This window comes from Schistocerca americana, chromosome 4 (genome assembly GCF_021461395.2).
Source record: "Schistocerca americana isolate TAMUIC-IGC-003095 chromosome 4, iqSchAmer2.1, whole genome shotgun sequence".
Lineage (NCBI taxonomy): Eukaryota > Metazoa > Arthropoda > Insecta > Orthoptera > Acrididae > Schistocerca > Schistocerca americana.
The window spans coordinates 75,790,508-75,862,596 of NC_060122.1; positions in this window are offsets into that span (position 1 = coordinate 75,790,508).

Consider the following 72,089-nt stretch of genomic DNA (forward strand, 5'->3'; position numbering starts at 1 on the left):
CTTTGGTGGTACACATTTGGCCAACGCAATTCCGTCTTGCCCGTAGAAATGTGCGTGCAGATTAATATATAATATACCCGAGCTATAAGTTGTAAAATTCTAATATCTGTAAACTGGAACAATTGCTGCAATCGCTGTAAAATCGAGTGATAATATTTAAAATAAATACGCAATCAATTGTCATCAATCTTTAACATACCTTAAAAATCACGTAGGAGTCCAGTTAAAGGAATTCATTTAAAAATAGAAGATATAGAATGCAGGGACCCACACATCAGCGTGTGAGCCCTCCAGCCCCTTGCCTGGTATCGTACAGAAAGGACACGCTCTCTAGGTAGCGCTCTCAAGCTCCCCTCCCCAGTTATCCGTTGCGCAATTTTGATTCAAAGCTTGACGACATCAACTTTCATCTGGCGTCGTTAGGCAAGGAGGTAAGACGGTAAACTTTCAATGTGAGGAGCTGCAGGTAATGTCGTGCAGTAGGATCGGTATTCTCCTGCCACAGTGCATTAACTACCAAATGTCGCCACATTGTCCTAACTGATACGTCACACATTGATTTATCCACTTATTTCATGTAGCGTTGCTTGTCTGTTAGCAATGACAACTTTGCGCAATCGCCATTGCTCTCGGTCGTCAAGTGAAGGTTGTCGGTCACTGGTTTCACCATAGTGTGAAGTAACGACTGAAATTTGGTATTTTCGGCTCGCTCTTGACGCTATGGATCTCAGAATATTCAATTTTCTAATGATTTCCGAAAAGGAATGTTCCAAGCGTGTAGATCCAACTACTATTCAGCTTTAGAAATGTGTTATTTGCCATAATCACGTCAGAAACCCGTTCACACGAATCATCCGAGTAAAAATGACACATCCGCCAATACACTGCCCATTATACGCGATACTACCTCCATCTGTATACGTGCGTATCGTTGCACGATGACTTTAGACACTACTGTTCACGCATTAATATATATTTTCCCCAGGAACCTGAAACAACAGAGAGCTTGCCTCTGCAGAAGATTATCTGTTGCTGGGGGCGGAGCCAATTTTGATAATCACCAATCATTTAATCCATAAATTCAACAACATGAAGAAATCGGCGGTAGTTCCAGGCCTGTAAGAAATTCAAGGCGCAGCAACTCCGTCGCGCTAGAAATCTGACCCCGCCTTCGTTGCGAGACCTAGCGACACTGCAGAGTGACCAACATGAGCGCCAGAAGATCGAGCTGCTCAAAAATGGTCCAAATGGCTCTGAGCACGATGGGACTTAACATCTGAGGTCATCAGTCCCATAGAACATAGAACTACTTTAACCCAACTAACCTAAGGACATCACACACATCCATGCCCGAGGCACGATTCGAACTTGCGACCATAGCGGTCTCGCGGTTCCAGACTGAGGCACCTAGAACTGCTTGGCCACACCGGCCGGCGATCGAGCTGCCCCATCAGCCAAAAGCAGTAGGAATACTTCGCATTGCCACCCCCAGTCAATTTGGCTACACTGAATTCATCTATCGGAGAGAGCTCACCGCGTTGGGCGGCGTCCTAGCTTACGAAGCAACTGAGAGATCCTCTCTCAAGTCCCATTTCATTGCAATTCTTAGTCAGTTCGTGACTAGCACTATTGCGGTACTTGCCACTATTTCGTGGTACTGTGTTGGCTTCCATTATCCTGGACACACCCACTTCAACATGCAGTCAGCTATAGGTAAGGCGGTTCGCGGTATTATGCCCGTGATAACTTTGTCCGTGGTTATGGTGCAGTTACGCGACATTGTCCGTGAGCAAACAGTATTAGGGCCGTAACTAGACAAAGGCGAGATAGGCACCCACCAAGTGCGGCGGCACGAAGAGGGTGCAAAATAGAAAGACGAGTTAAGAATAAACTGGGAGATCTACGTAACCTACACAACGACATGGAGAGGTGGGCTGCAGAGTGGCGCGGCAGCTGTCATCGCAAGCAATCTGTACAGGAGCTGAAGTAATCAGCGAACAAGTAAATGCAATAAACAGAATCTTTACTTAAGTTAAAGCTTTCTCCAAAATTTACGAAGATTCTTTAGAATTTAAAATGCAGGATAAGTTCCAACTATTCGTATAACAATAACAACAACAGTTCTGTAATTTGGGGCTCTCTTAATTAATACGAGCGATAGTGACTGAGCTGTGACTGGGCAACTCCCTTGCGACTGGGCTGTGCCTTGTTGCGAATGGGTCGTGTGGCTGCCCCTGACCATCCAACATTCTGATGGCAGAGGGCGATCGTGGTGTGGAGCCCATGCAGGCGTGGCTCAGCTGGCGTACTCTATTGGGTCCGCCGGACCCGCATGACAGTCAACGGCGCGCGACGAAGACTTCTATTGCCATGAACAACTGTGGGTAGCCAGTGGAATGGTATCGATACGTGATACCACTCACGTTCCTATCCTCTGCCTTCGAGAAAAAGCCTTTCCCTTGGTCCTAGAGGATAAGCTCACGCTACTAGCGTAGTGCCATCATAAATGAGTGGAAATCACCGAATATGACTAACATGGGTTATGTATCACCAGTGCTCTTGGTTTATACAGCAGCCACCTACACAGTTAGCTTATGTTTAACAATAGACTTCGTCTGTACTTTGCTTCGGTATTGTAGGTTGCTGTTCGATTCCCGGCGGGGTCAGGGATTTTCTCTGCCTCGTGATGACTGGGTGTTGTGTGCTGTCCTTAGGCTAGTTAGGTTTAATTAGTTCTAAGTTCTAGGGGGCTGATGACCATAGATGTTCAGTCCCATAGTGCTAAGAGCCATTTGAACCATTTTTTGTAGGTTGGTGAGCGGGAGCAGAGGCAACTATAGAGTAACGTTTGATCGAAAACTTCCAATTTTTTAGATTTCTGCCAGTTGACGACTGGAGCAAAACGGTCAAATCTAGTGTGCTCCAGAGCATTTGATACTATAGTAGGTGACCTGTAAAACATATTTCACACATAACAAAACATTTCAACTCAATTTAATTTACTGTAGGGGACGCCTTAAATGAGAGCACTCCAGCAAATTTTAAAAAATGTGCAGCTTATTTTGCAGCAAAATATAGCAGAAATGTCTATAAAGCTAATCTTGTTAACGAGATAGCGGCTTCCAGATTCCACTATGAAGAGCTATTGAAGAGCACTTAAACATCTTATTTGGATATTTGGTTTTTTTCTGTATTTTGGGTTACGACATGCCTATCCAAGTACTGAAATAGGTGGAGGATATGTGCGACTATTCCAGTGGCTACAGCATATTGCCAAAGCAGTTTCAACAACTTAAGGCTCCTAAATTTCATTTCAGTGACATAAACAATGGCTTTGCTTTGCTCAAAGACAATGGAAAGTACAGTTCTTTCAAAACGTAAATTCTTGGAAAGGAACGTGGTCTCAATAATTATAGCCGTTCTTTTACTTCGAATTAATAACTTCTGCACTCTAATAATTTCTCAGGAGAAAATGAATTCCGTTCTCTAGTATACATCATACTGTAATAAAGCAGCTGCCGTAAACAATAAAATACACTCCCGGAAATGGAAAAAAGAACACATTGACACCGGTGTGTCAGACCCACCATACTTGCTCCGGACACTGCGAGAGGGCTGTACAAGCAATGATCACACGCACGGCACAGCGGACACACCAGGAACCGCGGTGTTGGCCGTCGAATGGCGCTAGCTGCGCAGCATTTGTGCACCGCCGCCGTCAGTGTCAGCCAGTTTGCCGTGGCATACGGAGCTCCATCGCAGTCTTTAACACTGGTAGCATGCCGCGACAGCGTGGACGTGAACCGTATGTGCAGTTGACGGACTTTGAGCGAGGGCGTATAGTGGGCATGCGGGAGGCCGGGTGGACGTACCGCCGAATTGCTCAACACGTGGGGCGTGAGGTCTCCACAGTACATCGATGTTGTCGCCAGTGGTCAGCGGAAGGTCCACGTGCCCGTCGACCTGGGACCGGACCGCAGCGACGCACGGATGCACGCCAAGACCGTAGGATCCTACGCAGTGCCGTAGGGGACCGCACCGCCACTTCCCAGCAAATTAGGGACACTGTTGCTCCTGGGGTATCGGCGAGGACCATTCGCAACCGTCTCCATGAAGCTGGGCTACGGTCCCGCACACCGTTAGGCCGTCTTCCGCTCACGCCCCAACATCGTGCAGCCCGCCTCCAGTGGTGTCGCGGCAGGCGTGAATGGAGGGACGAATGGAGACGTGTCGTCTTCAGCGATGAGAGTCGCTTCTGCCTTGGTGCCAATGATGGTCGTATGCGTGTTTGGCGCCGTGCAGGTGAGCGCCACCATCAGGACTGCATACGACCGAGGCACACAGGGCCAACACCCGGCATCATGGTGTGGGGAGCGATCTCCTACACTGGCCGTACACCACTGGCGATCGTCGAGGAGACACTGAATAATGCACGGTACATCCAAACCGTCATCGAACCCATCGTTCTACCATTCCTAGACCGGCAAGGGAACTTGCTGTTCCAACAGGACAATGCACGTCCGCATGTATCCCGTGCCACCCAACGTGCTCTAGAAGGTGTAAGTCAACTACCCTGGCCAGCAAGATCTCCGGATCTGTCTCCCATTGAGCATGTTTGGGACTGGATGAAGCGTCGTCTCACGCGGTCTGCACGTCCAGCACGAACACTGGTCCAACTGAGGCGCCAGGTGGAAATGGCATGGCAAGCTGTTCCACAGGACTACATCCAGCATCTCTACGATCGTCTCCATGGGAGAATAGCAGCCTGCATTGCTGCGAAAGGTGGATATACACTGTACTAGTGCCGACATTGTGCATGCTCTGTTGCCTGTGTCTATGTGCCTGTGGTTCTGTCAGTGTGATCATGTGATGTATCTGACCCCAGGAATGTGTCAATAAAGTTTCCCCTTCCTGGGACAATGAATTCACGGTGTTCTTATTTCAATTTCCAGGAGTGTATAAGCCTTGCTTCACTTCCTGTTTTTCTAGATATTTTATACAATATACGTTATTTCTTTACTACACTGATGAATCTCATTTGTTGTGTGCAGTGTTGTTACATTCAAGTAATTCTGTTACCTTTCAGTAATACTATTACTAAATTTTATTAATATTTATTTAAAATTTCTGAAAAACGTTCCCTTTTTCATTAAATCTGCCTTAAAATCCTAAATTCTTAAATATGCAAAGAAAAAATTCAGTAATGTAGTCCCTCTGGCGAGAAAGGGGGCGCATCGTTGGCAGTTCTGCCCTGGGGCGCAGGTTTACCTTGGTACGGCTCTGGTCAGCATTACAGATACAGTGGTAAAACTTGTTACGGTGCACATGTCCCTGTACGTGTATAGCGTAGCATCTGCATGGCTAAATCTTTTCGTCTGTGACTCTCAATTCCCCGGATTCACCTCTGTTTGCCAGACACACACACACACACACGCACGCACGCACACACATACTATGAACTCGACGCCAGATTCTACACTGAGCTGAAGAAAGTCATGGGTTAGTGATATGCACATATACACATAAGGATGTATCGCATCCACGGCGTATAACAGAGCTGTGCATTGACAGGTCTGTCACCTGTACTCATTTGGTTCATGTTTGAAGGAGTCCAGCGTGATTATGGCTGCGTGACAGGTATTAACAACCTTTGAACTCGGAATGGTAGTCGGAAGTAGACAAACGGGACATTTAATTTCGGAATTCGCTACGGAATTCAATATTCCGAGATCAACAGTGTCAAGAGTGTGCCGAGAGTATCAAATTTCAGGTATTACCTCTCATCATGAACAAAGCACTGGCTGACAGCCTTCTCATAACGGCCGAGAGCTGCGGCGCTTGGATAGAGATGTCAGTGCTTACAGAGAAGCAATACTGCGTGAAATAATCGCAGAAATCAATGAGGCATATGCGAAGAACGTGTACGTTAGCACAAAGCGGTCAAACTTGACGTTAATGAGATATGTCAGCAGATGTCGGACAGGAGAGCCTTTGCTAACAGCACGACATCGCCTGCAGCGGCTCTCTTGCGCTCGTGACTATTTCGGTAGGACCCTAGGTGACTCGAAGAGCGTGGTCTGGTAAGAAGAGTCTCGATGTCTCTGACGACAGGGTTTGAGTGTGGCGCATACCCCACGAAGCCATGGACCCACGTCGTCAACAAGGCACTGTGCAAACTGGTGGTGGCTGCATGAAGATGTAGGCTGGATTTACATGCAGTGGTCGGGGTCCTCTGGTCAAACATAACCGATCACTGACCATGAATGGCTATGTTCGGCTACTTGCAGCCTTTCATGGATTTCGTCTTCCCAAATAACAAAGGAATTTATATGTATGATGATGCGCAATGTTACTGCTCCACAACGTTCTCCTTTGGTTTGAAGAACATTCTGGACAATTCAGCTGAATTATTTGACCATCCAGATCGCCGGACTGGGACATTATCGAGAGATCAATTCGTACATAAAATCCGGCACCTGCAATTATCTAGCAATTATGGACGGCTGCAGAAGCAACATGGCTCACTACTTCATACATTGGACTTTCAACGACTTGTGCAGTCCATGCCCGGTCGAGTTGTTGGACTACGCTGGGCAAAAGGAGGTCTGACGCGGTATTAGGAGGTATCGAAACACTTTTGTCATCTCAGTGTATGTCTGTTTCATGTATCTTTAGCTTCACCTACAGCATGCCGACAGCTCGCCATACAGCCCAGAATGATGGATTAGAAAAATCGCGTTTTTTGTGACAAGACTGCCCCTGCATTTATGTGGTAGCCCTCAAACATAATAGTTTAAATGCCAGCACTCTGTCTGTTACTGTTCTTTAGTTTACCTCCTGTTCCCTTCTTTAATCAATTCATTTACCTCACATAGGCTCCCTGTAGTACGTAATATAGACCGATGAATCCACTGTCCAGGAAATAGAAGAACAGCATTAGATCGCCGTTATCTGCTGGTAGAGCAAACGGCTACAGGCAGAACCTCTCGTTTGCATTACGCCTAGCATCTACACACTCAGCACACTCAAGAAATGCATCGTCATAACAACTGATGTTATCCACTGACAAGAGTTGATTAGTTTGAAAGCGCTTAGTCACAAATTAATTGCATGAAAAGAAGGGAATTTAATTGAATGACGTCTGCTACGTGAATACATGAATAGTGGGTAATGAACCCACGAACCAGATAACTCAGCATATAATAGGTAGAATTTCAGATATGAAACAATCAAATACTAAGAATACTGTGTCTCGTTATATCATTCCTTGGAAAATATGAGCTACTAGTGATCTCTCATTGTCGTCATTACCCAGTACGCCAGCCCCAACATTCAGCATAGGGTGTGTTTATATTTTTCACGTTATCGACGTGCTTCAGATCGAATCACCAGCGCTAAATATTTGCAACTTCATGTCTATTTGGCTTAAACAAGACAAAATTTAAAATTCTCTGAACGATTTCTAAGCAAAGGAATTATTATTTGCAGCGTTTCTTTTTAATTTTTGTGGGAAACGGTAACTCTAAAGAGAGGTTATTTTTCGGTCATGTATGTCTTCCTCCGAAAGAAAAAAAAAGCAACATAAACTATGTTTCACGTGTCATAAAACACAGAATATAAAAACCTACTGCATCATCAAGCTAAAATCGGGAATGGTGAGTTTTACATTGTACACCGGATTGGCATTTGACTATAAGGTTGTGCAATAACACACAGTCGTTAAACAGAGGTGTCGAGAAGAAAATGTGAAACAACGCAAATGGAATATTATTCGTCTCTTTCTAAGCACATTTCATAACATTCACTGACTTAACTGCTCTCCAGATAACATCATAATGTATCATAGATTGCGCATTTCTGTGGAAGTGACGCCGGTCGGTATGGCCGAGCGGTTCTAGGCGCTTCAGTGTGGAACCTCGCGACCGCTTAGGTTTGTTAGGTTTAAGTAGTTCCAAGTTCTGGGGACTGATGACCTCAGACGTTAAGTCCCATAGTGCTCAGAGCCATTTGAACCAATTTTTGTGGAAGTAACAGTGACCATAGTAACTGCCTTTACGTGTTCTGATTGTTGGATCTAAGGTCTGCCAGTTCTGTATGACTTATTCCTTGCCTAACTAAGAAGGAAGGGAGGACTATTAGAGATCAAACTCTGATTAGAAAGAGAGAGAAAGAAACTTGGCCGTTGCTTTCTCAAAGGAATCATAACAGGATTCTCCTTGAGTGTTTCAGGGGAAAACATGCAGAACCTAAATCTGGACGGCCGAGCAATGATTTGAACCGCTGTCCTCGCGAAAGTGAGTCCAGTGTGGAGATCATTGCGCCACCTCACTCGGTAACAAACAAAAAATCCTTGTTTTCTGTTGACAGTGAGATATTAAACACACATACAAGTAACTTCAATTATCTTTTTCCTCTTCCAATTCTCATGCTCGACACATTTGGTGTATCAAAATGGTGGCATCATGTCACATCAAGAAATAAATCCCCTGAAGAGAGATTGGAGGAATTATTATAAAATTTCTGAGTGCGGTAAACAGCGCACCTTAGGATGAGCGAATGTACAGTCGTGGACAAAACGAGCGAGAACCCTCAACTTTTCGTTATGCTGATCCGCAAAGCTTTACAGTCTGCTACAGGGCACAACAGGCAAGGCGACGAAGCGCTACCTCTGGCATGGATGTGTGTGATGTCCTTAGAATAGGTAGGGTTAAGTAGTTCTGGGTCTAGGGGACTGATGACATAAGCAGTTTGCTCGCATAGTTCTTAGAGCCATTTTTTTTCCCTTTTGCATAAATTTTCTTTACATAAACGGCCGTATCTTGAGATTGCGTTGACATAGAAGCTCACTTTTTTACACCGTATACCGCAGGAATTGCGATACATTACCACTTATTATGTCTACTCGTACTCGAGCTAAACGGGTCTTAAGTGTTTGGTGGACAGATAGACCGTCAAGGAAGTTAGACTATTAGGGTTCCATTTTTACCGATTTAGGTGACGAAATCCTAACAACGAAAATAGCTACGACAGTTACCGCAGATGAAGGCCGCGTAAATAATTCCCCCTACTCTTTATTCAACATGTTCTAGTTGCAGTCGATACATCATCATATTACTCGTAGCTAGGCTTTCGTTCCAAATCACGTTTACAGGAATGCGAATAAAATCCATTTGCTTATACACGTGGTAATTCAGATCCCAGTATCAATGCCACCGCGTTTTAGAAGTGCGAGCATTCCCATTGCTAGCCAGCTTAAGAAACACTTTGGCTAATGAACAGTTTTTGCCTGTGGTGAGATTCTAATAAAGAATTCGCAAAATTGTAGAATACGTTTGGCAGCTCAGAACCGTTTATTTCCTAATGTGTTGCAGAATTATCCTACTAAATTTACTCGCTAATAACAATATTTTGTTATTTCGATAAACATCCCGAATGATTGTCACATAAGCGGTGACATAAAGGTAGAAAATTCATGTTTTTGAGTCCAGAAAGCTCTATGCAACAGAAATTGCAAATCATTTTGCCATTTTCATTGCGAAATTGCCGGCTTATTCATGTCTGGGGTAATAGTAGACGTCTGTTTGCCTGGGTTGTCTGCTAGCGCAGTGAAAGGTGTTTGCTACTGCAAGGTAGGTGTGACCTGTTTTTGGTTCTAATCTCGATGGAGGCAGATAGACTATCAGTAAACCAAGTTTAAGAAATTCTCGCGCCTGCAATACGTTTTATTGCTACCTTTTTCTGAACCGGCGCCCTGTTGATGTAAATATGAAAATTTTGTAAAATTTCATAGTTGTTACTGGCCAGTTTTTCCGCTTCTGTCAATAATAGAATAGACTTACGTGTGGCACTGAATGATTTTTAACTGAATTTCGTTATGAACATTCACGCATTGCTAAATTTGCACACTTTAATGGTAGGTCAACAAAGGTAATCCAGTATGACTGGTCTGAACGTTGACACAGACCGTTTCGCGGACGAATGCGCGTAATGTTTCATAATTCGTAACGTTCTGGGGTACTTTGTCTTACTAAAACAGTTATGTTATCGCGATAATCTGAATTTCATTTTTGTTAGTACAGTTCATAACAATTAGCGTTTCTTCTTTCATTTATATCTTATATTTACGTGTTGTGTTTACCACACTATTCAGCATTGGTATAGTCTTACACATGACTGAAAACAGTCTGACAAAGTTCGGATAGTTTTTCAATTTCACGCCTGTGCATAGTATGTTGGTAGCACTTCTTCGCCTTGCCTCTTATGGTGTGTAGCAGACTTTCAAACGGTGCGGATCAGCATAACGAAAAGGACAGGGGGCTCGCTCGTTTTGTCCACGGCTGTACATTCAATTTCTCTTTAACAGTTTTCGCTGATAAGTGAATGCTTACGGACCAAAATAGTTAATTTAACATTGAAAAGACTAAAAGAAAAAATGGTTCAAATGGCTCTGAGCACTATGGGACTTAACTTCTGACGTCATCAGTCCCCTAGAACTTAGAACTACTTAAACCTAACTAACCTAAGGACATGACTCACATCCATGCCCGAGGCAGGATTCAAACCTGCGACCGTAGCAGTTGCGCGGTTCCAGACTGTAGCGCCTAGAACCCCTCGGGCACCTCGGCCGGCCATAAAAAAAACCACAATATTGTATGGGAATGCGTATGACGATGACATTATCATTTCAACTAAAATTTCTTGAGATTTATTGCATAAGAGGGAATAAAAAGATCTCTTCCCAATAAAAGGTTGGTTGGTTGTTTGGGGGATGAGACCAAATGGCGAGGTTATCGGTCTCATACGATTAGAGAAGGATGGGGAAGGAAGTCGGCCGTGTCCTTTCAAAGGAACCATCCCGGCATTTGCCTGGAGTGATTTAGGGAAATCACGGAAAACCTAAATCAGGATGGCCGGACGCGGGATTGAACCGTCGTCCTTCCGAATGCGAGTCCAGTGTGGTAACCACTGCGCCACCTCGCTCGGTTTCCCAATAAAAGGCTATACCAATCCCACTGCTAAAACGACTCGTGTTTCTCGACGGCATCGACTGAGAAGAACGTTTGACAAATGATCCGAGTTAATTTGAGTGGGCTTGTGAGTAATAGCCCTACAGTACTGTCTTGGCGTAATCCAGAGATTACCTTCACACCGGACGATTTTGCTTCGGTAAGGGCAACGTGTTCAGGTCAAATGACAAAGCTAGTAAAAAATATCATCATTCATCATTTTGGCGGATGTTCTGGCCAAAGAAACTTAGAAGGAGAAGTTGTAGCCATCTTTGAAGAGAATCAGTCACATAGTTTCATCATTAATTTAATGGTATCTGGGATAAGTTTTATATTTCTATGACAATGTGTGTTGAGAAGACGATTTATCGACCTTTGAACTAACAGAAACTCATTTCGCTGTTGAGCTTTCATCGTAACTCTTTACCTACGCTGGCGATGCCGACGAGTATCGACATTTTTTATCTCCACACCACCATTTTAGCTGATATATGGCGCGGCTTCGGGGAAACCAAGGCGATTCAAAGAGTCTGTAAATAACAGTCTATGGAACAGGGCTCATCTCCTTATTGCGAGGTTTGCAGCACGTAAACAATGGCGGAGAACGCAATAAATTTGCTTCATATCACGGATTCGTCTATAGTTAGAAATAAAATACAGTTTTCTGCCACAACCAGCACCGAGAAATTCACTTTACAGCTTTGCGGAACATTTATCTCTCTTATAGCGAGCAGAAAAAGTCTGCCATCTTTTGCAATCCTTCCTCTTTCTAATTTCGTGATGGTGTAAAGAAGTCATACCAAGTTACTGTTATTCACTACTCATCAGTTGGATACACGTCAAGTTATCCGTCTCAACGTGTTTCGAGTGTCCGTGTCACCAATCTACATAACACAACATCGTGTTTCTCTCCACTACAGTTGGAGACGGGTGTCCTTTTTTATAGTCTTTGATTCTGAAGCCAGACATAATTTATTACATGTAATACCTAGTATACAGCCTTTGATACATGTAATCCTAGGGAGAAACGTTAAACCAGGTCCTGTTAGGCTGAAGCCAGATTTAATTATATTGTGCCGAATGTTGCACATTAAGTTGGAGGCCGTCCAGACTCTACGTCGTACTAATTGCTTGCATAGTGTAACGAGTAATCGGCTGTGTAAGATTTCGAAGACATATCACTTTGTTATACCAGTACCTAAACTACACTCCTGGAAATGGAAAAAAGAACACATTGACACCGGTGCGTCAGACCCACCATACTTGCTCCGGACACTGCGAGAGGGCTGTACAAGCAATGATCACACGCACGGCACAGCGGACACACCAGGAACCGCGGTGTTGGCCGTCGAATGGCGCTAGCTGCGCAGCATTTGTGCACCGCCGCCGTCAGTGTCAGCCAGTTTGCCGTGGCATACGGAGCTCCATCGCAGTCTTTAACACTGGTAGCATGCCGCGACAGCGTGGACGTGAACCGTATGTGCAGTTGACGGACTTTGAGCGAGGGCGTATAGTGGGCATGCGGGAGGCCGGGTGGACGTACCGCCGAATTGCTCAACACGTGGGGCGTGAGGTCTCCACAGTACATCGATGTTGTCGCCAGTGGTCGGCGGAAGGTGCACGTGCCCGTCGACCTGGGACCGGACCGCAGCGACACACGGATGCACGCCAAGACCGTAGGATCCTACGCAGTGCCGTAGGGGACCGTACCGCCACTTCCCAGCAAATTAGGGACACTGTTGCTCCTGGGGTATCGGCGAGGACCATTCGCAACCGTCTCCATGAAGCTGGGCTACGGTCCCGCACACCGTTAGGCCGTCTTCCGCTCACGCCCCAACATCGTGCAGCCCGCCTCCAGTGGTGTCGCGACAGGCGTGAATGGAGGGACGAATGGAGACGTGTCGTCTTCAGCGATGAGAGTCGCTTCTGCCTTGGTGCCAATGATGGTCGTATGCGTGTTTGGCGCCGTGCAGGTGAGCGCCACAATCAGGACTGCATACGACCGAGGCACACAGGGCCAACACCCGGCATCATGGTGTGGGGAGCGATCTCCTACACTGGCCGTACACCACTGGTGATCGTCGAGGGGACACTGAATAGTGCACGGTAAATCCAAACCGTCATCGAACCCATCGTTCTACCATTCCTAGACCGGCAAGGGAACTTGCTGTTCCAACAGGACAATGCACGTCCGCATGCATCCCGTTCCACCCAACGTGCTCTAGAAGGTGTAAGTCAACTACCCTGGCCAGCAAGATCTCCGGATCTGTCCCCCATTGAGCATGTTTGGGACTGGATGAAGCGTCGTCTCACGCGGTCTGCACGTCCAGCACGAACGCTGGTCCAACTGAGGCGCCAGGTGGAAATGGCATGGCAAGCCGTTCCACAGGACTACATCCAGCATCTCTACGATCGTCTCCATGGGAGAATAGCAGCCTGCATTGCTGCGAAAGGTGGATATACACTGTACTAGTGCCGACATTGTGCATGCTCTGTTGCCTGTGTCTATGTGCCTGTGGTTCTGTCAGTGTGATCATGTGATGTATCTGACCCCAGGAATGTGTCAATAAAGTTTCCCCTTCCTGGGACAATGAATTCACGGTGTTCTTATTTCAATTTCCAGGAGTGTAGTTTCACTTACCAAAACAAAAATACCAGAATGTGTGTGATATGATCGTCTCTCAATTCCTTCCCCATGCTTCTTACAATCCGAGGTTGCCCTCCGTCTCTTAATGACCTCGATGTCGACGGGAAGTTAAACCAAATCATTCTTCCATCCTTTTATAAGTGACACTCATCAGTCAATCAACTGTCGCAAGTACCATCTGAGTTGTTCATGACGTATTACGCCATGAGACTATGAAAACCATTTCAGGTGACCTATAGTAGAACGAATACATTGTTTGCATAACAGGAAATGACCCGACGTATTCCGTTTGAGAATTACTGGCTTCTACACAGAACGATCGTCACTGAAAACATTGACAGGCCACAGGACCATCGAGGGATGGCTTGGGGGTTGGTGGGGGGCGGGGTGGTCGATGGGAACGTACCCCCCCCCCCCTCTCTTAGTCCGAGACAGAGAGAGAGAGAGACGGACCGAGAAAGGGAGGGAGATGCCGAGAATCTCGGCATTACCACAATTTTTACTGTGCACGTAATTGTGAGTTAAAGATGCAGAAAGCCTGAAATTGAGGGAACATAAGTTGACTTGCTGTGTAATACCTTCTTGTTTCCTTTTGTGTCAGAAGTTACAATAAAAGTAAAATAAACATAATGTGGTTTAACGTTTGATGACTGCGGAGCATATAAATGAGCCATTGAGTAGGTTTTTCTCGCTATGTAAGTGAGGGTAAATCTTTTACTTTGTGAAAAATTTATAAACTTTGGGGCTGTGTTCAAGCTCACACATTCAGAGATTTTCGATAAATATTTGATCTCTGTGGATTCTTTTCCTTGTTAGTATGAAATAATAGTGTCTCGTTACGGTTTTCCATCATCGTCAGGCTACTTTTCTGATCTACGCGCCTTCACATTTCGCCCTAGTCCTTCTGTTGGCAAATTACATTGTTTCCCATTTGGCGTTTTTATCAGGAAACTGCGTATTCCAGTCCTAAAATTGGACTTTACTTCTTGTTGAAAGGCACAGAGAGTGCTTTAGCTTGAGACCTTATTTCCGTGACAAGGTAGGGTTGGACTTGTTACTATTGATTTGGCAGCGCTAGTTGCAGAGGGTGGCCAGATGCCCTTCCTGCCGCCACCCCGAATCCCCTGGGACGCAGTGAGTGTACCCCAGCTGTCTGTGTCTAGTGTAAGTCATGGAACACTGCGAAGGTGTTGCAAATGCTTGCGAGTCGTCTAACTGAGGCGGAACTTGTGGACCAGCCCGGTATTCACGTTGTGGGATGTGGAAAACCGCCTGAAAACCACATTCAGGCTGGCTGGCATACTGGCCCTCGTCGATAATCCGCCAGGCGCGTTCGATCCCGGACAGGCGCGCATACACGGGTCCAGGAAGCTCTCGGCTAACCTGGCGGGTCTTCAAAGGCACAGGGAGTAATCCATGAGATGCCAATATTATAAATCAGAAAGTAGCTCTGTATCTCACCTATTCACGGCAGAACCACTGAATCGAATATGATAAGGCAACAAAATCTTGGTCAGCAACGCAATTTTTTACAATACCTTGTGCATTCGATAAGAGGGAAAGTACGAAATTGTAGATCTCAAAAGATTTTCACGTAAGTTCAGAATGGCTCTAAGCACTGTGAGACTTAACATCTGAGGTCATCTGTCCCCTAGATTTAGAACTAACCTAAGGACATCACACACATCCATGCACGAGGCAGGATTCGAACCTCCGACCGTAGCAGCAGCACCGTTATGGACTGAAGCGCCTAGAACCGCTCGGCCACAGCGGCATTCTTTCACGGAAGTCTGCGAGGGCACGTATTTAGCTTTCGCTGTTTACCCATACTAATTTTTGTCTTTTGATTGCACCTGGCGCAGTGAATCCGAAATACATCACACAAATGGCGATGGTGGGTGAACCACATAAGTTCACATATTTTCTCGCGGTGTTTCTTGTAGAAATGTTTCAGATGTATGCTGCAGTATGATATTAGTTTACGTACTACAAATGGATTAGACGGCTTGCTGCTGATAGAAAGCTCTTTGTTTTATACAGATTACCTTCAAACGGCTTAACAAACTTTAATCAAACATATGTCACGACCATTCTGATTAAACTAGCCTCCAAATAAATAATCTGTGTTGAAACCGATGCGTTCGTATCGGTTCTGAGATGCCATAGAGATATAAAGACTTATATCATTTGATTTCGTACGATGGGGCAGTTGCTGGGACGGCGTACGTCGCGAGTTGTGCTTTGCCGATACATACACAACGAAGCCGTAGATGAAAGGTAAGTGAATAAATAAATAAGTAGACACTATTACTAATCGATGGTAAACATTCGGAAATGCTTACAGGTGTTACTCTGTTTATGTAGCAGTTTACTGCTATGCTTTGAATAGACCAACAGGCCCAGTTCTCAGATACTGTCTGTTGAAGCGTATTGCCGTCTGACAGTGGCCATACCGTTTCTCTGTCATTTGTTAGATTAAATGTCATTAATACTCTCTATAACTCAGCTACAAAGAATCGGAAATCTACAAAAGTTACCGTCGCAAAACTCGAGTAATAAAGATATGGAGCATGTTTTATGCTGAACCGTACAAACTCCCTTGTATTGTAACTTTGAAGAGTTACAAATTTTGCAACAAATGGACGAAAATATGGAAAACTTTCCAGTAGAGGCCTATAAAAGAGCAACGGCGCTGCCAGGTATTAGAGTCTCGAGTCAGTTGATGCACACGTTTCCTGTAACAGCCAGCGTTACGGAGAGTTCATTCTCAACTTTGCTTCGTCTGAACACATATCTCATCAGGAAGATGCCGGATGATCGTTTAAATGGAATGGCACTGATGAATATTCATCAGAGTATTGCATCCACGGTGAACTGAGGAAGTGCTGGATATATTCTGTAAGAAACACAATAGGAAACTTATATGGCCCAAGCTGGGTACCCAGGACACCTGATCTGTCAGTGTGCGATCACTTTTGTGAGAAGCCCTCAGGTCTAAGGTGTGTGGCAACAACCCCCATAGTCTTCAATAATTGCAGCAAAACATTTCAGATGAGATTTCTGTAATTCCAGCAGTCCAACTTCGATCCGGCCTCAGCCACTTACTGAACAGGGCCCAAAAGTGCTAAGAGATGAATGGACGTCACTTTCAACATCTGCTACAGTCCGTTTAGTATCCTACATTCAAGCTTCTAATCTTTGTGACCCTGTCCCCCCTGCAGGAAAAAATTGTGTATCCGACCATCCACGGACGAATGCAAGTGAGATGCAAGTGGAATTCCTCACCACTGGCTCCCTGGATGTTGGAGACTATGCTTTAGAGTTTGCTGGCACCTGATAGTTAATTTCCTACACCCACCAAATTATACTTGTATTTAAGGTTCGGTTCTTCAACTTATCTTTCTTCTTCTGTAATACTAGAGTGGTTGACGGTCCCTTGAGTCCAAAGTTATCCGCCACCTCCGACTATATCCGTTTTATTTTCTGTGTATGGAACGTCAGCAAACCTTCTGTGGATACGAGTGCACAAAGACGATCAACAAGATAAGTATGTGAACCTTCTCGTGCTCAAAACAACTCGTAATTAGCAGTCCCAGATTCAGCGCATCCGACCACGTCCCTGAACTCAGTGCGAAGGAATACCACATGTAAAAACGAGTGCGGTGAAACACAAAGGCACAAAGGCATCCAGTACTATGATCTGCACCATATTCTCTCCTTACTGATTGGACATGCAGAGGTGGAACGTAATGGGTCCCAAAGGACGCGCTTCAATCACAGAAATTATTGCAGTCATCACTTCAGGATTGGCGTTAAAGTCTCCACAACATATTTCAATGGTTTCGCAATTATCAAGTTAGTTCGTGCAAGATACTGAGCAAATGTCATGACTGTCTTAGGATCACGAAGTATAACAAACTACATAAGCATCAAGGGCATTTCAAGAGGTTGTAACCTCTACAAATATTTTAGTGTCTATTCCCTGTCTGCTAGCGATGATATTAACTACCATCACGGCATATTATTTACCGTACACAAAATGTCGAATAAGCAGATTATTACGTAGCAATGTCTCTCCATCAAAAATTTGTGTAGACACTGTGAGCATCTGAACAACATCCATTGGCGGCGGGGGGGAGGGGGTTATTGAGCTCTTCACCACGTTCTTCAGATGTGTTCAGTCAGTCGGTTTCAGATCTGGGGCCAGCACATCAATAGGAGCTCGCTACTACTTCCTCGAGACACTCCATCGCTCTCCTGGGCTCGTGACACGGCACATTATCTTATTAAAATGCCATTGCCATTAGAAAACATGATCGTCACGAAAGATTGTATGCGTACAACTCTCCATGGCCTTGCACGAGCTGCCTCCAGTTTGTTTCCGTCCTGCACTAAAAGTGTCAAAGAGCTGATCCCTGGAAGACAACGGATTCGCGCCCTCCCATCGGCGTGATGAAGATGTTGTCGAGTTTCATTACACCATGAAATGCTCTGCCACTATACCAATGCAAAGTCCCGATGGTCACGTGTCTCTTTCACTCGTGGTGTTGACATTGGCACATGTATGGGGTCGTCAGCTTCTAGAGGCCCATCGTTAGAGTTCAAAGTGCACTTTGTGTTCAGACATACCTGTACCCTGCCCAGGATTAAAGTCTGATGTTAGTACCGTTACAGTTCGCCGCCTGCTGTGTTTTCTCGATCTGTACAGCCTACGACGTACGATATCTGTAATGAGCGGTGGCCGCCCAACCGCACGACATCCTGACGTGATGTCTCCTTGGTTACGTTACATGGTGAAGGCATTCACCACAGCTCCAAAAATGGTTCAAATGGCTCTGAGCACTATGGGACTCAACTGCTGTGGTCATAAGTCCCCTAGAACTTAGAACTACGTAAACCTAACTAACCTAAGGACATCACACACATCCACGCCCGAGGCAAGATTCGAACCAGCGACCGTAGCGGTCGTGCGGTTCCAGACTGTAGCGCCTTTAACCGCTCGGCCACTCCGGTCGGCACCACAGCTCCCCTAGAACACCCGACAAGCCGTGCAGTCTCCGAAACGCTCGTGCCGATCCTCCGGGCCAACACAATCTGGCTCCGTCAAACTCAGATACACCACGCACCCTCCCCATTCTACAACGGACAACACGCTCACTGATACTACATGCACGGAGTGTGTCTGACTAGTAGTCAATCCTGACCAGCACACCTGGACGGCTTTATTTTGATAATAGGTCCGTGGCCGTAACGTTCTGGCTGAACACTGAACGTACGATATTCACCGATATGTTGATGAATTGTGGTTCTGAAAAGGATCAAGATGTTGATTCTGGTATGAAAGGATCAGCCATCAGAGAAATCTGACGCCCAGGGTATGCCCATTGCAAGTCTCTCTTGGTCTCGAATTATTGCAGTCTTCGTGGAGGCTCCTTTAATGTACCTGGTCTACCTCAGGGAAGCTTCTTAGCTCCTCTTCAACATTTTTACCAACGACCAGCCATTGAGAACGGGCACGAGGAGATTCTTATATGCAGATGACCTAGCTCTTGCTACGCAGAGCTCATGCTTTGACACAGTGGAAGAAACAGCTGCATTTAGAACACTGTCAACCTACTACAATCGGAACCAATTCAGACTAAACCCTTCGAAGACAAGTGTGAGCCTTTCACCTAAGGAACAGGGAAGTTTATAGTGAGTTACATGTTGAATGGTCAGGCATCCAACTGCAGCATCGCCACTCCCCTAAATATTTGTGAGTAACTTTCGATAGAACTCTTGACATTCAAATCCCACTGCAGGGAACACCAAAATGAAAATCTCCGCTCGAAATAACCTAATTGGCAAACTAGAGGAGACACATTGGGGCCCAGATCCACAGACTGTGCTTTTCTACTGCCGAATATGCTTCCTCAGTATGATACAGGTCATGTCATGCCAGACAAGTAGACACTGCTCTCATCGAAACCCGCAGGTTGTGAGGCAACGGTCGAGTTGTGGCGCCCTGGAAATATTCTAAGTTCGGAGTTGGCCTGGTCGCATGGGCCGCTAGGCAAGCAGGGGCCCGGCAGCAAACACGTGGCGCCGAACGTTTGCCGGACAAGGGGGTAGCTCCAGCGCGTGTTCCAGGCCGAGCATGTGGCTGGGAATTCCGTGGTGAACCTGTGTCGATGAATGAGACGTGAAGGGAGTGCCAAAGATGGCGGACTTTGGGAAACGTTCATTTCACAGTTCCTATAAAAATTAATAGTAGCCAGATGAATCATGATACCTCAAAAAGAAACGTATACATTACCATTATTTGCACGACGATTATGATGGTGTAATCAGATTTTCAATATCTTTATAAGCTTAATATTTAGTATCTGACTGTAAATTATACAAGTAACACCCAGCAACGAAGTTCCGAAATCTAAACTGCTCATCCAATTGCATCAACCAACGAAACTTTAGTGTAAACCTAAATTGATATGAATTATAGCCATGTAACTTGAATAGTACACGAGTTTTTCGAGGTCAAAGTGGCTAATTACTATCGATCTCGTCAGGCCATAAGTACTCCACAGTTACACGAGAAAACGGTAGCAGCATGCTTATAGATATATTTATTCATCTATGTCTTTGTTTATATCCGCTATACGCTATTCATGAAGAAATTGATAAATTATTTACTGTGTTTTAGAAAGCACAGAGACGTTAGGCTACTGGTCTCCTTTTGCTTTCTATTCCTTTGATACACAGCTATTTAATTTATTTATGTATTTAACAATGTGTGTTAGAGCGTATGACATTTTCGGTAATGTGCATTATCAAGGATGAGTGGGAGCACGTCCACCCTAAAAAAAAACTGAAAAAATCTTTAATTACTGTTGACTTACATTAACTACATGCTTTACAAAGAGATAGTGTCGTGTACGTAGGGTTCGGAATTTGAAAATATCCTTTAGTACACTCTTTACAGCATCAATGCACTTTCAATAACGTCAGCTAGCAAGGGGGATACTGTTATTGACTTTTCATACAGATGTTGATGCATAAGTCAGGTACTGAAACTGAAAATATTGAATATCAGACTCATGTGAAGTGACACGTCTACTATTAAGATTTAAATTTTTGGTTTAAGTGTAACAGATAAATTTAAAGCGTTTATGGACTCTGCTATAGGACGTTTTTGTGTCGTCGTCGACACTGTAGACTCTTGTCCATGGGAAGCAAGAAGAGAGCGATATTTGGTGGCTGGTATCCTCGTTCTACAACACAACTGCGCACATGTATTGACAGGGTTCTTGTATTCATGAGACCAAGAAGCAACTTATCTCTAAGCAAGTTGTTGTGGCACAAGCTCTTCTGTAATATTCCATGTTAGCCCCACTGCCGATGATGTACAAGTCCCGCTACAATGTAAATTGACAGACACAAACTAGAATAGTGACTGAGCTAGTAACTGAGCTGACTGCGACTGACTGGGATGACTGTGACTGGCTGGGCCATCCAGTCCATGGCGGCGCTTTGCTTGCCAGTCTGCCTTTGTCCTCTTTCCTCGTAGGCGCGCTTGATTCAGCGCCTATTATCGTTCTTCTTGCAACCTATTTTCCGACCAGTGTGCTGGCGACAACTTACGCAGCACAGACTTCACTTAAAACTTTTTCTTCAGAATTTTAATATATATCTGACAAACGTAACAGTTACAAGAAGTGCTCATAAAGTACCCCTCTCTCCCTACCCCTTGGTATTTCTTGGGTTAATGGTGTCAGTCGGCCTCAGCATCTCAGGAGAGTTTCGTGTCCACAGGGTTACAGGCATGAGCTGCGGGTAGGCGCGCCTCTTTTAACTATGGAGTGGAGCGAACGCAGTTGGAACGATGCCACAGCAGGTGGCTGATTCCGTGTGAGAAAAGGCGCTGGCAGCGAGCAGCGCCAGTTGTCGGGACGCTGTCACTGTAGGCGTCAAACACAGTTTTGTGTAATTTACATTAAAATCAAAGTAGCACAAACGAATTACTCAGGGAATGTACATTAATTAAAAGTCCCACAACGGTTTCAGTAATATAAAAATATCTGAAATGACGGATTAGATTGGATTTTAACACTTTAGAGCGAAACGAGTCTATACCTTTGAATTATTTTCGCCAGATTTTGGAAGACGTTAATTTTGAAACTTCCTGGCAGATTAAAACTGTGTGCCGGACCGACACTCGAATTCGGGACCTTGTCTTTCGAGTCAAGTGCTCTACCATCTGAGCTACCCAAGCACGACTAACACCCAGGCCTCACAGCTTCGCTTCCACCTGTACCTCGTCTCCCACTTTCCAAACTTCACAAAAGCTCTCCGGCGAACCTTGCAGAACTAGCACTCCTGGAAGAAAGGATATTGCGGAGACATGGCTTAGCCATTGCCTTGGTGATATTTCCTGAGTGAGATTTTCATTCTGCAGCGGAGGGTGCGCTGATATGAAACTTCCTGGCAGAATAAAACTGTGTGCCGGACCGAGACTCGAACCTGGGTTCTCTGACTTTTGCGGGCAAGTGCTTTACCATCTGAGTTACCCAAGGACGACTCACGCCCTGTCCTCACAGCTTCACTTCCGCCAGCACTTTGTTCCAGGAAGATGCAGGTAGAGGAATCATGGACAATCTTTGAACAGGCTGTAAATAGTGATCTGGAGAACTATGTGCCTAGTATGTGGATTAAGGGCCGGCCGGTGCGGCCGTGCGGTTCTAGGCGCTTCAGGCTGGAACCACATGACCGCTACGGTCGCAGGTTCGAATCCTGCCTCGGGCATGAATGTGTGTGATGTCCTTAGGTTAGTTAGGTTCAATTAGTTCTGAGTTCTAGGCGACTGATGACCTCAGAATTTAAGTCGCATAGTGCTCAGAGCCATTTGAACCATTTTTTTGATTAAGGACGGAAAAGACTCACCACGGCTTAACATCGAAATTCAGAAAATCTGTTTATCAAAGGCTGTTACACTCTCGGTTCAAAAGAGAACGCGCAAGCGTAAAACATTGAAAAGTTATAACTATTAATGCCCCGATTGAATCTCAGTTTGGTTTTAGCAAGAGTATTCTATGGTATTGGCCTTTACAGAGGTTGAATTTGCCGGGAATCTATCGTCCAGCTCAAAGTCTCAACCGACTGGATCAAATCGCAGCTAACTCTTGTACATGGGAAGGGTAAAAGAACTGGCATGCAAAATTATAAACCAATATCCTTTACATCGGTGTGCTGCAAGGAAACTAACCCATTATGTTCGGATACAGTATTAGTAGTGTCTTGTTTGAAACAATAAAATGGTTCAAATGGCTCTAAGCACAATGGGACTTAACACCTGAGGTCATCAGCCCCCTACTTCAACCTAACTAACCCAAGGTCATCACACACATCCATGACCGAGGCTGGATTCGAACCTGCGAGCTTAGCAGCGTGGTTCCGGACTGAAGCGCCTAGAACCACTCGGCGACAACGGCCGGCTTGAAACAATCACGCAGTTTGAAACCTGAGCGTAACGCTGCAAGGAATTATGAAATGGAACGCCCACGTGCGGATTGTGGTACGGTAGGTACAGGGTCCAAATTCGGTTTATTGGGAGTATTCTGGGAATAACTGATTAACTGTACAGGAGACCGCTTATAGAACGATTTTGCTACCTATTGTTGGGCAGTGCTCGAGTGCCTGCGATCCGTATCAGGGCGGATTGAATGTAGAGATGGAAGAAGTTCCGAGGCGAGCTCCTATATTTGTAGCCGGTAAGTTCGAACAGTACGCAAGAGTTCTCGAGATACTCCGGGAACTCAAATTGGATGCCATGGTGGGAGGCGACGTTTCTCTCGAGGAACACTGCTGAGAAAGTTTAGAGAGACGGAATTTGAAGCTGACTGGAACATTCTGCTGCCACCAACATACATTTCGCGTAAGGACCACGAAGACACGTTACGAGAAATAAGGGATTATACAGCGGAATATATACAGTTGTTTCTCCCTCGCTCTGTTTGCTGGCGGAACGGGAAAGGAAGTGGTGCAGGGCACTCTTTACCACGTATCGAATGGTGGCTTGCGGAACAAGTGTGTAGATGTAGATGTAAATGTTAGTGTGTAATATGCGTTTGAGAAGATATGATGATCTAAAACAGTTTTTTACAGAATTAGGAGTCAGTCTGTCTTTTGAAGATGGTGAAATGCATAAACTGATACATAAAAGTTTGGCCAATTGTCTTTTTACGAAAGTGAACGGAACCTGATTATTGACGCTACTACCCCATAAAAGCTTTACCATGTTTCACTGCCATGGGGCATGATTATTTGTTCGTGAAGAATATCAAGACCTCAGCCGCTTGCGGAGAGCATACCCCGTTTATCCGACGGAACAACGATCTGAGCCGTTTTCTTCTACATCAAGAATTCAAGATGACTGTATTTTTCAAACTACTTTTCATTGCAACAGTCAACATAGGTGCTGCCTGTCTATAACCAATGTTCCCACCGTTATGTGGGGACAGGGGTGTTAGAATAGACACGATCCTAGACAGATAAGCTAGATGCCGTACAGAGTACCACTGACCCCCGTTATCCTACGACGCACACCAAGCGTCGCCGTTTGTTTGCCGAGGCGATTACCGAAACCAACAGGCACTTCAGTGTGTGACCTGCGTGACTTTAGTAGCAGGAGCACCACCAGAGGTTCACTTTGGCATCTGTGCATCGTAGAAATGGAGCGTCGAGGCTTCCAAGCTCTGAGTCACTGAGCCTCTGACGCAATGCCGCCGACGTTTTGCCGTCGAGCTGACAGGGCCATCTGCCAAGAGGGTCACGCCACCGCCTAATGGGTCGGGAGTCGAACTGAGGGCCTTCCGGTCTCCGAGCGACGCCATCGGCCGCCAGGCAACAGGCCCTGCACGTAGCCGGTGGAGCCAGCAGCTAGCACAGTGCCATCTAGGAATCCTTACAACAAGAGATCGCCCCACGCTAGGGTCGGTCTCACAAGGTGACCTTCAGACCTGTTTAATGCGTACCACCTATACCCGTAACCTTCCTCATTTTACGATCAAGCGAGCGTAGCGCAACGCCCAAGGATCACACTGGCGGTATGAGTTCAGCTCCTGCCGATAAGCTTATTTTTAATTTTATCGTAGGCAGTATCGCTGAGCAGTATATGTTATCCAAAATTATTGAAAAACATTTTCGACGTAGTAATTGTATTAATAAATCATTACAGCGCACTTTTTCAAATGTGTACATCGTTTGTGGTTCGGAGTTGAAAAAATTTGAAATTTGTGGTAAGGTCTTACGGGAGTAAACTGCTGAGGTCATTGGTCCCTAAGCCCACACACTAGTTAATCTAACTTAAACTAACTTACGCTATGGACAACACACACACCATGCCAAAGGGAGGACTCGGACCTCCTACGGAGGGGAGCCGCACGGACCGAGATAAGGCGCCTCAGACCGCAAGGCTACGCCGCGCGGCTTAGTTAAATTTCTAAATATTTGAATAGCTGTAAAGAGTTCGAAACGATGGCCGGAGTATTAGCAACTGCAGAAGGATTCCAGATAAGAAAGTATTCATCGCTAATTTTGAACCCGATTACGTAATTAATACCGAACCACCTGCTTCCATTACCAATCGACGTACAATAGGTCCCGTACAGAACAAAGAGTAAAACCCAACCCTTAAAAGCTATTGAGGAAGATTGGGCATTGCGTCACTCAATACCTACGCCAGGAGATATACTATTTCACGTTTTATTATGCATGCAAGAACCATCAAGGAAATCTGGTTCGATTGTTCAAGACAAGTTGACTTACACATTGAAAGGAGAACTGTGACCGGCGCTAATTCAGGGAAGTCCACGATATTGTTGTACGAAGGGTCCTTAAAATGTCTTATTCTTCCATAGGTGGGACAAGAGAAGTTCTTTACATTATTGGTTTGTCGGGTGGACACACTGGCCAGACAGTTTATTAAATATCTTTGTAGATGAAAAAAGCATGCACTGAACTGTAAAAACTGCCCCACCCAAATGAACTCCACTTTCTAAGCACTGTGATGTTTGTTTCTACAGGAAGGTTAAAATTTTCAGGAAAAGAATTTAAAATGCACTCGACTTGCTAAAGATAAATAGAGAACTCACTTCGAGGACAGATTCCATTGAAATGCATTCTTAAATTCAGTACCAATTTAGTGAACCTGTTTACACACAGATGATGAAAAAGACATGGTTCGCATCGAACTTGATCGAAGAAAGAAGGATCTTTCTGAATTCAAACGAACTGTGTTTTCCGGTATCGTTCCTGAAGAATTCATACTTTTCATTTAAAGTGCAGTACGAAATTGTCTCTCGGTTCCTTCTGCGAAAAATAACACCTGGAATTCTGTTGTAACGCAGTAGAGGTGCAAGAAATAGCGAGTAAGTCGATTCTGTAATCTATACTGTCGCAACAGGAATACACATTTTAAGAATTTTTTCTGTAATTACTGATTTACTTACGAAATCACTACGATGAAAACGACTATCTGTGAATAATTCTGTTTAAAATATATTGTTTAATGTTATTCTGTACGGTAAAATTGGAAAAAAGTACACAGGGAAGATCTGAATCTGTGCTGCCGGCATGTCAGCTGTTAACGTTAGCCATGACGATACTCTCACTTGCTCGAAATGTAGCTAATGTTACGGGTGTAGTAGGTACGCATAAAAATTCAATCAATTTTCTCGGAAAACAGGCGTTGTTGCATAAAATTCCGCTAACCAGGTACTCAGGACTCGCCGATCTACCATATATCCAAGGCTCATTAAAATCCGGACTAAGAGGTCTGATGGTTCCATTTTGGGTGTACGAGGTGTAGAAGTATGAAACCGGAATTTAGTTGCAATAATTAAACGTCTGTTGTTTGAAACTGATAAACAATATTTTATTCAAAATAATCTCCATTGCTGTTTATATATTTCTCTCATCTCTCAGGCAGGCTACGAATGCCAAGTGACAAAATTGTCTTCTTTTGAAGCAAACAAGCCAGCGAGCCGTTTTCTTACATTTTCATACGAATTGAAGCGTTGTTCAGCGAGTTTGTATCCCAGTGATGCAAATAGATGATAATCGGACGGAGCCAAGTCTGGAGAATAAGTCTTATGCCCTAGTTTTCCCCAACTGAACGGGTCCATCGTTTTGCCGACCCGTTTTGCTGTGTGTGTTAGATGGGGTGTTATCATGGAGCAATATGACTTTGCGTTTCCTTTGTCCATATTCCGGTCGTTTTTCACGTAATGCTCGATTTAAATTGATCATTTTGTTAGTAGCGATCAGTGTTAATGGAATCACCAGGTTTTAGTAGCTCGTAATAGATGACGATGGTTTGCCCGGATTCACCCATGTTTACGACGCTTAGAATTCTCAAAATATATCCACTCTTCATCACTTGGCACTATTCGATGGAGAAACGACTTTCTTTTGTTTGTGGGGAGCAGCATTTCACAACTAGTCTTTCAATACGCTTTCTTTCTTTCTTTCAGTTCATGTGGAACTCATTTTCCCACTTTCTACACCTTCTCCATAGCTTTCAACGGAACAGAAACGACTTCCTGCGTCACATTCAATTGGTACGCGAGTTGCTGTTGAGTTTTAATATCATATTCACGCAATAACGCCCCAAATTCGTTGTCTTCGAACTTTTTTCGGTGATTCCCGCGCTCATTGTATCTCACTTCAAAGACGCCACTTTTGAATTTTTTGAATCACTCAAAACACTGTTTTCTCAGGAGCATGTTCACCGAAAGCTTCGACAAGCATTCGATGCGATTCGGCAGCAGTTTTCTTCAAATCTTAACAGAAAACCAATGCTGTCCGATACATGGAAATTGGGTTACTGTGTGTCGACATTCGTCGGCACACGTTACAGGAAGCCGATGTCGTTGCAGACGCGGTCGCGGGGGCCTTACACTGACGGATAGCATCATCTATGGGGAAATTCCCGTTTCATACTTCTACACCTGGTAACAGCCACTGGTGTCCTGACTGCGCTTCGCCGCCGATGGTCTCGAGTTAGACGTCTGATCACGCCGCTGTGCCCCACTACGAGGGCGTGCAGGTGTAGCTGATCCAGCTCACTGATACAGTAAACAGGTTTCATGAGCACTGTCTGTCTTGCTGCAGCGACCTAAGTCATCCGATTCACTACTGCTGCCCCCGCCAAACCACCAAATCTACAAACCCCAAGTGAGAGATCCTGTACTGCCCTGGCAATTACGATCCACTCTTCCAACCGTCCGTAGTGGTCATTATAGAGTTGACCTCTAGAATCCGTTTTTGTACTGCGATTTATGCTTTTTCCCCGTATACGTGTCTAACCATAGTGGGCTGTTCGAATAATGACCCATGAAATATTCGGAAAATCTTAGCCATGCTAAGATGAATCTATCATCTAAGGTACGTCGTAAGGTCAGTATTGCCCAACGTGTTCCAGTATTTCTACGGTCGGCTTCTACCAGTTTTTCGATTCATCTGTAAAGAATTCGCGTTAGTATTTTGCAGCCGTGACTTATTAAACTGATAGTTCGGTAATTTTCATATCTGTCAACACCTGCTTTCTTTGGGATTGGAATTATTATATTCGTCTAGAAGTCTGAGGGTATTTCTCCTGCCTCATATATCTTGCTCACCAGATGGTAGAGTTTTGTCAGGACTGGCTCTCCCAAGCTTGTCAGTAGTTCTAATGGAAAGTTGTCCACTCCCAGGGCCTTGTTCCGACTTAGGTCCTCCAGTGCTCTGTCAAATTATTCATCTTCATCTTCATATACATCCTCTTCCATTTCAGTAATATTGTCCTCAAGTACACCGCTCTTGTATAGACTCTCTATGTACTCCTTCCACCTTTCTGATTTCCCTTATTTGCTTAGAACTGGGTTTCAAATGGTTCAAATGGCTCTGAGCACTACGGGACTTAACTTCTGAGGTCATCAGTCCCCTAGAACTACTTAAACCTAACTAACCTAAGGACATCACACACATCCATGCCCGACACAGGATTCGAACCTGCGACTGTAGCGGTCGCGCGGTTTCAGACTGTAGCGCCTAGAAGCGCTCGGCCACTTCAGCCGGTGAGCTGGGTTTCCATCTGAACTCTTGATATTCACACGTTCTCTTTTCTCCAAAAGTCTAATTTTCCTGTAGGCAGTGAAATAAGACTCTACATCCTTACATTTGTCCTCTAGCCATCCCTGCTTAGCCAATTTGCAATTCCTGTCGATCTCATTTTTGAGACTTTTGTATTCCTTTTTGTGTGCTTCATTTACTGTATTTTTATATTTTCTCCTTTCATCAATTAAATACAATATTTCTTCTGTTTCCCAAGTATTTCTACTAGCCCTCGTCTATTTACCTACTTGATCCTCTGCTGCCTTCACTATTTCATCTTTCAAAGCCACCCATTCTTTTTATACCGTATTTATTGCCCACATTCTTGTCAATCGTACCCCAATGCTCTAACTCTCTACAACTTCTGTTTCTGTCAGTTTATCCAGATCCCAACTCCTTAAATTCCCACCAATTTAGCAGTTTCTTCAGTTTTAATCTGCAGTTCATGACCAATAGATGGTGGTCAAGGTCCACATCTGCCTCTGTTAATGTCTTACAATTTATAACCTCGTTCCTAAATCTCTGTCTTACCAGTATATAATCTATCTGATGCTTTCTAGTATCTCCTGGCTTCTTCCCTGTATACAACCTTCTTTCATGATTCTTGAACCAAGTGTTATCTATGATTAAGTTATGTGCTGTGCAAAATTCTACCAGGCGGCTTCCTCTTGCATTTCTTACCCCCAATCCATATTCACCTACTACGTTTCCTTCTTTTCCTTTTCATACTATCAGCCGGCTGAGGTGGCCGCGCGGTTCTGGCGCTGCAGTCTGGAGCCGCGAGACCGCTACGGTCGCAGGTTCGAATCCTGCCTCGGGCATGGATGTGTGTGATGTCCTTAGGTTAGTTAGGTTTAACTAGTTCTAAGTTCTAGGGGACTAATGACCTCAGCAGTTGAGTCCCATAGTGCTCAGAGCCATTTGAACCATTTTGAACCTACTATCGAATCCCAGTCACCCGTGACTATTTAATTTTCGTCTCCCTTCACTATCTGAATAATTTCTTTTATCGCGTCATACATTTCATCAATTTCTTCGTTATCTGCAGAGCTAGTTGTCATATAAACTTGTACTATTGTAGTAGGCGTGGGTTTGATTCTGTATTTATAATCCTGTTTTCACCTGATCAAAAGTCTTTTTTCTCCTGCCACCCCGGTCGGGGTGGCCGAGCGGTTTTAGGCGCTACAGTCCGGAACCGCGCTACCGCTACGCTCGTAGTTTCGAATCCTGCTTTGGGCATGGATGTTTGTGATGTCCTTAGGTGAGTTAGGTTTAATTAGTTCGAAATTCTAGGGGACTGATGAACGGAGAAGTTAAGTCCCATAATCCTCAGATCCACTTGAACCATTTGAACCCTTCTGCCACCGAACTTCACTAATTCCCACTATATCTAACTTTAACGTATCCATTTTCTTTTTCAAATTTTCTAATATACCTGCCCGATTAAGGGATCTGACATTCCACCCTCCGTTCCGTAGAATGCCAGTTTTCTTTCTCGTGATAACGACATCCTCTTGGGTAGTCCTCGACCGGAGATCCGAATGGGGGACTATTTTAACTCCGCAATATTTTACCCAAGAGGACGCCATCATCATTTAACCATACAGTAAAGCTGTATGCCCTCTGGAAAAATTACGGCTGTAGTTTCCCCTTGCTTTCAGCCGTTCGCAGTACCAGCACAGCAAGGCCGTTTTGGTTATTGTTACAAGGCCAGATCAGTCAATCATCCAGACTGTAGCCCCTGCAACTACTGAAAAGGCTGCTGCCCCTCTTCAGGAACCACACGTTTGTCTGGCCTCTCAACAGACACCCCTCCGTTGTGGTTGCACCTACGGTACGGCTATCGGTATCGCTGAGGCACGCAAGCCTCCCCAACAACGGCAAGGTCCATGGTTCATGGAGGGGGTAAAATGGTATATAATTATGAATAACAACAACTCAACATGTGTCTTTTTTATTTTTTCACACTCTGCTCCCGAGAGTTTAACAGGTTGTAGTCAAATGAAATTCATTCGCTTCTGCAAAGGATTCTAGTAGTCTGGAAGTGTAGCAAAGGGGCTCTCAATTGGGAATATTTTGGTGCCGATTTTCTGTTATGGCGCTCGTATATAACAAAGGAAAAACGAAAAAAGCCTCGAATGAGTGAGTGTTACCTTTAGGGTGTTTTGTGAGAGTCAATGATTAGTTGGACGGTGAGCAGAGGCTTCTAAACACGCTTTATTAACTGGGGTTCCATTTTGCCACTAGTCCTCCAAAAATGACTTTCAAGTCACAAGTAATATTATATGTGACACTACTGTTCTCTCCCATCTGGCTGGTCATTACATGGCAGAAGAAGCGCAGCATCCTTATATGTATTCACCCATTCCTCTTCTCACCTCCCAGAAAATGACTATCACGTGCAAAAGCATGACGTTGCAGTTGGTGGTAGCAAACTTTTTCAGTTAGGTTGGCGGTACAATACGTGTTTCGTAAAATTTGGTATGTATGTTCAATACCCTAGTTAGTCGACTTGTATTACCCTCAGTTACTTCAAAAGTAGTGACAGGTGCCGGTTGCTTCTGTCAAAACATTTAGGGTCCTCTCAGTCATTATTTGGAGTACATGTGTCTGTCACAGAAATTTGTTTGTCTTCAGCCAGAATGCTCTTCCACTTAATACCATAGTTAATAAAATTTTTCTTTGACATTGTGCTTCCTAGGCACGATTTGCTCGCCTAGATAACTTATAAAAACACTGCTAGTGTTTATCTATAGAACTAAAACAAGATGTCGCGGCGCGTGTAACAGCTTATAGGGGCAGCAAAAAATTGATATTAATTATTTCACGTAATTACTCACCGAATGTAAAAAATTTCAAGTTCCATTATATCCATTCATTAAGCGATATCCATTCAAGTTAAACGCTTAACAGAAGAATTCAAGTACTAAAGTTAGAACACTGTACAAGTAACTTTAGGCAGTGTAACATAATGCACACAAACCACCTAGAAAATGTTCATCCCTTAATTTAGAACGATAGCACTTAGCAATTTCGAACAAACCTTATACTTAATATCAAACACTTTCGATACTTCTTCCCTTGCAGAGACGTACAATAACTATGTTTTCGCTGTTTTTCCCGTTAAGCTTCTGACATTTCTGGTTTTGAAGTACTAAGATTGCGTCCCATGACTCGCCCCATGGTTCGCGTGAGACTGCAGTAGCTGAGGCATGACGTAAGAAGTGGTTTGAGAGAAAGACAACAGATGGAATGAGTACCAACGCTGTGTGAAATTGGGCCATTTCAGTATGGAGGATATCTCACTTGCTGCTGCTACAGCAGCCAATGCACCGGATTTCTGAGGTTCATTTAGTAACACCTGATAAGGATAATTCACATTTGTCTATTAGGCTGAATACACTCTCGATAACAATTTTAATCCACTTATTTCAGTCTTCATTGTTACAATGATTTTGATACTAGAATTATGGTATTCAGACGAAGCATTATGTGCATCTTCAGCTCCCTCAAAAATAAGAGTATCTTAGTCACTTTTGAACCAGAGGTTCTTGGCATGGCTAGTGTTACAAGGCACGTAATCAATATCTGGGATATGCTCCGTTTAAAAGTGCATTTACATATACGACTCTGAGTGCAAACTGGAGAAGAACAAAGGTAAAATGTCTATCATTTTTGTGAACTTCTTTTGTACAAGATGTAAGTAGGCTGTTTAAGTTTTTATATTGGTAACGCCACGTAACGCTCTGTATGTGCTGTGTGCAGTCTGTGGCTGGTTTGCATTGCTGTTGAAATATCTGCCATTGTAGTGTTGGGCAGCTGGATGTTAACAGCGCGTAGCGTTGTGCAGTTGGAGGTGAGCCGCCAGCAGTGGTGGATGTGGGGAGAGAGATGGCGGAGTTTTGAAATTTGTAAGACTGGATGTCATGAACTGCTATATATATTATGACTATTAACGTAAATACATTGTTTGTTCTCTATCAAAATCTTTCATTTGCCAACTATGCCTATCAGTAGTTAGTGCCTTCCGTAGTTTGAATCTTTTATTTAGCTGGCAGTAGTGGCGCTCGCTGTATTGCAGTAGTTCGACTAACCAAGATTTTTGTGAGGTAAGCGATTTGTGAAACGCATAGGTTAATGTTAGTCAGGGCCATTTTTTTGTAGGGATTTTTGAAAGTCAGATTGCGTTGCGCTAAAAATATTGTGTGTCAGTTTAAGCACAGTCTTGTACAATTTTTCAAAAGGGGACGTTTCATATGGCGACCCTGATGTTATAAAATTGTAATTGACACCAGTTCATCAAATTAAGTAACTTGTAAGTTACATTTCACTGCACACGTTTCTGTTGGTCATAGTATATGGACAATATGTGAGAAGTAGGGACTGTTAGTGTTTGCACGTGTGTTAATAATTCAGCAAGGGACTGGATAACAGCATTGCTGGTTCTAAGGACAATTCCAAAAACTGTGTGAGTGCACAAGTGGTGGTTTATGGACTTGCTATGTTCTCCACAAGACTCTTCGATGGTTATTGTGCACCTGCACAGTCGCAGCAGATGTCTGCTGGCCGTCTCTACCAGGACTACAGTGGGTCTACTCTGTGATGACCTACCTACCAATAGTCTTCAAAACATCGAATGACTCTGTTGTGGGTTTGCTCTGTTGTGGCCCATTACCTGTCTGCATGTCAAGAGTCAGCACTGTCTTTTCGTTGGAAGGACAACACTACTTCTTCAAGACTGCATGGAAATCCACTACTTCCGTGTGCATTTTCTTCTACTGCTCAGACTTTGAGAAAAACACTGCTATTTTACTGTGATGAACGATCAGGACTTTCTTTATGGACTGTGAGAAAATTTTAGCTTTTCACCAACATTGTATCAATAAGTGTGTGCTTTTGATTTCTTTGTTATTGTAATTATGAAAAATGTTATCAAATCATTATTGGCCTCTGCCCAAAACAATTTGTAAAATTTTTTGTGGGGAGCATGGGGGTTATGTAAGTCGGCTGTTTAAGTTTTTATATTGGTAACGCCACGTAGCGCTCCATATGTGCTGTGTGCAGTCTGTGGCTGGTTTGCATTGTTGTTGGAATATCTGCCATTGTAGTGTTGGGCAGCTGGATGTTAACAGCGCGTAGCGTTGTGCAGTTGGAGGTGAGCCGCCAGCAGTGGTGGATGTGGGGAGAGAGATGGCGGAGTTTTGAAATTTGTAACACTGGATGTCATGAACTGCTATATATATTATGACTATTAAGGTAAATACATTGTTTGTTCTCTATCAAAATCTTTCATTTGCTAACTATGCCTATCAGTAGTTAGTGCCTTCCGTAGTTTGAATCTTTTATTTAGCTGGCAGTAGTGGCGCTCGCTGTATTGCAGTAGTTCGAGTAACCAAGATTTTTGTGAAGTAAGCGATTTGTGAGACGCATAGGTTAATGTTAGTCAGGGCCGTTTTTTTGTAGGGATTTTTGAAAGTCAGATTGCGTTGCGCTAAAAATATTGTGTGTCAGTTTAAGCACAGTCTTGTACAATTTTTCAAAAGGGGACGTTTCAAAGATACTTGACATAGGACTAACAATCTTGTGATTGGTTCTAACATGTACTGTGAAACGTGGTTTCTGTGTGGGTGCATATACAGAAAACGTCTTATTAGCAGTCTATATCTTTATTTACGCCGTGTGTTATGAATAAACGAAAAACTAAACACTGAGCTTCGTGAAACAGATATTATACATGGGAGACCGAACATTTAAAATAACGCGGATGGGTGGGTTTTCTACCTCTTCCATGCCCGTTTGTAGTATCAAGAAGTCAATTCTCAACGCTTTTCTATTTTTGGTTTGATAATAGGTCTCTTCTAGCGTCTGTAGTTTGACTTCCGGCACACACAAGAAATCTGTTTCCTTCTCATAATTGGTTACATGTTAGTAGTTGTCTGCTTGCAGTCTGATTATATTAAATCGAGAGATCGCCGATGTTTTCAGCAACTAGCTTGTTACAACACAAGTTTTAGGTAGATAGGTCATGACACTGCGCTCCTTCCACTGGGAAACGAATGTCAAGCAGCGCCAAAGGAAAAGGCTTGAAGGCAGCAGTTCCCCCTTAACGGAAGCATTTCCCACACTGCGCCATGTTGTCCCAGGCGTGAAACAGTCTACTTTGGAGGCCATTAGCTTCCGGCAGCAACAGCACTCAGTGCAGAATTAGCGTGTTAAGTGGTGGTTTCATTTGCACACATCACATGTTATGAATCGGTAACACAAAACCTGGACGAGGTAGTGGATAACAGTCTCGCTTGTTCAGCTGTGTTCAGTGCGTTCAAATGTCCCGAATTGTAAAAAATAATAAGGGGCTGCCTATGTACTATCATATTAATTACGGAATTTAAATGGATTACGACAGCCTTCTTAACAATTCTACCCCTTTATTCACCGTGAAATTCACTGGATGCAAACCAGCCTATTTGCTACTTTCTTTTACGTACTGCCTCTATAATCAAAGCTTTCTCTCCTGAGGGACGATTCTACCATTCCATTCACTTTTAAGAAATTAACTGTGCAGAAGAACGTGTGCTAATAAACACCAGAATTCAATTACAGTGAAACAAACGCGAAATTTGGGATAAATTATTCAGACAACGAGGTATCCGTTTGAAAGGTTAGAATTTTCTTTAGATGTAATATACGAGCTTCTTTTCTCTGAACACAATACTGAAGATGAGACTCAAGTTTAAGAGAAACGTCCGGAAGGAGCAACGTGGAAAAAGATGAGATAGGCAAATATTAAAGGATTTTGAGATGCATCTGACGCTGACTAAGTATTAGATATCACGATAATGAAAACAACAACAAGCACTTCAGCTGAAGAGTAATTGCCGTTTCTAAACAGGGCAGTCACAGAGGTTGAAAGACAAACGTAGGTACAAGGAAGATAGCCACAAAGAAACTGAGAGTAACGGAAGAAATACTTCACATCGATCGAGGAAACGAGAAGTACAAAATTGTGAAGGAGAAGGCTAGAACACTTCATTGAAAATTACAAGAAGTTGAGAAAAGACAAGGCGAAATGGCTGTATGAAAAAATGCGAAAACATCGAAACTTAAATGTTTGCCGGAAGTACCGATTCACTGTATAGAATATTCAAAACCTCTTCCGTGAAAGAATACAACGAATTCCAACGTAAAATACACAGAACACAATGGGTAGATGGAAAGAGTACATACAAGGTCTCTCACATGGAATCCAGCAGAGGTTCGGTAGACTTGCAGTCAAATAAGATGGAAGGCATAGATAAGGTTCCTCTGGAAATTCTAATATCATTGGGAAGTGACAACCAGGCGACAGTTTAAGCTGGTTTGTAGAATCTTTTGTAGTGAAGATACACCATCCAACTTTCGAAAAAGTGTACCCCAATACCGGAGACAGCAATGGCAGGAAAGGTTGACAACTTTCGCACAATCAATCTTACATCTGATTCAACCCCGTAATAATATACAGAGAAAATTGGCCAAGTGCGAGAACAGCGCGCGCTCTAAGGGTTCCCTACAAAATTAATTATGTATGTAGACAGTTCGTCCATCTCTGGAATCGAGAATCTCGACGAATTTTCCCTCTTATCGACATTGATGTGGGCAAGATGTAGGTCCCGAGAATTCCAAATCTTTCGAGAGTAATTTAATTTTAATTTTTAAGTTGGATACAGAACGACAAAAAAATAGTTTTGTGTAATATAATTCCAAATTAACAGTTTCTGATTTTTTCATTCATTTTTATTGTGTAATCTTGCTTCTTGCCAAATCCATCATTCTAGGTTGATGATAGAGTCTGTGAGCATCAAAATGTGTGACACGAATGGCCTTATAGTTGTATTCACGTAGAAGCTTAAATTTTTACACCAGAAAAGATACCACAGACGTTACTAAGAGACATAAATTTCAAGTTTGTACGTCTGCTCTTTCCTAGGGAAAAAGGGGTCGGGTCTTCACCTTGTAACAACAACGACGCTGTACTATTGTACATATAATGATTTTTTCTTCTGATTTTTGGAAAAACTTGTGTAATTAATGTTCTGCTTTCATTTCTTTTTGTTTCATGTCATTGTGTTAAGAAAACTGTAAACAATTTTCAATGTGAATATTAATGTTTATGTCAAATGTCAAGCAATATTGTAATAGAATTGCACTGTAACAAATGTTGGGACTGTTGTGAGATGTTTAAAATTGTAACTGTGCCTCTGGTCTATATGTAGGCAATGTGTTAGGATATGTAGCATGCAAAACCTTGGGTGAATACCCTGTCTGTAAGGGAGCGGTAAAAGGTGGACGGCAGGCGAGCGCGGGAAAATGCGCACGGGCACTGCATGGCACAACGGGCTCAGCAGTAGTAGTTGGAGTTTGCCATTGGTCTGAGCAACAACTTCAGGAGCGAGGAGGCTCTCCTGGAAGACGTAGTTTCACTAAGCCTCGGGTATGCTGTTCCACGCCCACAAACATGGCAAAATTCCATAGGCACTGAATGGAAAAGCATTGCGACGCTAAGAAGATTTAAAGTGCCGATACGTCAAGAGCCATAGCTGTGGTTGTATGTGTGCTCTGTGCCTCGCCATCTCGCCGCCCGCCAACCGCCGCATCGATGAAAGCAGGTTGAAACTTTTAGTACTGTATTCGTATGGACCATAGAGTGAACTGTTCAATAACCACCTAAATCTTACCAGAACTTTCCCCTCATTTAATTATCCTCGCAACTAACCTAGACAGGGTCCTTTCCAAATGTTGTGCATTCCGAGTGTCCCGAAATGAAAAATTAAATTTGGTGTTAATAATAATTACTTGCTGACCTAGTTATGTTAGAATGGTGTTTAAAGAACTGTTTTGTTAATGAACCAGTAAATGAATAACGAAGGTCTAACGAAGTTGAAAAATAACTTTAATATTGAAATAGTAATGAAATTTAATTATTTCGAGACAGATATAAAGGTATTTAAATGAGAAGCAAATAAGATAAAAAGAGTAGTAACTCATATACTGGAAATCTTGAACGCATGATAAGTTCAGTAATCAATTTTTTAATATAGTGATCATAACAGTTTCAGGGTCCCCCCCCCCCTTTTTATTCATTTCAATTTTGAAGTGTTCTAAATTGGTTTGACCAGCAAAAGTAAAAGTCAATATAAAAGCCAAAATTTATCAGTGTTTTATCTTTATTAAAATCGACATTTTGTGTGTGGCTCGAAAGTACTATTTCTAGGTTAACCTATGCCCGATTTTAATCAGATCAATAGACAGTACGAAGTTTTATAGTATACATTATAGTGTAGTGTTATGTATTCATGGTTTTTCCATATCAGTACAGAATGTGAAATTATCAGTTCAATAGATTTTCTGGTTCTAAAATTCTACTATATTATGCAGTGTTACTACTTGTTGTTTTGCATAAATATCTATGAACTTGTACAGGGAAGAAACTCAGTTAATGCCTAATTAGGCTGGCCACCGTATTATTATTAAATTGGTAGCATCTTTAGTGTTACTTTTATTCCATACTGACGTGTAATTGCATTTTCAACTTACTTGACGGATCATTGTTATTACAGAGTGGGTGTATGTCTGAATTGCCACCATTCAGGTACACGCGGTCAGTATCTATACGAAAATCCTGTCTCGTAAGGTGAACCCCGCTCACTTACCATAGTACAGGCTTTAATGAGTATTGTGTGCCCCACGCACACCTTACAACCTGTCCAATATTTTTCGTGTGATGTTTTCCGTATTAAGCATTTTCGGACTTTTTTCCTTTTACTTGCGATTTGAAACCTTGCATCTTAAAAATGTTCATGATTCTAAGCCAAATAAAGGTTCCCTATAGGTTTTGATGAGTAAGTTTGCGAGTACTGAAATATGTGACATAGATTGCCTTATCTTTTAACTTACGTTAATAACATCACTTAGGTACCATAGAACGTACAAAATGACTCAAATTTCAGCTTGATACCTTTACCCGATTCTAAGAGGAAGTGCCTTTAGCAGTCAAACAGAGATGGAAAGACGACAGATGGACGGACAACGAAGTTACTCTATAACAGTTCCAGTTTTACCGATTGAGATACGGTACCCTAAAAATGAAAAATAAAATTGAGAATCAGTTTGATGCCGATCGGTTTATCTTTCGGAAAGGTAAATACACTAGACAGGAAGCTGTGACTGAAGAGAAACGAAGACCTAGGAAAGGAATTCCAGATGCAAGGTGTTCGAGATTGTCAGAAAATTAGCGTATGCTATAAGAAAAGACGGATAATATACAACATCTGCATGAAGCTGTATGGAAAATTAGTGAAAGGCCAGTAGCGAAGTACTCGGATTAGAAAGGCTGTAAGGCAGGAAGGTAGCCTTCCGCATCTACTGCTGCTCTTTAGCCCATAATGGAAGAAACAATGACGGAAGCAGAAGAATGATTGTGAGTGCGATTAAAATTCACGGCAAAGGAAAATAAAACATGACAGAAGAAAAAAGGTCAAAAGGAAGCAGATTAGCGCAACAAAGGTTGCTTTCCTGGTCAAAAGAAATCAACTAGTATCATTCATCGGTCTCATTTTAAGGAAGAAGTTTCTAAGAATGTGCATCTGGTGCGCAGCATTGCATGGAAGAGAATCATGGACTGTGCAAACACCGGATAAGAGAACAATCAAAGGGTTCATATGTAATCTAGGAGGCTGTGGAAAGTGAAGTAGAGCGATCATTTAAGAAAAGAGGAGATCTTTCGAATATTGGCGAGGAACAGAACATACGGAAAACATTCTTAAGAGAAAGAATGTTAAGACATCAAGGAATAACTTCCAGGGTACATAAGCAGCTGTAGGGCGCATAAATGTTATGGCAAGCCAGAGATTGGCTTAGAACGAAAAGATCTCACTTATCTTTTGGTTGACAGCATATCAGCCCATTCGTGTTTTGTTTTGTGAGTAGAGAAGGCTACGTACTCGACTCCGGTTCCTCCCGGTTCTTCTCTCTCTTCCTATTTTGTAGTTATCTGTAATGGAACATGAACCTACATTGCCAATGCGCAAATTAAACTTACTATTTGAAGCAGGAAAGAAAGAATAAGCATTATGGAACTGAAAAGAAAGTATATAACGAGACAAAAACATGATCTTAACGAAAGTAAAAGCAGTCTGTTCTACAGTTAAGATTTTTGTGCATGTTAACGCTGGAACCTGTTGTTGGGAAATACCATTTCGCACTTCCCATGCAATGTGACAAGCATGCAGTCTCCTTGGCATACAGTCCGCACGGTGAACGAGACATCACAGCTCAGATCTGCAACTTTCTTCCTAGGAGGTTCTCCTACATCTACTGTACATCCATACCCTGCAAATCGCAGGAGATGCATGGCAGAAGGTGGTTCCCATTGGCTCAGATATTAGGGCTTCTACCCGTTATATTCACATACGGAGAGCGGGAAGAAAGACTGTTTAAAAGCTTCTGTGCGTGCCATACTTAATCTAATCTTGTCATCAGGATGCCTACGGGACTGATATGTAGGCGTCACCATTTACACCCAGTTCTTGCGACTATGTCAGCTTACTTCCTCGTAATGCAATTTGTCTAACTTCAAGGTCCTGTGTGTTCTGCCATTTAAAATTTTTGGAACACCGTCCTGCTGATGACCAATCACATTGCCACTCTCTGTGGTCCTTCAGCATACCCTGGTAATCCTGTTTGGTAGAGTGGTCCCTCACACTTGAGCAATATTCTATAGTGCGTCGCAAGAGTGATTTGTTAGCGAATTCTTGTGTACAATGGTTGCATGTCCATAGTATTCTACCAATGAAATGCAGACTGCTGCCTGCCTTACCATCATTTGAGCCTATACCATCGTTCCGTTTCCTGTGCCTACGGAGTGTTCCACGTAGGTATTTGCATGGGTTGACGATTCCAGCTCTGACTCGTTTACGAATGCGTAAAATTAGGTTTCTGGCATCCGGAGCAAGCTGCCAATCCTTGCACTACTTTGAAATCTTATCAAGGTCTCAATGCATATTTGAGTGTCTTCTTTTAGACAGTACTTCATTGTACATAACTAAAGTGTTTGAAAAATATCTGAGGCTACTATTGATGTTGTCTGTGAGCGCATTAATATACGGTATGAACAGCAAGGGACCCAACACACTTCTCAGGTATCCACTTCTACATCTGTCGATGACTCTCCATCATGCCCGCTTTTCGTGTTTGTTATTTTGGAACAGTGATATAAACATATAACCAACATACATGATTTTAGTCTATTAGGTAAAGTTAGTGCCGCATAAATATTAAGTCATTCCTATCATTAATGGATAGTGAAGCACGATTATTTTGTAATACTGTCGCACATAACCCGCAACTGTTTGTTGTGCAAGGTCTTTCGCGCATGTGGCCTCTTTATTCCTTTTCCATTTAAATATTTGTTAGTTTAGTTTCTCAATCGTATGGCTATCATAATCATTTTCTGCTGATATTTGTTTTAATATTTTGTCTATAGTTAATCTCGCTTACGGGTATTCTGTTTCATGTGTGGAACATGAATCCAAAGGTTGCTTGTTGGGTGCCGTTTGGTGGTTTGATTAATTGTTAATGGTAGTGCTCATGGTTGTCAGTTTTCTGAATATTGTGAAGTTATGAGTGTTTTTATTCTTTGGACTCCGAGACCCACAAAATACAATGTGCCATCAGTTTCTGTTTCTAATGTGAAGTGAATTTCTGGGTGTAAATTGTTTACTAAACTGTGTAATTGTTTTATGTGTGCTTGTGCTTCATCTGTCACACCTGTTATCAACATCTACATCTACATCTACATCTATACTCCGCGAGCCACCTTACGGTGTGTGGCGGAGGGTACTTATTGTACCACTATCTGATCCCCCCTTCCCTGTTCCATTCACGAATTGTGCGTGGGAAGAACGACTGCTTGTAAGTCTCCGTATTTGCTCTAATTTCTCGGATCTTTTCGTTGTGATCATTACGCGAGATATATGTGGGCGGTAGTAATATGTTGCCCATCTCTTCCCGGAATGTGCTCTCTCGTAATTTCGATAATAAACCTCTCCGTATTGCGTAACGCCTTTCTTGAAGTGTCCGCCACTGGAGCTTGTTCAGCATCTCCGTAACGCTCTCGCGCTGACTAAATGTCCCCATGACGAATCGCGCTGCTTTTCGCTGGATCATGTCTATCTCTTCTATTAATCCAACCTGGTAAGGGTCCCATACTGATGAGCAATACTCAAGAATCGGACGAACATAACGGAACCACGTTAAAACCTAGTATTTTTTCGGTGTTATCATACATCTTAAGATCTTGTTATCCAAGCTGTTCACAAATACGTTGGCTGAGATGCCAGTAGTCAGTGATACCATAGTAAGTCCTTTGTGTTGAGAATAACATTATTTGTTTAAACAATTTTGTGTTGTTACAATACTGAGTGAGGGTGCTATTTCATCAATAAGTGTATCTGGAGTGCTACGTTTTTATATCAGTCCTGCTGTGGTAATGTTGAATGTTATATCTATTGTATTGTTACACCAAATGAGACAAGGCTTGCTGTGTCTGGTATGTCTATATTCGTGAACTTGTCTATTAATTCCTTTGAGTTTTGAGAGTTTCTTTTGTCTTCAGGAATGTAAAAGTTCTTTAGTCCTGTGCGTGTGTGTGTGTGTGTGTGTCTGTGTTTGGGTGTGTCTGTGTGTGTGTGTGTGTGTGTGTGTGTGTGTGTATGTGCGTTGGGATAAGTGACAAGTTGGGCTATTTCAGAAGTTTGTGGCAGCTCTCAATGGAATATTTCTTTGTACTTTTTCGGTAGGGCATTTAGAGTGGGTGCTTTGGACTTAACTATGTCATTCCCTTTATCTGGCCTTTTGTGTATGCATTATTTTAATTTTTTAGATATTTGTTCAGTACTTCTCTGAGACTCTGCTGCAGTGTCACAGATCAGCTTAGCTATGTCGTTGTCCCTCAGGGACTATAGTGTTTATCTGTTTACTCCTTTGCATTCACCATGGCCATTATTTCGTATTTGTGTGCCTTTGTTAATATGGCTATGTGTTGCTTTCGTTTTTAAGTGCTGTAATGTGTTTTCCTCAGGTGTTCTGTTCCGGAAGATTAAGGTTGATTTGTGTATATGGATTCTTTGCGTACCTCTTCAGCTTGTAATTCTCTTGTTAAGTCTGCATTAATATTTGTTGTGTTGAGTCTTTATTGTTCCTCTATAATGTGTTTAAATTTGTTACGAGGTCTTCTGTTGTTTTTTGTGATATATATGTCTTAATTTGTGTTTTGTTCCTTTTTAGGAAGGTATTTTTCTTGTTTGGTGAGATGAATGTCAGTTAGGTCAATGGTTTTGTCATGGAACCATGCCTATCTGATCCCAAACATTAGCGAAACTGTTGACAATGTGCGGTCGAGCACGTGTTGCTCTACGTTAGATCTGAAGAGTGGACACCATGAGATGGAAGTATGGAAGTATACCCAAAAAAGTGTTATCTGTCCCCTGAGGCCAATTTCAGTATCACAGGATACTGTCTGTCTTGATAAACGCCTCGACAACGTTTCAACGTTTGCTGTAGGGAGAGTTGAGGGGATTAGAGTCCTGCCAGGGCATCAGCGAATTTAACATTAAACATGGTGAAATGTCGTTTGGCATTAGAAGACGTTACATATTTAGGGCATGTTATTAACAGTGACAGCCTTTAGAGGATCCAAGGTTGATACATCGAGTACAAGAATTCCAATTCCTCGTAACACCAGGGAGGTTCTATCTTTTCTGATGTTAGGAAATTATTATTGAACATTCATAAAAGCTTTTGTCGATCTAGCAGGACCAATTACGCGACTTTAGAAGAGATGTTAAAATTCGAGTGCTCGATGGAATGCCAAGACACGTTCGACGAATCGAAGAGAGCTGTAATGTTAAGTCTATCACTAACTTTTCTGGATTACAAGGAAGAGTTTATCTAGTCAAGGGACTGTTCCAGTGAGGCTATGGCGGGCATTATCAGCCAAGAAGTGAACAGAGAGTAGCACCTGGTAGCGTATGCTTCTAGGGAGTTGAGCAGACTGGAGCGAAACTACTCAACAACGGAGACCCTTCTAATAGGCTAACTGGATGAGCTTTGAAGTTAAGTGAACTTGGACATGAACAACATGAAGCAGAACACACGTCTACTAGGGGACACACAAAGCCAGGTAGTTTATATCTAAAAGCAGCAGTGATACAATGCTACAGACATAATGGCAAGCAACGCAAGAGGGTGACTTGGAATGTAAATAATACGAGTCACAGCCACAGTTCACTGTGTGGGGTAGGTTATTGGGTAAGACGCAGTTTGAGGCCGCTGGTAGAGGTGCCTGAAAAGCTAAAAGAGAGAGTACTGAAAAAAGCACACGACCACATTTTGTCAGGACATGGCGGGTTTGAACAGTGAATAGGAGAGTAACGGAGCGCTACTGGTAGAAATCTAGGAAACAAGGTGTGGACTGGTATGTGTGCACAGAGTGTGTGGCTGGCAGACATGAACCATAAGTTAACACCGTTACAGGGTTTAACAGAAGCAAAACAGCCTATCCGAATGTTTGGGTTGGACGTCCTCAGGGCATTCAACAATGGCAAGAATCGATTTTTCTAGACATTTGGAACTCACTCCCATCCCTAACCAACAGGAACATACACATGAGCCGTGGCCGGCTCGCGATGATGCCGTTTGTTCTTTGGAAGTTTGTCTCAACCAAGTGGCGTCTTATTTCTCCCTGAATTACCACCATAACGAGTGACTGACTTGCCTCCGTCAGTGGCAGCAGGTTGGTACAGAGCAGCAAGGAAGTCTCCACAGAAAGTGGTCAGGCTAGGACTGCTGGCAGCGTGCGCACACTGTTGGATTGTGAGGCGCTAGATGCGACAGCTACAAAGTTCGTTGCCCACCGGACCTTGACTCTGAAGTTGAATGATCAGTTAACCTGTCATGAAACCTCAACTGCTGTGACATCTCTTCGTTCACTGTCTGTTGTTGCTTCCTAGGCCGTTCTGGCTAGCAGCAACATGTGGTGTGTTGGAGTCGGCAAAATTTTGCAGACATCTTCCTGTGTTGTCTTTAACTATTAAATTGGTTATTACTTATCAGTGAAGTGCACCAGGGGTACTTTCTGCCTTGTGGCTGTTAATGCCCCAGTTATCCGCCCTGATCGTTAGTGTAGTTTTCCAGCAGTGTGTTTTCCCTCGCCATGTTGATGTTGTCTGGCACGGCGCGTAGTTCCACAGCCTTTTATTTGTTTGTTCATATTTTTTCTTAAGAGTGGTTATTCTGCCTTGGATGTTTGTAGACGCCAATTTTGAAGACGTGGTGTGGCTGATGTCTTCGTCCTCAGCTGATATTTTCCGTTGTCCTACTGTTGGTCAGGCGGAAGTGAACTGATTAGGTTGTTGGTCGGTCCTTCAGCTGTCCCTGGGTCGGGCTGCCATCGGATTATTTAACCTTACTCTTGGCTGCCTGTCTCACCTCACCTTACGTTAGAGCTACCTCCTCAGGCTGACCCATGGCACACTTCTGAGCCCCACTGTTCTGTTGGTTCTAGATTGTGATTTTCATGTTAGTCTGATGTATTGTGTGAGCCCTTCAGCCGTCTATTAACTTAGTTTCTTTTAATTTTAAGAGAAGGCCTTCAGCTGACTTGAATTAAGGTTTGAAGATTGATTTGTCTAATAACTAAAATGTAGAAAGTTTGTTCTATCTGAAATTCTTGCTATCGAGACCCTAACTCCTCAGTTGTTCAGTGTCCAGTGTACAGTGTGTGGCCTTCAGCCGAACTTTTACGTGAAACATTTTTAAGAAAAGGCCTTCGGTCGACTTAAATTAAAGTCTGTGAAGATTGATTTGTTTAATAACTAAAATTCTTGTCATCCAGGTTCTAAGTGCTGAGTTGTTCAATGTCCAGAGTGTGGCCTCCAGCCGAGCTTTTACGTGAAATATTTTTAAGATAAGGCCTTCAGCCGTCTTAAATTAAAATTTTGGAAATTGATTTGTTTAAAAATAATTTTTGTAAAAGTTTACTCTATCTGAAATTCTTGCTATCCAGGCCCTAAGCCCTGAGTTGTTCAATGTCTTGTGTGTGGCCTTCATCCTAGTATTTAAGTGAAATACCTTTTTAAAGGACGGTCTTCAGCCTCGTGAATTCTTCAAAGGAATTTTATGACCTGTGTTACGGCCTTCAGCCGTTCTTGTTTTTGGTGTGATTTTGGGCCTCCCGCCCAGGAGGTTATCGGAAGTTTTCTAAACTATACCTTTAGCCGCATTGTTTTAATTTCATCCTTTTAAGGCAATGTGCAATTAAGTGGTTCTTAGGAAAGTAACACAAGGATTGCTCAACGCCTGAGAGTTCAAATGTGGGTGTCTCTGAATTGAAGAAGCACCACAGCAGTTGCGTGTGAGGCAAAGAGGCAGGCACAGAGGCGCCAGGTTTGTAATTCACAAGCGTGCCCGTTTGTACACTGCGAGAAAGGCAGGTTAAGGAGCACAGTTATGGTGATGTTGCAGGAAGCCTTCCTAACAACGGGCCGACATGTGATGTATTTCCACACCGTTGGGACACTGAGCCGTTGATCTGTAAGTCCTGGAGGCGGCGTAACGGCAAAACAAGTGTGCTACTAATCGCCTCTGATTCTAGCACAGTTATGCGCAGTGTGGCAGCACCCTACACGACATGGGGTTCACCGTGCTTTCAGGAAGCTGGGGCTAGCTAACGGCCGACGTCCATCCGGGAAGATTGCTCCTCCGGACCAGCCCCATTCTAAGTTCACCACTGTCCAAACAATCCTCTGGTTAATAATAAGTAAATGCTGTGTTTCCATTGTTTGCTCGATTCCACCTAGCACGCGTAACGCAGTTTGAACCCGACCTGTAAGGAAACTTGCTATTACTCACCATGGGGAGAATAGACAACCACTATTGCCTGTAACTGTATTTACTGGAATCACTTTTGCACATGTCAGGAAATTAAAATGCGCAAGAGCAATCTCAGGTAACGTCTGTTCAGACAAGGGGTTTCCCGTATTAAATTTCTCAAACAACATAAAATATATCACAATATTCAGGACAGTTAATTATTTTGACTGGGAGAAAGACTCTCTGGTGGAAGGCTATTCTATGTCGGCTCTAACAAATATTATTCTTTCTGCACAAATCTTTACCGATGGTGGCCATTGAGCACACGAAGGAATTAAGTTAGTTTAGGGAAATACTACAAGGAGGACAGGTCTTCCTACTTTGAGCTTCGTATCACTGGAGTTAAAACTGGCTTGTGACACCTCATTTATATTTAATGGCGTGCTGCGTTCTTTACATGTTGCGTCCTTTACCTTGTGTTCCATATAGTCGTCGACTTGGCTGCTGCAGTGTGTCATCGGATCTGTAAATCTATCAGAATCCTATACTGAGCCTGGCTGATTCTATATCAGCAAACTTGCCCTACATTTTCGTGACGCGAAAAACGTCTACATCATCCTAGTCTGCTCTTAATGGCTAAGGAAATGTGCAAGGATGGTGTGCCATATGTTACTCTGCCCTTGCTGTTCTCGCAAGGATTTAACTATATTGGCTCTCTTTGCTCCCCGCTCGGGAGATTTGGGACAGGAATTCAGCCAGCTCTTGACTGAATTTTGGAGCTGGGTCAACAAGGTGTTCGCACCAATATATCTCCTTTCCCTGTCGTCACATCAGAGACGGACGCACTCGGACCACACTCGACGACGTCTCAAGGGAAAGTGCCAGTTGCGCCGTTCAGTTGCGCGTCTCCTTAGTCTAGCTTCTCTTCCCTCTACGGTGGTGTTGGACTATGGTTGGAACAGCCAATGGATGGTCGCTATTTCCTTTCGAGTAGACATGGCTGCCCAATCGCCAAATGGCTTAATAAGTACAGTGTCGTACAATTGGCTAGTTGTCAAGTGAACAGCTAGGTCAGTTACTCCCTTATTAACGCAACATCATCCACGAATATAGTAAGTTACGTCCTCACACGCCGCTCACGTGATACACTGTATTTCCTACACTGTGTTTCCCCCCGTTCTGTCCCGTCCCTGTCACCTGCGCTTGACCTTTACTGGGCTGCAGCTCTGCTGGCCATTCTGTCACAGCGTGCATAAATAAAACTGGCTTCCCCTCCAGTGATGCTTCCACCCTGTTTCTGTCTAACATAAACATGAAGATTTACAAAATGGAATTATCCTCGTCACTCTCGATGCCACATGTATTAAATCTCAAACAAGGGAAATATACACACAAAAACCCGTCCCCTGTTGCAAAACAGTGACTTCAACGGTATAAATGACCCGTAAAACTGAGGTACCCTACAAGTAAGGTGCCCGAAATCCAGACGCCTTACAGCTGCTGACTGTGGCGGTGGTTGGGAGTCATCACACAGGGACCTTAGCAGCACCAAACTTTTGCATCTGTGGGCAGCAGTTCCCTGACACGGCGGTACTGCACCGTCCTTTAATACCAAGACGAGCTCCTATTCCAATATCTGTGGCCATCTAAGGGAATTTAGCAAACGTACGCGTCCTTGGCACTGATCAGTCGGGGGCCGCACAGTGCTGACGCAGGCAGGTGCTGCTGAGTGCAGTAAACTGTGTCAGCAAAACAGGACACGGACCTCAATCGCCCATCGCACCGCGGCTGCATTCCGACATCTCCCGTGAGTCATGCACCTGTAGGGGACATGTCAAGGGGACCACAGCACACCGAAATTATAAACAAAAACCAATACATTATGTTTTATTTCGCAGCGAATTTTCCTAGCCACTCCCAACGAGCATTCCCGCCTCCACCACTTGTCACTCCATCACTTGTCACACCACCAGCGGCTCCATTCACCCATACGTCGCTATAGTAAGAACTGCCTGTAACATGTTGAGACACTCCAACAGCCAGCAAATTCCGCAACTGCCCCCGTTAGAACATGTATGGGACCATTTCCGACGCTGACTCCGTCCCACTGACAGTATCCACGATATCAATGACAAGTTAAAACAGTTGTGGAGCAGCTTGCCTCAGGAATCAGTGTATCTATCTGTCTAGAGGCGGTGCCAAGTCACACTGTTAAGTAGGCTCGTAGTTTGAGTCAATTTTGTAATCTTTGAAATAACATCACACACCATCTCAACCCGTCATATTCCGTTTCCTCTTCCCCTGTGGGAGCTTCGCTCTTTTGGTCAGGCTGTGTAATGCCACATCTGGCAACTACAGTCACACTGCAGTGACGGTATGACGATACGGATGAGGTCTAAGCGTGAAATAACCCTTGCGGTCGTGTTGGTGACTGAACATTGCACACAGCTGATGTTGCCCAATCAAGGATTGGAGGGGCAAAGTGTTGTAGCAAACTGTCAATGGATCTTTAGCTTTTTCTGTTTTCAGGATATGGCTGTGTATAAAGGTTTTATGTTGCAAAAGGAGTATTAAGAATGAATTTTCCGACAAAGGAAAGAGCAGTTTAATTATTGAGCATAGGCTATGAGTTACCGCCATTGGCAGGTCTTTCAGTTGTGGCACCAGCTGCACGCCTTCACATTGCGCCACGGATAGTGCATCTTGGCGCCACTCAAATTCAGTTCTGACAGAGGATCTCATTGTTTACTGGGCTCTAGATGAGGCGGCAGAGGTCAGTAACTCTTCAAGAAATGGACTCTGGGGAAATTACAAAGGTCAAGGCTTTCCTTTTTGATGATATCATAGAACATGCGTATTGAAAAGGAAAATTCGTTGTTACCTGCACCTTCTTGTGACGTCTCTTCCCAAAACATGGAGTTCTCACATGGATTGTTATTTAGTGAACTGTCATGAAGAAAGTGTTTTCGTGGTCTTGTAAGACATTTGTGTAGTATCATCCACAGATTGCGGTGCCACAGCAAAGCTGGTAACACAAAGCGATACCGCAGACGTTAGCGAGGGCTTGCCGCAGTCTGCAACGACATGTGGCAGGCAGTCTAGAAGACCTCGCTTCTCTCTCATCAACAGCAGCGCGATCATTCTGAGGACAATATAGTGCTGAGCACGGAAAACTTCAGACCAGTTCGACACCTCAGCTACAACAGCCACGGTCTTCGTATAGGGCCGAGTAGTTTAAGTTTCAAATGAACTTTTAGTGGTGTACAACTTGAACATTGAACCTCAAGAGAAGAGTTCGTTAATTAGCGCGTCGTGGGATGCTTTGATATTCCATGCCAGTTGTAAATTATCCAGTACTCCTGTGGCAGAGGAGTGTGTCAAAGTTAAGAAAATAGTTTATTTATTAATGAAATAAAGTGAATTAATATTTCATGTTCTAGGTTGATGAGATTTGCCTTCAGAGCAATCAAGAGACCCACAGTCGTGACTGTACGAAAGCAGTTTCCAAAGGTCACAACATTTGATGTTGGGACACAGCTTTGTCATACGTCAAGTATTTTAGAGAGCCATGTATAAGCACCACACAAATTTCCAGTAAATAGTGGAATACACTTACTATCAAACATTCCCCCAAGTGGATAAAACATCGTACGTTTGTTCGTACTGGATTGTGTACAATATCTTTTCCCCTTACATAATTCCTATAATTGTTTCAAGAACGCCAGGAACCGGGAAGTGCGAACATATTATAAACTCGTTCTAGCCCTCATCCACTACGCAATAAAAATGGGCCTTTAACTTTTATTGACAAAATTTATTAACAAACACTGAGTAGTTGTTAAGAGTGACAGTTTTAGTAACTAAACATTATTGTACGTACCAGTAGTAACATATCCGAATTGAAGGACGAGCTGTGACTTCGATAGAGACCGAGTGTAACTTTACACATTTTTGTTGTGCTTTAATCATAAATGAAAATAAGGTCTTTAAACTGCCAATGAAACTGTTATTTACAATTAATGGCTGGGGTGGATATTGCAATGTCCACAGTGCCCCTGAGACCTCCAGCGTTCCTTCTGTTGTGCTGCTGAGATTAAGACAGTCTTTTTCTTCATGTCAAACATCTTAGTTCAGGATGCAAGGTACGCCCTTTGACATAAAAATCGACCGGCGGCCGGCCGCTGCAGAAGCAAAGTCCGCGCGATCGCGACATGGGACAAATAAACTGGCCAACTCGCTAATTCTCCAAGTCCGGCTGTCTGTACAATCTGGCAACACTGTAGGCGGCGACACTTCCCGAAGGAAGTCTTGTCCCACATTAGGGAAACCATTCACTGTTTACGCCCGTGGTATAGCGGTACTGTGCGTTGTTTCTGTGTACCGTGTCTCTCGATCGAGACTACCTTTCGCAAAAAAATTTTTTAGCCTCTTCTGTCTGAATGCTGAAGACGTGAATGTAATGGTAGTGCATGTTGTGTCTAGACAAGACAGGCTAGGCACAATGAGAGGAAGCCGAAAGGCACGCGATTAAACTCAAGCAGGCTGGCGTGAGGTCTGAAACAGCATACGTAATGAATGCTATAAAGAAAAGTACGTAGCTGCTGGAATACTTAACTTTAATCCACAATTGGTGAACATTGGTCTTGTTGATACAGTATTATCATGTCAATATTACTTGGTGATGGCGCCTTGCTAGGTCGTAGCAATTGACTTAGCTGAAGGTTATGCTAACTATCGTCTCGGCAAATGAGAGCGTAATTGTCAGTGAACCATGGCTAGCAACGTCGGATGTACAACTGGGGCGAGTGGTAGTAAGTCTATCTAGACCAGCCGTGTGGTGGCGCTCGGTCTGCGATCACTGACAGTGGCGACACGCGGGTCCGACGTATACTACCAGACCGCGGCCGATTTAAAGGCTACCACCTAGCAAGTGTGGTGTCTGGCGGTGACACCACAGTGCACATTCAGTCTATTTCACTTTCTGACACACCTATGATAAACTTTTGTCCAGTAACCATTTTGCGGCAGATTTATTGCAGACTGTCCTCCTCTGGACGCCGTATGCGGCAAAGCTCCGGGATCCATTAGCTGGCTACCGGCAGCGGCCATGGCGGCAGACGCGGCGGTGCACTCCCCCGTTCTTTATCGAAAACGCCAGCTACCGCTCGACGCAATTGATGATTTAAAACGCTTTATTATTATTTAATGTTGCTCCACAGAAGAGTTCTACGATTTCTATTCACGCTCGAAAGCAACGGAGGAGGACGCCCTGATTAGTAGATGGCTACTGTATTACATTAATCGGCAGGAGCTGAGTGTGGTCCTAAATTAATTTTATAGACTGCGACGAAATTAAACCAACTCACTACATTCGATGAATTTATAAATGCTTCATACCGTTTCTTTTCCTTTCAAAGTCAATTATTTGTGCAACTTTGGCCAATATTCGGATGTTTTCGCCAAGCCAGAGTGAGCGTTTGTGGTGTAAAGTATATTATAGTTTTTGTTTCATTCCTTATGGTAAGTCTATGGGATAAACTGTGTGAGTACCTTATAATGCATACTCTGTAGCAGTGCAGGAACACTGCACATTTCGAGTTCCATGTATGGATTCATGAATCACTTAACGTTTATCGGAAGTGACAGTTAAGATCATCAGATTTAAACCAGAAAAAGTTATCGTTTTTGAGGTTTCGGAGATTGGAAAGGAATTGCTAACGCCGGTGTCAGAAAACATCCAGAATGAAATGCTATTGCAAATCTTTAGAACAGAGGAACTATATTAATCAACATGTTCACTTCATAAACAACCTCTTGACATGTTAGACCTACATGACGAACAAAGCTCAAATTCGTATCGTTGACAGTCGGTATGAATCTTTTCAGAATCTATTTTACAGTGAAGCCCCTTGGCATTTGCAAAGCAGACATCCATGATACTGACATAATTTACTAAGTCGATATTGCACGAAGATTTATGTGTAAAGATATTTTTCAGATTTAGCAGTTTCCGACTCCATTCGCTAAAATGGAAAATAAAAGGTTGGGTTCAGTGGCCTTCACCGAGAGTGGAACTGTCACTTCACGTAGCACTAGCACTGTAACGCATAAGGGAACGACTGAGCTAACGACACACTGGTGGCAACAGCCGGACTGCAGTCATGGCTATAATGACTGAGCCTCAAAACGCAACATTAAACACACAAACAGGTGTTACTTATGTGAAGAACGCCGTTCTTGGAGTCCAGAAATTAAGTATACTTTCTAACTGTCTGATCTTGCAGTGGATTATATCGTATGAGTCTTCGATGTGAAAAACGAATTCCAAGTGAATTTATTGACGTAATGCCGGACTACACCCGGAAGTAAATGCACTATCACAGTGTTGACAAATACCTGCTTCGACGCTGCCAATCCTCAACTCTCTTACGAGGCAGCTCTTTAGCGAAAAGCTTGTCGTGATTGTCGGATACGGTTCTTCAGAGGGCAGACGCGCGCGCACGTTTGGTTTTTTAAGCGGCGTTCTCCCCTGATAGTTTCTGACGTCGCCTTGTCGGCTATGTATACATTTGAGGCATTCAATTATCATTAATCCAGAATGATGTGAGTTTCAGTTTCCGACGTGGAAGAAGGCTGTTGACACCGACATTGTGTCATAACAACGTAGGGAAAGCAAAACGGATGCAAAAATACAAACGAAGTAGAAATACATCGAAAGCTTTTTTGAATTCAATATTATATAAGATATGAATCGCTTTGCACCTCGATGTGAAATGTGTCCACGTGGAATCTTTTGCAGCATACATATAGAATGTCATGATTACCGCGAGAATGAAAAAATATGTTGGTTGGGATGGATGCAAGAAGAGACGTAGTCAACAATTATTCGATTCCACATGGCATTGAAGTGGGATATTACTTTCGTTAACACGAAAGATATTCCGCACATATGGATAAGGAGGAAGTCTGCGTCTTCATAAGTTTCCTCCTTGAAATGTGTATGCTCTGTTATATACTAAGTAGCCGGATCATTGTTTTCATAATGATGTCCTCTTGATTGACCCCTAAACGATAAATAGATTCCTAATGCATGTCTCTGCATGAAAGTAGTTGTTCGAACATTTCCTTCGTTGTTCACCCCCACCCTTCCCCCACCACCCCTATCGGGGGTTGGGTGTCAAAACCTAAACCGTTTTTTATCCACTGGCATAATTTGTTCAGACAGAATCAGGACAAAACTATGAAACAAAGCCTACGTTTTATATTTTGCCTAATATATGTCGTTTCTTTCATAATAGTGATTCTTGACAAAGCATTTTAACGAAGTTTATATTTTTGTGTGTCAGATAACTGAGGAAAGATATTCTTTTATTTTGTCAGTCTTCTTTTCGCCACTGAGTTGTAAATAGTTCTCTTTCTAAAACGCGTAGTAACGTCACAAGGGCGACTGTCGCAATGCAATCGCAGTTGAATCGAGAGAGTAGGGTGCGTGTGGTTGCACTGATGGAGGAGCATGGCAGCTACTCGGCATCAGTTGGAGAAAAGTGTTGAGTACAGGCAAGAAAGCTAGACGCTGGTTGAAAGGATACCAGGGAAGGGGCTACATAGGGCGGAAAAGAGGAAGCGGCCGTGTCTACTGAAGCAGATGATGACGTATTTTGGAGAATATATGTGCTAATTCATTCCTAAGTAGCTGTGCCCTGAAAGAGCTATCTCAGTTTCCCGGCAGCGGAAAGACTGTTACGAGGAGAATGAAAGTCGCCGGATTATACTGTCGGAGAGCTGCTACAAAGCAGCAATTAACCGACTATCAGAGGATTGGCAGCATAGCTTTGTCAGCAGAATATATCGACTTACTGGAGTAGAGTAGTCTTTTCGGATGATAAAACATTTTCTTCCTGTAGCTACGCCCCTGTTCAGGTGAGACACGAAATTTTCTCCATATACTTATTGGTTTATGTTGTTAGTGACTTTACATTTGTAGTAGGCACAAAATAATAAATATAAACGGTTGCCTATATCATGATTTTAGTAGTTCTTCCCTCATCTCATAAATAAATGTGACCCTTGAATTTGTGAATATTTGCCTTAACACGCAAATGTTTTTAGCGTTTGGTATACCATCCACGAGGACAATGTCTTCCAGCCATTACGTTTTCTCTTCTTAGGCTTTTCTCCAGAATTAATTCTTATATGACCCTGCGATTCGTTTCTATCTCCTTCTACCTTGTTTTGGTCATTTTCCGCTACATTCAGTATCATTTTACCTGTAGGCGGACCATACTTTTTTTTAAGTTCCCATCTTTCACTTCCAAAGAAAAGAGTACTCCACATCAGCCATTTGGCAGTGTGTTTCTAAATTTCTATCACTTGTATGTTTACTTCAAAGAATATTATTCGCAAACATAAATGGTTTTCTATCGCTGTTCTTCGCTTTACTTTTGTTAAGCATCTATTTCTCTCTCATTGCCGTGCGGGATTAGGCACTGCAGTCATGGTCGGTGCGGCTGGTCCTGGCGGAGGTTCGAGTCGTCCCTCGGCCATGGGTGTGTGTGTTTGTCCTTAGGATAATGGTTCAAATGGCTCTAAGCACTATGGGACTTAACTTCTGAGGTCATCAGTCCCCTAGAACTCAGAACTACTTAAACATAACTAACCTAAGGACATCACACACATCCATGCCCGAGGCAGGATTCGAACCTGCGACCGTAGCGGTCGCGCGGCTCCAGACTGTAGCGCCTAGAGCCGCTCGGCCAACCCGGCCGGCAGTTAGGATAATTTAGGTTAAGTAGTGTGTAAGCTTAGGGACAGATGACCTTAGCAGTTAAGTCCCATAAGATTTCACACACATTTGAACATTTTTTTCTCTCTCATTCTGGTCCTGAAGTGGCTGATGTCCTGTACTTTTAAAGCCATTAGTTTTTGCTCCTGTGTTCATATGTTTATTACTTTTTCTCATTGCCATTACCATTGTTGTTGTTCTTACATTCCAGTGTTATCCTTTTCCCGGTTTTCGGATAATACCTGAAAAATGTTGTTCATTTTGTTTCTAAATCTGCAACTATTAGGAAGTTGTTAACAAATGTGATGCAGTGTATCTTTTCACAGTTGAATTTAACTGTTAATATTTCCTGTTCCGCTGTTTGTATTGCTTCTGTAATATACACTCCTGGAAATAGAAAAAAGAACACATTGGCACCGGTGTGTCAGACCCATCATACTTGCTCCGGACACTGCGAGAGGGCTGTACAAGCAACGATCACACGCACGGCACTGCGGACACACCAGGAACCGCGGTGTTGGCCGTCGAATGGCGCTAGCTGCGCAGCATTTGTGCACCGCCGCCGTCAGTGTCTGCCAGTTTGCCGTGGCATACGGAGCTCCATCGCAGTTTTTAACACTGGTAGCATGCCGCGACAGCGTGGACGTGAACCGTATGTGCAGTTGACGGACTTTGAGCGAGGGTGTATAGTGGGCATGCGGGAGGCCGGGTGGACGTACCGCCGAATTGCTCAACACGTGGGGCGTGAGGTCTCCACAGTACATCGATGTTGTCGCCAGTGGTCGGCGGAAGGTGCACGTGCCCGTCGACCTGGGACCGGACCGCAGCGACGCACGGATGCACGCCAAGACCGTAGGATCCTACGCAGTGCCGTAGGGGACCGCACCGCCACTTCCCAGCAAATTAGGGACGCTGTTGCTCCTGGGGTATCGGCGAGGACCATTCGCAACCGTCTCCATGAAGCTGGGCTATAGTCCCGCACACCGTTAGGCCGTCTTCCGCTCACGCCCCAACATCGTGCAGCCCGCCTCCAGTGGTGCCGCGACAGGCGTGAATGGAGGGACGAATGGAGACGTGTCGTCTTCAACGATGAGAGTCGCTTCTGCCTTGGTGCCAATGATGGTCGTATGCGTGTTTGGCGCCGTGCAGGTGAGCGCCACAATCAGGACTGCATACGACCGAGGCACCCAGGGCCAACACCCGGCATCATGGTGTGGGGAGCGATCTCCTACACTGGCCGTAAACCACTGGTGATCGTCGAGGGGACACTGAATAGTGCACGGTACATCCAAACCGTCATCGAACCCATCGTTCTACCATTCCTAGGCCGGCAAGGGAACTTGCTGTTCCAACAGGACAATGCACGTCCGCATGTATCCTGTGCCACCCAACGTGCTATAGAAGGTGTAAGTCAACTACCCTGGCCAGCAAGATCTCCGGATCTGTCCCCCATTGAGCATGTTTGGGACTGGATGAAGCGTCGTCTCTCGCGGTCTGCACGTCCAGCACGAACGCTGGTCCAACTCAGGCGCCAGGTGGAAATGGCATGGCAAGCCGTTCCACAGGACTACATCCAGCATCTCTACGATCGTCTCCATGGGAGAATAGCAGCCTGCATTGCTGCGAAAGGTGGATATACACTGTACTAGTGCCAACATTGTGCATTCTCTGTTGCCAGTGTCTATGTGCCTGTAGTTCTGTCAGTGTGATCACGTGATGTATCTGACCCCAGGAATGTGTCAATAAAGTTTCCCCTTCCTGGGACAATGAATTCACGGTGTTCTTATTTCAATTTCCAGGAGTGTATATACACGGTGTTAAAGAAAGTGGTATTCCATACTTTGCGAATCGGTGGTATGGACTAAAACAAGACAAACTGCATATCGTAGGAGGTACACGCACTTCTTCAGTACAAGAGAAGTGTTTTAGGTAGAACAACACATGTCTTTCACAGTAGTAATGGTGAAGAAGTGCTCATTGCTCTTAAAATATTGATTTCAGGCTAATTTATATTGTTTAGTGGATATGTTTGTCTTGTTTCTGTCCATCCTATTAGCTCTGGAAATATGGATTACTCGTACTTGTTTTCGATACCCTGTATTCGAAGCAGATATGCAGACAAAGGACGTTTACGCTTACTCGTTTCCAGACTTTATATTCCTATTTTATTCAATTTGTATTTGTTATTGGGCTGTAATATATTCAAAAATTGGAACTAATCAACTCAATCCAGGCCACTTTTTTATAATAGTAAAATTATACCTTCCATTTTGAACCATTCCTATATCAATGAAGGTATTATTTGTTTATCGGTTCATTTCTTCTATTTTAACTAGCAGCACATATAAACCTGTAATTAATATGGTTGTTCTTCCTTTGTTCCCGAATAAGCCTGCTCCAATAAACGGATCTATATTTCCTTTTATTAAAATTGTACAATATTCGTACGTTTCTTGGAGGCATGCTGTACTTTTCACTGTTGACTGCCTTGGCTGAGTTTTCTTTTAAAGTTAAGCATAGGATAAAATATACGTTACTGTACTTCACTAAAATTACAGTCATAATCTATAACATATCTCCTAAGGCCTAAGGTATACACTCTTCTTCTCCAGGTCACTTCTCGTAACTTAGAATGTAATTGCGCTGTAATGTCCACATGTAAAAGTTAAATGTGTTCGATGTTTCGTAAGTGCATTTCCTCGCTTCCTGGCATGGGTGAATGATAACACATCTGCCAGACAGGAGTGGCGAGGTCTGTATCACCTAATCCCAGGTCGTTCGCGCTCGTTTCTGCCAGCCACTATGACATGGGAAGTGCCTGACGACGGGACTAGGAATCGGAGAGTGAAGGTACTGGTGACGTAGTTTGAGGTTCCTGGTGTCTCAACCTAAAGCCGTTCACCCTAGTGTGCTTTCTGTCAGGAAATATCGTCCCCGGAAAGTGGACAGGATGGTTTTTTCATCCTTTGAAATTGTGAGATAGCCGCATCAGCACGTTTCCAAGATAGTACACAGTTGTTCACGAGATTTGTTTCTCGTATATCTTCTTCTTTATTTCTTTTTTACCTTCAAATTTGATATCAGCTGACAACTGCCTGCATTGCCTTGATTAATAATTATATGACAAAGAAACAAAATGTTTTCATGTTTAATATTCCGTAGGCTCATGCAAACATATGAATTGGGTTACGATTTACAGATTTTATGATCTTAGTCATAATAGCAACGTTGCATACACGAATTGTTCTTGAGCATTGAGCATTACATAGAGATACGGACTCGTAGTGGTATTTAGCTCTCACTAATGTGAAGGGAAAGTCACTTTATTAACATTCAACTATTTGTCTCAACTGTAGGCATTTACTCCGAGCGCGGGGCCGCGTTGAGACGAGGTGCGAACAGGCGACGTCAGCGGCCACGGTCGCCTTCGGTAAATGCAGCACATTGAGCGAACGAGCACGCGTAAAGTCCGTAGAGAATATCTCGCTATAAAACAGATTTGTTTCTTCTATATATCTTTGTCACTGGAACGATAGAAAAAAGAATTGTATAGTGAAGGTTAGCAATCGTATTGAATAAGCAAAGCAGATTAGCTTTACAACCATGCAACAGAGTCCAACAGTTTAACAGACTGCTGCATTGTATTGAACAACTTACACCCCACCTCATCATTACCAAAGCATAGGAGGACGGTATATTCTGAAAGAAGGCCTACCTGCGAGTTATAGGTGGCGCCTTAAACTATATTATCTTCGTCCCAGCACCCTCCACGTGTCAATGTAGGTTTCTGTCAACAGTTATCAGCAAAGTATTTTGGAATGTGGAATCTTCCGACTAATTTATAAACCTGTAGATTAGACTACACAGCCATTGCAGTTGTCGAATTTTTTCACACTATGGAAATTAAGTATTCGTAGTATTAGTCTGAAGTATTTAATTTCTAAGTTAATGGATGATCATTTCTTTACAGGACCATAGCCCGATTCATAATAGCAGGGCCGTCCAGAACTGATTCCAAGGTCAGCAGAGAATAAAACTTCTTCCTTTCGTGCCAAAATCACCAGACCTCAACCCCACTGAAAATATGTGGCTCAAAAATGGCTATGAGCACTATGGGACTTAACATCTGAGGTCGTCAATCCCCTGGAACAAGAACTACTTAAACCTAACTAACCTAAAGACAACACACACATCCATGCCCGAGGCAGGATTCGAACCTGCGACCGTGATGGTCGCGCGGTTCCAGACTGAAGCGCCTAGAACCGCTCGGCCACAACGGCCGGCGAAAATATATGGGTGGAGGTTACGAGGTCGCTACCACCTGGGTCAAGGAATTCAGCAACACTGTGAGAAAATATAGGGAATTCATGGTGGGAGATAAACGATCATCACAGTCTCTCGGTGAATTTAGCCTTATCATTCCCCCAAAGCCTTCGAGCAATTATAGGCAACGAGGGAGGATGAGTAGGGTACTGGAAGAAAAATAAAGGCCAAACCAGTTACGAGGTCCTGAAGTGTTCCCGAAACCTACTAAAGCAAAATGGTCCATGTGTTTTCTCATTAAATGTGTCACTGCGTGATTCTTACACATAACAACTGCTAATTAAATTCTTTGCTCAAAGAAATATATGAACACATGTATGCGCAACGTATTAATGTTTGATTTTGTAGTATTAACCCCAAATTTGGTACACCGTTATTCACCCGACTGTGTTCAAAGAAAGTACGTAAGTTACCGGAATCGTAACTGGGCGTGCATAATAACTCCTCCTCCGTTTTGTAAGCTATTTCTTTTCATTCTGTCTTACTTCCATCTCTCAAAACCTAATTACGGTATTACGAGTAACATACAGGATAAAATTTCCTAACAGCTGATCTTGTAACAGCACATATAAAGATATTTTACTTCCTATGGTTTCTCACCCTCGGAAAGGAATGAAGGATAGCCCACAATGTTTGATTCATAACGTCACAGCAACACACTATCACTCTTATTACCACTGGGCAAAGTAATGATCGTATCTGCACACGGACCAGTATTAGAAGAATTCTGTAAGTTCTTCAATCACACCTCTCATTTATTGACGTGCTTCGATGTTAACTAAGTCTCGCGTGGCTGGGAAGTTCACGCGGTCGCGATTCCGAAATTTACGTTTCCCTCATATTCGTGTGCGGAACGTTATTTCAACTGAAAAGAAACCCTCCAAAAGTTACCTAGACCGATTTCCTAAATATATCTTGGCACCATTAGATAATACACCATCCAAAACCTCCCCTCCAAAAGATACATAAATACACACAGAGTATTTTTCACAATACTTACAGTTCGTGTATAGCATGCATAGCATGGCAACACGAATTACTATTATGCTGTTTCCCCTTTATTTAATTCAGGAAAGCGATCTCACTGATTCCCACGAATTTTTAAAATCCCGTTGTTCTAAAAATCAGCTTCACACGTAAATTTCTACTGACTCATTTCACAAAAGGTGACTTGTTATTCTTTCATATTAAATTAGCAACCATGCCTTTATCTGTGAATTTCAGAAACTCATCAAATTACAAATTGAAACACACGCAAGCTACAAATGGCTTCTTTGAAAACGAATTCTTTGGGATCAAAATTAAGAGCATTACTTTCTACCATGAATTTCTGTTAGCATCTTGATTAGTTGAAGCCACGAGATAATATTTTCTTACACTTCCAAACTAACCAAAATCATGAATTTAAATTGACCATTACTAAAAATAATTATGGTAAATCAACAAGTTCCCACTTATAAACTAATGGTTCCTAGCACTCAGTCATCCACTCTTCATCATTTTCTTCATCAGCCCCAAGCGGTGAGTGCCTGGTCTTTAGGCTATAACAGTTAGTCACATGTATCCTATTTGTGTCGTACCTGCTTTGAAATTGAATTCTAACACTTTACTGTTAAGCGAATTACTCAAACGAAATATCAAATACCGTTAACATTTAAGTTACTCTTCGCGGTCGCGACATAGTATTCTCACAATCGCCTATCCTTTATCTGCCTATAAACAATTTGGTTCCCTCAAAAATATTATATTAAATGAAATACACGCTGAAAGAGAAGGTTTACACACAAGGTGGAACATTAAAGCCTTAAATATCACATTTCCTTTCCCTTTGCGGCGAGCATTCTGCTCCGCCACTTCCTCAGTCCATCCAGCTGCTTCAGTCGTACCCAGGCAAGTGCGTTTCTCTTACCACGCTACCGCTCTCCCCCTGCTTACGGCAGGGTGGTGGGCGCCCTGGCCAATCAAGGCTCCAGAATTTCAAGCATTTGAAACTCCCGGCAGTCTTCTCGCCGGCACACAATGAAATCTGACCGCGCTTTTCCACTCAATGAGCTTAACGTAAGAATACAGACAAACCTAACCCCTTCTCTCCAATGTCAGAGACAGACCATTATCTCAGAAAACTCTCATGTCGCTGCATATCGATACATCATTGCCTTGCCATGATTCTAATAACTTAGTTGTAGTATTCACTCACATTCTATCCACAATGCATACTATTTACCTTGCTTTCAAAACAATCGTAGACTATTTAGGATAAGACAAGTGGGAAAAGTGGGTTTTCATACATTACACCAAAATAATAAAGTCGTCCAGTTCTTCTGATCGATTTCCTAAACACAGAAGGTTGGTTCAATAAAATTCAACAGCACAGATCGAGCGTCTGATAACAGTTACCTGATACCTGACGTAGCAAGATATTCTAGCAATTACATGTGGATAGTAATTCCCGTGTGAATAGGCTGATATTTTTGTAGTGACAGCACCTTTGGGCTATCAGGAAGTAAATTCAGAGGAATGTGGCCAAATTCAGGGCGCTCTATATGATGATCCTGCTGCTGTTACTTTGTTTCTTTTGTTCTGAGGTGTACCACGAATTAAAATTCTCATCCGCTAAATGATTTTCGCTTCTATTTGAAAAGCTTCTTGAGGAACCCTGCAGCTAACATTACGTAGATATGATACTTATAGTTTTTGAAGTATAGGTATATGTTTAAGGATAACGAACTGTCGTCGAAGTAAAACCAGATGATGCTGAAGGAATTAGGTTATGACATGCGACAGTGAGAGTGGTAGCCACTGTTTGTTGTGTGGGAAGCAAGAAACCTGAGGCTTTCAGTAGTAAAATGTATGTAAAATGCAATAAGAAGAGATCCTTTCTGATGGGGTAAGGATGCTAATATCATATATATCTGACGTTCAGAAAACCTTATCTGGAAGTATATGACAGGCTTCCTGCTCTTATGTAATGTCGCTTGCTTTCAGTAGACATATAGATAACCCATGATAGGGCGTTCTCGTCATCGGAATCACATAAATGGGAATAACAATCAGAGGGTTATTACTAAATTGTAGGCACATGGCCTCACCACATATCTAAAATTTGGAGAGCAGACTCTCTCGCGATAGATTAGATGTCTGGATCCTATCATGAAATATTCAGGCTACGAAGACATGTTCTTCTTGCTGTCAGCGTGGTCCAGAATGCAACGTTGTAGGCATCCTTTGGCAACCCTGTTGGCATAACAATGATTTGCAGCTGTGGGACTGATTTATCCTGCTAAATTCGCCTGACATTTTCTTGTCATCTGTAAGAAATATTGTGAATATTCCCTCTGAAGATATCTTACTTAGTTAGTAATATGCTGTGAGTACAAGGTCATTTCATGCAGAATCTACCCCTTGTCTCATCCTTCACGTTGTGAGTTGTCAGTTATCTACTGCAGCCGCGATTATGGCAATGAGAGTGTTTACACAGGAATTCCTTGGCATCATTGTTGTAAAGTAGTAACTTTATAAAACGGTAGATGCTTCCGAAAGCAGTTCCAGGTTTGCTGCAAAAGATGTGTCATATCCATTCCTTTCGGTAAGTTTTAAATCAGGTGCTACCTGTCACATGGAAGTGTGTCCTAGCAAACTGGCAGGAGTTGCCATGATCACAGACCTCACTAATCTTAAGTCAAATCAAAATTACTAACAAAATTACTGAACAGATTCGAAACATCTATAAGATTCACGAATTTGTACTTTGTTCATCAACTCGGTGTGAAATATGAGGGCAAACAGGACAGGGACAATGACCAAGTTTGTTAGTATGCATTACCTGTGGTAGCTCTGGAGGTGAAAACGTACGAAAATGCACAACTGCACTTTTGCGAACTTCTGTTTTATTTTCGCATCAATATTGTTGTGAACCCTCCATCTGATATCCATTATTTTCATTAGCATCCATTATATCTAATCATTTTGATAGTACACCTGATAATATAGGTGAGTGGTACACAAGACAGGACGTAGATAATGTCCGTTTGAGATCAACAGTGTGTAACATTTTACTTTTTTTTTTAACAGGACAATGTTGCTGTCCAGTCATTTGCGGGTTAGTTAAAATAAGCTTACGCTGCAAGACAATTCGCCTGTATTTTGCAATGTGTGGTCTGTTGTCAGTTTGAAGGCCTTCAATTACATCGGCATCTTAGTGCAGCTGCACCGAGGGCTGTCTGGAGTAGGGCGGAGACAGAAATGTGAAAGTGTCGAGCAGTCGAAGACGATCTTCATATTGTTAGTGCGATTGGGACTTCGTATATTCTTGACGACGTTTAGCACCTTTGCCGTCAGTCACCCAGTTTCAGAATTCATGTTGAGTAATCCTGCTAAACTGTCATAATATTGTCTTTTTACATCGATGCTTCATCTGGACAGTCGTCACGTTCAAGTGCAATCTACATCGCAAATTTAATATTATGATCCTAGGAACTACCCTGCAATACGTTTTGTATTTCATAATCGGAACTATATGCATTAACCGTCATCAGAACAATGTCAGGGAGCAGAATGCAGCACTGCCTTGCTAGCTACTAGGGGACCTGCTTGAGTCGTGTTCTAAGTAAAGGGTAGTTGCTGGTTCACATTCTATTACACAAGCGAGAAGTAGCGAATTTTTCTTTTTCTCTGCAAACATCCAGAACTAAATTCAGTAACAAAATGCTAAGAAGATATTTTGCATTGTGCCAGCTCAATGATCGAACTATTTTTATAGATTTTTATTTTCACAGCGATTCTCGTTCTGCATTGCAGTAAACTTCATTCATTACTTGTTTCTTTTTGTTACGATTATTACTTTCATTCCCTCACTCGCAAGAGTTTTCACATCCCTATTTGGCATCGATGCACATGAAGATTGGCTATGAAAGAAGGGAATACTGAATGTTACGTCACGCAGAATACACTCATTTACTTCGGCACATCGTGATCAACGTTTCATGAGAAGTGAGATGCACGAAGATCTCAATGGGAGGACAGATACGCAGGCACAACTCTGCAACTACTCCTGTTGGTTTAAAAGTGTTACCAGGTAAACTGGTAATGTGGCATAAAAAATGTCGTACGGACTTTGCCACTGTAGCAGAGAGCTGCTAATTTCGGACCATGACGTGAAATACCCTTGGGTCAGTTGCTGCTTAGAGTGTTCAACTGTAAATGGAAGGCTTTGTTTGATAGTCTTGTGCTGCTGCTGTCTGAAAAAATTATGCCAGTTGATAAAAAACGGATTAGTTTTGAGACCTAACCCTCGAAGGAGGAAGGCACACCGGTCTGCTTCATGAATTCCATGAAAAAAAAAAAACTCAGAAAGGGATCGATCGAACAACTACTTTCATCCAGGGACAAGCATTTCGAATCTGTTCATCGCTTAGGGGCCATAGAGGGGGGTAACAACCCGGAAACAATGATCAGGCTACTTAGTATATAACAGAGCATACACATTTCAAGTGGGAAACGTATGAAGACGCAGACCTTCTCGTTATCCATATGTGCGGCATATCTGTCGTGTTAACGAGAGTAATATCCCGCTTTACTTCTTCTTAAATCTCAAATGAAATGAATGGCATGTGGAATCGAATGATTGTTGACTACGTCTCTACTTGCTTCCATCCCAACCAACATATTTCTTCATTCTCGTGGTAATCATGACATTCTATATGTATGCTGCAAAAGATTCCACGTGGACACATTTCACATCGAGGTGCAAAGCGATTCAAATCTTACATAATATTGAATTCAAAAAAGCTTTCGATGTATTTCTACTTCGTTTGTATTTTTGCATCCGTTTTGCTTTCCCTACGTTGTAATGACGCAATGTCGGTGTCAACAGCCTTCTTCCACGTCGGAAACTGAAACGTACATCATTCTGGATTAATGATAATCGAATGCCTCAAATGTATACATAGCCGACAAGGCGACGTCAGAAACTATCAGGGGAGAACGCCGCTTAAAAAATCAAACGTGCGCGCGCGTCTGCCCTCTGAAGAACCGTATCGGACAATCACGACAAGCATTTCGCTAAAGAGCTGCCTCGTAAGAGAGTTGAGGATTGGCAGCGTCGAAGCAGGTATTTGTCAACACTGTGATAATGCATTTACTTCCGGGTGTAGCCCGGCATTACGTCAATAAATTCACTTGGAATTCGTTTTTCACATCGAAGACTCATGCGATATAATCCACTGCAAGATCAGACAGTTAGAAAGTATAGTTAATTTCTGGACTCCAAGAACGGCGTTCTTCACATAAGTAACACCTGTTTGTTTGTTTAATGTTGCGTTTTGAGGCTCAGTCACTATAGCCATGACTGCAGTCCGGCGGTTGCCACCAGTGTGTCGTTAGCTCAGTCGTTCCCTTATGCGTTACAGTGCTAGTGCTATGTGAAGTGACAGTTCCACTCTCGGTGAAGGCCACTGAACCCAACCTTTTATTTTCCATTTTAACGAATGGAGTTGGAAACTGCTATATCTGAAAAATATTTTTAGACATAAATCTTCGTGCAATTTCGACTTAGTAAATTATGTCAGTATCATGGATGTCTGCTTTGCAAATGCCAAGGGGCTTCACTGTAAAATAGATTCTGGAAAGATTCCAATCGACTGTCAACGATACGAATTTGAGCTTTGTTTGTCATGTAGGTCTAACATGTCAAGAGGTTGTTTATGAAGTGAACATGTTGATTAATATAGTTCCTCTGTTCTAAAGATTTGCAATAGCATTTCATTCTGGACGTTTTCTGACACCGGCGTTAGCAATTCCTTTCCATTCTCCGAAACCTCAAAAACGATAACTTTTTCTGGTTTAAATCTGATGATCTTAACTGTGACTTCCGATCAACGTTAAGTGCTTCATGAATCCATACATGGAACTCGAAATATGCAGTGTTCCTGCACTGCTACAGAGTATGCATTGGAAGGTACTCACACAGCTTATCGCATTGACTTACCATACGGAATGAAACAAAAACTATAATACACTTTACACCACAAACGCTCACACTGGTTTGACGAAAACATCCAAATATTGGCCAAAAGTTGCACAAATAATTGAGTTTGAAAGGAAAAGAAACGGTGTGAAGCATTTATTAATTCATCGAATGTAGTGAGTTGGTTTAATTTCGTCGCAGTCTATAAAATTAATTTAGGGCCACACTCAGCTCCTGCCGATTAATGTAATACAGTAGCCATCTACTAATCAGGGCATCTGTCTCCGTTGCTTTCGAGCGTGAATGGAAATCGTAGAAATCTTCTGTGGAGCAACATTTAATAATAATAAAGCGTTTTAAATCGTCAATTGTGTTGAGCGGTAGCAGCTTTCGATACAGAACGGGGGAGTGCACCGCCGCGTCTGCCGCCATGGCCGCTGCCGGTAGCCAGCAATAAATCTGCCGCAAAATGGTTACTGGACAAAAGTTTATCATAGGTGTGTCAGAAAGTGAAATAGACTGAATGTGCACTACCATTACAATCACGTCTTCAGCATTCAGACAGAAGAGGCTACAAATTTTTTTTGCGAAAGGTAGAATCGATCGAGAGACACGGTACACAGACACAACGCACAGTACCGCTATACCACGGGCGTAAACAGTGTATGGTTTCCCTAATGTGGGACAAGACTTCCTTCAGGAAGTGTCGCAGCCTACAGTGTTGCCAGATTGTACAGACAGCCGGACTTGGAGAATTAGCGAGTTGGCCAGTTTATTTGTCCCATGTAGCGATCGCGCTGACTTTGCTTCTGCAGCGGCCGGCCGCCGGTCGATTTTTATGTCAAAGAGTGTACATACACTCCTGGAAATGGAAAAAAGAACACATTGACACCGGTGTGTCAGACCCACCATATTTGCTCCGGACACTGCGAGAGGGCTGTACAAGCAATGATCACACGCACGGCACAGCGGACACACCAGGAAGCGCGGTGTTGGCCGTCGAATGGCGCTAGCGGCGCAGCATTTGTGCACCGCCGCCGTCAGTGTCAGCCAGTTTACCGTGGCATACGGAGCTCCATCGCAGTCTTTAACACTGGTAGCATGCCGCGACAGCGTGGACGTGAACCGTATGTGCAGTTGACGGACTTTGAGCGAGGGCGTATAGTGGGCGTACGGGAGGCCGGGTGGACGTACCGCCGAATTGCTCAACACGTGGGGCGTGAGGTCTCCACAGTACATCGATGTTGTCGCCAGTGGTCGGCGGAAGGTGCACGTGCCCATCGACCTGGGACCGGACCGCAGCGACGCACGGATGCACGCCAAGACTGTAGGATCCTACGCAGTGCCGTAGGGGACCGCACCGCCACTTCCCAGCAAATTAGGGACACTGTTGCTCCTGGGGTGTCGGCGAGGACCATTCGCAACCGTCTCCATGAAGCTGGGCTACGGTTCCGCACACCGTTAGGCCGTCTTCCGCTCACGCCCCAACATCGTGCAGCCCGCCTCCAGTGGTGTCGCGACAGGCGTGAATGGAGGGACGAATGGAGACGTGTCGTCTTCAGCGATGAGAGTCGCTTCTGCCTTGGTGCCAATGATGGTCGTATGCGTGTTTGGCGCCGTGCAGGTGAGCGCCACAGTCAGGACTGCATACGACCGAGGCACACAGGGCCAACACCCGGCATCATGGTGTGGGGAGCGATCTCCTACACTGGCCGTACACCACTGGTGATCGTCGAGGGGACACTGAGTAGTGCACGGTACATCCAAACCGTCATCGAACCCATCGTTCTACCATTCGTAGACCGGCAAGGGAACTTGCTGTTCCAACAGGACAATGCACGTCCGCATGTATCCCGTGCCACCCAACGTGCTCTAGAAGGTGTAAGTCAACTACCCTGGCCAGCATGATCTCCGGATCTGTCCCCCATTGAGCATGTTTGGGACTGGATGAAGCGTCGTCTCACGCGGTCTGCACGTCCAGCACGAACGCTGGTCCAACTGAGGCGCCAGGTGGAAATGGCATGGCAAGCCGTTCTCTACGGTCGTCTGCATGGGAGAATAGCAGCCTGCATTGCTGCGAAAGGTCGATATACACTGTACTAGTGCCGACATTGTGCATGCTCTGTTGCCTGTGTCTATGTGCCTGTGGTTCTGTCAGTGTGATCATGTGATGTATCTGACCCCAGGAATGTGTCAATAAAGTTTCCCCTTCCTGGGACAATGAATTCACGGTGTTCTTATTTCAATTTCGAGGAGTGTATATAATGACATTGATAAAGCAATTGGTAAATTAAAAAACTGAAGATGATGTTTCGTCTTACAAATAGTAATATACATTGGATTACATTGAAAGAATGTCAAAAAAAGAAATTAATTCAAATATGGCAACTCATGCAACGTTATCCCAGTAGGTGGCAATCGCAACTGCTGAAGAGCTTGCTGACATCATTTCATCAACGGTACTCCAGGCAGGACATAATGCACGTTGGATGAAGTGCTCTGTTGTTTGTTGATCTCACATTCACCAAGGGCTGGTGATGCGGGTAACCTCATTTTTGCAAACTGCATTTTGACCTTGCGTCCTCTGTTCTGAACCACTTCTGAATCTTCCACACGGGCCGTTTTTCAGTGAAACAAGCAGCTAGGTTTTGAGATGGTGCCATCTAATGGTTATCAGACTACATCTTGCCCATAGGTATTACGGAAGACGTCTGCATGATAGTTTTGGCTGTAGTCTTCATAAAGTACGCCAGTCGTGATTGCGGAGGTCGTGAATGTGTACTCGGCCTTTATTGAAGTGATATCTTATACGCCTGATGTCTGGAGGGACAATCCCAGTTAAAAGGTAGTTTGTCCCGGAGAGTACGTATCAGACATAATTGAAAACAGTTCAAATGGCTCTCAGCACTATGGGACTTAACTTCTGAGGTCATCAGTCCCCTAGAACTTAGAACTACTTAAACCTAACTAACCTAAGGACATCACACACATCGATGCCCGAGGCAGGATTCGAACCTGCAACCGCAGCGGTTGCGCGGTTTGAGACTGCAGCGCCTAGAACCGCTCGGCCACGTAGGCCGGCAGACATAATTAGTCGACAAGACTAGATAAGGGCAATATCAACTTTTCCAGCATGTTTCCTTAATTTTGCGTATTATGTTGTTTCCTGTGGATAGTATTCCTCTTACATTCAGATACTATTGCTTAAAGGGGCAGTGTACAGTCAAGGGAGACAGGGAAGGAGCCACCCAAAAGACTGCAACAAATAAATTGCAGTCGTGCGCCCCGTTGGCAATGGTAAATCCACCATCTGATCCTTTCACTACAAAAGCATCCAAGGAATTAAATAGTATTACCAACTATCTAATTGTAAAAACTGTAGATTCTCATGAAAGCAAATTATAGTAATAAGACGGTATTGGGAGTCAAGCCAGAAGAGCCACAAGTCATTTGGAATTAATGAAGATTCATTTCTCCTGACGCTCACATGTAGGAAAATTTGTTCAACCTCGAAATGACGTTAAGACGTCAACTAGAGAGGAAGTCTTCAGTGTAATTTTTTCTGGAGGTATCGGTGTTCAAAACTCAATAAATGAAGTTTTATATTATGATTCTGCTACAATATTTCCGGAATCGTTTGGGACATCGTAATTCTGCCTGTGCTGTAAGAAATTGCGAGAAAGCCCTGCTAAACGGCAATATTGTATAGCTGAACTAATGTCGGACATTCTAGTATCAACTTCGCTTAGTCTAATGAAACTGCAGAAATTCCTGCAGCTAGTGTCGTAGATCCATAACAGTCTAATTCGACACGTTTCGCAACTCAGAGTCCGATTTCTAACTTCGGAGTTATTCCAACATTAAAACTTGGGATTTACCTTATAGTAACTGTGATGTAATATGTGAAAGGTGCCAAGCCACAACGTTGAAAGGGCCACCACTAATAGAAAATGGGTTAATAGTGGAAGTGAGTTGTATGTGTCGAACTCCTACTGCATCATTTTAAAAACTCTTAAATCGTCAGCTAATGGCGCTCAAGTGGAAAGTAATCAAACTTGCCTACCACAAAATTGCATGTGTCGAGTTTAGTTGCACAAATCGCTGGTTCGCGTTGTGATACGCGTTAGCAGCAATGGCGAATCACGAGCAGTAGCAGCACACACCAAACAATGATGGAAAACGACCCAGTAATTAAAGTACAGGGAAGAAGAGTGGGCGAAAAAGGAAGAGAAACACTATATTGCTGTATTTAAATACGAAGATGAACAAGTGGAGTAGCCGTTTGAACCTACAGAGGTACGTTGTTTTCGTAACCTATTATGACTGGTATGTTATCTCCTAACCATTATTGTGTATCGATTCTCTTATTCGTTTATATAGAAGGATTAACTGTTATTATTGCTGATATTTTACTGATTTAAGCTTATAAGATGTATAATTGGAATTCTGTGGCACATGACATTAAGTATCAATATTGGTACTGTGTAATACACTACTGGACTTTAAAATTGCTACACCACTAAGATGACGTGCTACAGACGCGAAATTAAACCGACAGGAAGAAGATGCTGTGATATGCAAATGATTAGCTTTTCAGAGCATTCACACAAGGTTGGTGCCGGTGTCGACACCTACAACGTGCTGACATGAGGAAAGTTTCCACCCGATGTCACATACACAAACAGCAGATGCCGGGTGATGCCTGGTGAAACGTTGTTGTGATGCCTCGTGTAAGCAGGAGAAATGCGTACCATCAGCTTTCAGACTTTGACAAATGTCGGATTGTAGCCTATCGCGATTGCGGTTTATCGTACCGCGACATTGCTGCTCGCGTTGGTCGAGATCCAATGACCGTTAGCAGAATTGGAATCAATGGGTTCAGGAGGGTAATCGGAACGCCGTGCTGGATCCCAACGGCCTCGTTTCACTAGCAGTACTCAATTACGAACCTGGGTGCACGAATGGCAAACCTTTTAGGATGAATCCAAGTCCTGTCTACAGCATCATGATGGTCACATCCGTGTTTAGCGACATCGCGGTGAACGCACATTGGAAGCGTGTATTCGTTATCGCCATACTGGCGTATCACCCGGCGTGATGGTATAGGGTGCCATTGGTTACACGTCTCCGTCACCTCTTGTTCGCATTGATAGCACTTTGAACAGTGGACGTTACATTTCAGATGTGTTACGACCCGTGGCTCTACCCTTCATTCGATCCCTGCGAAACCCTACATTTCAGCAGGATAATGCACTACCGCATGTTGCAGGTCCTGTCCGGGCCTTTCTGGATACAGAAAATGTTCGACTGCTGCCCTTGCCAGTACATTCTCCA